This window comes from Zingiber officinale, chromosome 4A (assembly GCF_018446385.1).
Source record: "Zingiber officinale cultivar Zhangliang chromosome 4A, Zo_v1.1, whole genome shotgun sequence".
NCBI classification, from domain to species: domain Eukaryota; kingdom Viridiplantae; phylum Streptophyta; class Magnoliopsida; order Zingiberales; family Zingiberaceae; genus Zingiber; species Zingiber officinale.
This window is the reverse complement of record NC_055992.1, coordinates 12,402,650-12,474,738: the sequence shown is the minus strand read 5'-3', so window position 1 is coordinate 12,474,738 and position 72,089 is coordinate 12,402,650. Positions and strand designations below refer to the sequence as shown.

Sequence of the window (72,089 nt, the reverse complement as noted above, 5' to 3'; positions counted from 1 at the left end):
TAATATAGGTGTATTTTATTCATTAGTGGTTGAAACATGATTAGTGGTGTTATCTACTGATACTTGGTGTGTAGATACGGGAGCCACTGATCATGTCTGCATTTTATTGCAGGGGTTCTAGGAATCCGACAACTATGTGAAGAGAAAATCACCATGGGCACTGCTGCAAAAGTAGCAGCTGTTGCAGTGGGAGATGTTTATCCTCCGATAGGAATAAAACATGGATTTTGAGAAATTGTCTTTACATACCAAGTTTAGAAAGGACTAGATTTCAGTTTCTAAACTATTCAAAGAACTTAATATTCTACCTCTTTTAATAACAAAGTTGTTATTAAGAAAAAGAGGGAAGTTATATGTTCTGGTACGTTGGTTGGCAATTTAAAAATTCAATAACTCCCACGAGGCAACAAATGGAAATTAATAACATATCTTCTAACTCTAATAAGAGAAGGCAACCTTCGAAAATAAACCAATCATATCTTTGGCATCTAAGGCTAGGTTATATTAACTTAAGTAGGATTCAATGGATAATAGCCAATGAACTTTTGGGTTCATTGGTAGTGAAAACTTTTCCAACTTGTGAATCTTACTTGGAAGAAAGAATAACCTAGAAGCTTTTAAGTCTAAGGGGTATAGAGCCAAAGATGTGTTGGAATTGGTTCATTCTGATTTGTGTGGATCTATGACTATCTAGGAAAGAGGTGGTTTCAAATATTTCATCTATTTTATAAACAACTATTCAAAATACGGGTGCATTTACTTGATGCGCCGTAAGTCTAAGTGCTTTGATAAGTTCAAAGAGTATTAGGCTAATGTGGAGTAACGTCAAGGTAAAAGTATCAAGACACTACGCTGAGATCGTAGTGGCAAGTACCTCTTGGGAGAGTTTAGGAGTCATTTATTAGAAGTCAGGATTCAATCCCAACTAACTGCACCTGGTACACCCCAACAGAATGGTGTAGTAGAACGAAGGTATAGGACTCTTATGGAAATAGTTAGATCAATGATGAGTTATTCAGAATTATCAAAATTCTTTTTGAGGATATACACTGGAAACGGAAGTGAACAGAGTACCTTCTAAGTTAGAACTCTCTACTCCCATAGAATTGTAGAATGGGCATAAGCCTAGTCTGAAGCATATTCGGATTTGGGTGGTCTAGCACATGAGAGACACTGATAAGTTGGACAGGAGTTCACTTGTTTGTAGGTTATCCTAGAGAAACGAAAGGAGGTTTATAGTCCTAAAAATCAGAAGGTCATTGCTAGCACCAATGCTCGATTTTTAGAAGAGGACTATATAATAAACCATAAGCCCATAAGTAAATTTGTTCTTAAGGAAATAATAAAGGACATGTCTAATCTAGTACCAACTGTACAAGATGAAATATCACAAGAAACTGCAACACGTATCACAGATGATACACAATTACAGAAAGTTCCTCGTCGTGGTGGGAGGATTGTTAGGCGACCTGAAATATTCATGTTTTGGAAGAGTCTTTGGACTTGATCCCTGGTGAACATGAACTTAATTCTCGGACATATGACGAAGTGCTCCAAGATAAAGATGCAACATCTTTGAGAAATGAATACAGAATTAGAATATATGTATTCTAATAAATTCTAGGAGCTTGTAGAGCCACCAGATAGTGTAAAAGCCATTGGGTCTACAATAGGAAAAGAGGGATAGATGGGAAGGTGGAAACTTCAAAGCAAGGCTTGTTGAAAAAGGAAACTTTCTCACCGGTAGCCATGCTTAAGTCTGTCCGGATTCTTTTATATATTGTTACTCATATGAACTATGAGATTTGGCAAGTGGATGTCAAGATAGCTTTCCTTAATGGAAGTCCTGAAGAAAATATCCATATAAAGCAACCAGAAGGGTTCATTGCAAAGGGCAAAGAGCATCTTGTATGCAAGCTCAATCAGTCTATGGACTGAAACAAAGCTTCAAGGTCTTGGAGCATCCGGTTTAATAAAGTAATTCAGACCTATGGATTTATAATCGAATGAGTCTTGTGTATACAAGAAGTGTGATGGAAACGTGATGGTATTTCTTGTACTATACATAGATAACATTTTTGGTAGTTGGAAACAATATCAAAGTGTTGTCGGAAGTAAGGGTATGGTTGCCCCAACAATTCGATATGAAGGACTTGGGAGAATGCATATATTCTTGGGATCAAAGTAATAAGGGATTACAATGAAAGAATATTTTGCTTATCCCAAGCTTCATATATCGATACAATCCTTGCTCGTTTTAGCATGCAAGACTCCAAGAAAGGTTTTCTACCTTTTAGGCATGGAGTAGCTTTATCTAAAGAAATGTCTCCGAAGACATCAAAGGAGATAAAGGACATGAAGGCAGTTCCTTATGCTTCGGCTATCGGAAGCCTAATATATGTAATACTATGTACGAAATTGGATATCTGTTTTGCCCAAGGCATAGTTAGCAGATATCAAAGTAACCCAGGACCAAGACACTAGACTGCCGTAAAGCATATATTAAAGTACCCTAGAGGGACTAGAGATTATATGCTAGTTTACAAGGCAGATAATTTGATCTCTGTGGGTTACATGGATTTTGACTTCCAATCAGATAGGGAGAATAGTAAGTTGACCTCGGGGTTTTGTGTTTACTTTAGGAGGTAAAGCCATAACAATGGAGAAGTGTTAAGCATAAATGTTTTTCGAACTCCATCATAGAAGCTGAGTATGTGGCAGCCTCTGAGGCAGCCATAGAAATTAAGTGGCTCAGAAACTTCATGATGGACTTAGACATGATTTCTAGTTTTCCCAAAATTATCACAATTTATTGTAATAATAGTGGTGCAGTAGCAAAACTCGAAGAAACCATAAGTCCATAAGGCAAGTAAACACAATAGAGTGCAAGTACCACCCAATACGAGACATCGTATAACGAGGAGAAGTTGTTGCTGCCTAAATTGCATCAGATGATAACCTATGAGATCTTTTCACTAAGGCCCTTAAGGCAAGAGTTTTTGATGGGCATGTTGAAGGGATGGAGATCAGATGTATGACAGTAGATATGGGAGCATAGTCTTTTAGTATAAGTGGGAGATTGTTTGAGTGTATACTAAAAGCCTAGATTTTGTATAAATATTTATTTAGAAATAAAGAATCACAATGGTCAAATACCTACATTTATTTGTTAAGTGTAGTTGTTCAATTAATTTATATTGTAGATAACATGGTGTGTGGTGTCACACACAGAAGATCATGTTATCAATTCTTTATAAATTATAAACAGTTGCTCATGACTAAGATGGAAAGAAACAAACCATTGAAATAGTCATAATATAATTAGGTATTAGTTTATCTTGACTAATAAATTACACTAGTACACTCTAAATATATTGAGTAGGACCATTTTAGATAAGTTCTTTTTATACTGACTTGATAAAAGAACTAGACCTTAGTTATTATGGAAGTGTGTGATCTTAATCCTAATATAATAACAAACACATATATTTAGTATTTATTTCTTTGACTTAACAATGCGTGAGATTTAGCTCGATAAATCAATAAGCCCGATAAGTTGGGAAATGATATTACTTATAGTGTGTATTTTTTATTATAGAAGGAAACTGTGTCCTACTAATCTAGGTTGAGAATGTCCCCAAGAGGAGCTCATAAGGATTGTCATGTTAAACCCTGCAGGTGGACTTAGTCCGACATGACGATGAGGTTGAGTGGTACTGCTCTTGGACTAAAATATTAATTAAGTGAGTTTTCAGTAACTCATTTAATTAGTGGGCATTCGACATCTTAAACACAGAGAGACTAACACACTCATAATAAGAAGGAGCCCAAAACGTAATTTGGGATTGGTGCGGTAGTTCAATAATAATTCTTTAGTGGTATGAATTATTATTGATGAAATTAAGTTGAGTGTTCGGGGCGAACACGGGAAACTTAATTTCATCGGGAGACCAAAACCAATTCCTCCTCTCGGTCCCTATTATAGCCTCTTGTATATAGAGATTTATACCCACCGCATACACACTCCTTACCCAACCCAAAGGGGTCGGCCAAGCAAGCTTGGAGACCAAGCTTAGGCCGGTCAAGCAAAGGGTTGAGCAAAGATGGAGGGGCCGACCAATGCTTGGAGCCCAAGCATGTTGTGGCCGGCCCTAATAAAATTAAAAGGATTTTATTTAAAATCTTTTCTTATGTGGATAACATAGTTTTATAAAAGAGAGTTTAAAATTTAAATCTTTCCTTTTATAGTGTCTACAAAAGATTAAGAAAAGATTTGGAATCTTTCCTTATTTGTAAATTGAAAGAAGATTTTAATTTTAATAAAACTTTCCTTTTTGTAACAATGTTCATGATTTAAAAAGAGAGTTTTAAAATTAAAAATTTTCTTTTATAAGTATCTACAAAAGATTAAGAGAAGATTTGATATCTTTCCTTATTTGTAGATTGAAAGGAGATTTTAATTTTAGATAAAACTTTCCTTTTTGGAAATAATCCACATGTTTAAAAGAAAGATTTTAATTTATAAAATTTCCTTTTATAACCCACCATGAAGGGAAAAATTATTGGATAAATTTTTATAAATTTCCAGAAATAAATTAGGAAGTGTTAATTAAAACTCTCCTTGTTTAGAGCTTATAGGTGGCCGACCATTATAATTAAGAAGAGGAAATTGTTTTTAATTAAAAAAATTTCCTTTTTCATGGCAAAGGAATTAAGGAAGTTTTTATTTAAATTTATTTATTTGCTAAGGCCAAGGATTATAAAAGAGAGGGTAGAGGTGCCTTCAAGGGTAACGACTCTATTCTATTTCTTCCTCTCTTTTCCTCCTTGGTGTGGCTAGCCCTAGAGGTTTCCCCTCTCCTCTTCTCTTCTTCTTTAGTGGCCGGTTTCATCCTTCTCTTGGAGCTTTTGATGGTGGTCGGTTCTATCTAGGAGAAGAAGGAGAGAAAGGAGGCTTTGTTTCTTGCATCCCTTGGAGCTTGGTGGTGGTGGCCGAAATTCTACATCCTTGGAGGATTCTTGGTTTGGCCAAAACTTGCAAGGAGGAAGGAGAAGGGCTTGGGTGATTTTCATCTCGGTAGATCGTTGCTCACACAATGTCCGAGATAAGAAGAGGAATATGGTAGAAGATCAAGAGGTCGTTGCATACAAAGGAAGGTATAACTAGTAATTATTTTCCGCATCATACTAGTTTTTCTTTGTATGAATTCCAAACACAAGAGGCATTAGATTCTAGTTTTTCGAATTTGTTATTCGAGATTTATTTTTTTTTTTATTTTTCGAATTTGTGATTGGATTGTTCCTTTTGGTTAAACCTAGAGTTATATAAGAAAATTAAATATTAGCTTTCCTTAAAAGGCTTTGTCTAGGCGATCGTGGATGCTCCCATACCCAAGAAGGTCATGTGCCTCGCTATGCAGTCCTGGAAGCTAATTTTGGAAATTAATATTTAATTAAATTTATAACATAGGTTGATTTGGATCAATAGTGTTAAGTTCTGCTTGCAATCCAAATCTAAACCATTAAGAACAGATAAGTTAAATTTGGAATCAATAATGTTAAGTTTCGTTTGCGATTCCTAATTTAACTTCTAAAGAACACAATAGGTTGTTTAGGAAAGGTTCGACACTTGTACAAAATTTTTGTACAGTGGAACCGGTACAATCTTCCGATCTTCCTAGGACCAACCAACAGGGGTTTGGTTTGGTCTCTTACTTTCCTGTGGAGAAGTTGCCTCTCCTTTCAAGAGAATATCCTAGACGTCCATGAACGGATTACCCCTGTCACTAGGGCCCCTCAGGTATACGATATAAGATCCTCTCTTTATGAAATTAGTAATTCCTACACAATCAATTAACATGACAAGGCAATAAGTCTCATGCATATCAAATAGAAATGAAGCAAGAGAAATCATCCAACGAGTAAAGGAACGAACATGAGTCTTACATCAAACCCTGTCTAAAACTACTCCCTACATCCATAGAAAAGGAGATCTACTCCATTGTGAGGGAAGAACAACCCCAAAACATAAAGTAAAGCATACTTACAACTCTTGATGTGAGAAGAAGGGGAAGAAGAAATGTTTGCCGAGGTTTCTAATGTCTTGGGGATGCCTCCTTGCTCTGGAGATGGACGGAACGTCAAGGGACAACGGTGGATAAAGCTCTAGGGTTTCCCCCGAAGGGGAGAATCTTTTCCCGATGAGAGGGACGAAGTCCCAAACCAAAGATGATCCAAGAATATGGTTCTTGACCCTTTTATACCTCCTCCAAGTTGCCCTGGAAAATCAGGATTACATGGGTCCGGTAAACCGAGTTTTTCACCCATTAAACCAGGTTTTCTCGTAATTTACCCTGAATCAAAGTTGTAGCTCTTGAAATTATCTTCAATCTGATACTTGGATCGAGCCCTGGCTCCAACCGAGCCTAAATTTACGATGGTTCAAAGTTTGGTCTGCAATCTGGGCGGAGGTCCAGTTGAACCCGCGGTTGGGAGGCACGGTCATGCCATTTAGCATGGCACGACCCATGTTCTTCGTCACACAACCGTGTGGAATCCACACGGCCTCACACGGCTTCTTCTCGGGTTGAGTCACACGGTCGTGTGGCTCACACGGCTATGACCTTTTTCTTCTCTACCGAGGTCACATGGTCGTGTGGATTTACACGGTCGTGACCTTTCTCTCCTCTAGATCGTTAGCACGGTCGTGTGGATTCACACGATCGTGACCTTTCTCTCCTCTGGATCGTTAGCACAGCCGTGCCATTTGGCACGACCGTGTGTTGCTTGGCCACGGGATGTTGGCACGACCGTGTGTCTCACATGGCCATGGCCCTCTTCAAATCTGGATTCCAGGCACGGTCGTGCCATTTTGGCACGACCTGAACATGCTAATGGCCACACAACCGTGTGGCCTACACAACCTAAGCTCCTGTGTGCGTTTTTGCTCCATTTTCGCTTCAAATAACATCCTGTCAATAAAAATAAGCAAAGAGCAGATCTCCGAACAAAATATAATAGAAGTATGACATTACAATGAAATAGGGTGCAATAAACATAGATTATGCTAATGAAATATAAGTACATGTGTGTTAAGACATGCATAAAAGTGTATATAATCTACGCACATCAGTTAACTTGTCGGTGAGGTCTCACTAATGTTGACTATCTGGGGGATCACCAATCCACATAATCTCGTGAAACCTTTCCAAAGCACCTAAGATGAAGAACACGCCTAGAGGATGGGGTTAGAATGACGATCAGGGAGTTCTCCTGCGCAACCACTCCAATAAGTAAGAATTTGGAGAGGGAGAAGCTATCATGGTAGGGTTTGGTGTGTTATGTACGCGTACCTTTGCTCATGAGGGTTGACTACCTTTTATAGGATTAGGACTCTCTGCCTCATTCTCCCCGTGCTCCCTCATTACTCATGACTGTAGCAATTGTTAGAATCGAAAGAAATATACATATCTCCATAATGACATGATATTGTCAATTTTGGGCCTAAGCTCTTATGCCTTTATTTTTTGGCTCTACCCAAAAGACCTCATACCATGAAGATATTTTATATCATTTTAAATTCATGATCTTTTCCATATCTTTCAATATAGGACTTTGACTATATCCCCAACAATTCTCCCCTCAAATGAATGACCATCATTACTCTTATGGTTTGGTCCTCCCCGCAAGTATTGGGTCACTCTTAACCTATTTCAGGACTTCCCGCAAGCATCCGCTCATCTTGACATGCTCCGGGCCTCCCCGCAAGCATCCACGTCCGGTCACTCTTGACTTGCTCTGGACCTCCCCATGAGCATCCGCGTTTAGTCACTCTTTACATGCTTCGGACCTTCCTACAAGTATCCGGTCACCTTGACCTGCTTTGGGCCTCTTCGTAAGTATCCGATCATCTTGACCTGCTCCAAGGCTCCCCACAAGTATCTGGTCACCTTGACCTACTCTGAGCCTCCCCACGAGCATCCGGTCACCACGACCTACTCCGGGTCTCCCCGTAACTTAGTTCAAGGTCACCCCACATTACATCTAGTATGGACTATGGCTCTAATACCATGTGTTGGGACCAAAGGAATGCACATATCTTTATAATGACATGATATTATCCACTTTGGGCCTCAGCCCTCGTGACTTTATTTTTAGACTCTACCCAAAAGGCCTCATACCAATGGAGGTATCTTACATCCTTTTAAACTCATGATCTTTTCCATATCTTTTCAATATAGGACTTTGATTGTATCCCCAACAACTATGTTTCTCAAAATAAATGACCATTATGACTCATTTATGTCGAGGTAAATAGTTGTGTTTTTCGTCTTCCTTGAGATAACGGTTGCATTATCCATGTTCTCACATAATAACAGTTCGTTGTTTTAATTTTTGATAGCTGGAGCCGTTTCAGCTTAGTCTGAGGGAGCTTGGAGCCGGAACTAGGGAGTCGATAGTTTAGAGCCGAGAGCCGAAAGTTGGTAGCTTGGATCTGAGAATCAGGAGTTAGTAGTCTGGAGCCGAGAGTCGATAGCATGGAGTCGAGAGTCAGAAGCTTGGAATCGGGAGTTAGGAGTTGATAGCCTAGAGCCGAGAGTCGATAATCAGTAGCCTAGAATTAGGAGTCAAGAGTTGATAACATGACTTTTCTAACTTTGACTACCATCCTAATAAAACTTTTGATATTTTTAGCCATGTAACCTTCGCTGATTACCTTTTATCAACTATTATAACTTAAATACTTTAATTCTGATGTTGAATGTTAATAATATTATATCATACTAATTACATTCATATCATAATCTATATTATAATAATTATGTATCATGTATAAATACTTTCTTTTAAATTAATATTATATTATAATAACTACAACATAATAATTACTATATAATTACAATTTATTTCTAATCAATAGAGATGAATATTATGTTGTATCAATAAAAGAATCAGTTACAATTATAATTTTATTATTTTATTAAGAATCTAACCCCTCTAGTAACTAATTTTTATGAAGTCTAAAAAAAAATTATCTTAATATTTTTTTTCTTTGAACATTAAAAATAATTTTAAAGTTTATTAATAATTTCTACAAACATATCAATTAGGGATCTAGGCGTATTATTAGAAAATTTTCTCATTAATAGATCTAGAATTTGAGACTTAACTATGGCGTATCATTAAGAATTTTTTTTATTAATCAATTAGAAATCTAGAATTCTCAATAGTCCGATATCTTAAAATTGACAATACTATGAGTAAAGAAATTTCTATAAATACCTTGGGTTGATAATATTATAAAATATATTTTTCTCGACTTTTTAACTAAAATCAAATATGATATTAAATTAATTTTTTATAAAAGAAGTCTATTATGATATTCTTGAGAGATTTAAATTAATTTTTTTTATGAATGAGAATATGTTACCGACACTGTGTTTATATGTTATATTACACTCGTAATTAGACGTCGCATATAGCTTTGGTGGGACATAATCTTGCCCCTCCCAAAAAAAAAAAAAGTAAGCACAATAATAAAAAATTAAAACTATTGTCTATAAATCAATTCTTCTTTCCTCGTATCTCTTCTTCCCTACATTACCCCACCTGGTTATGGGGCCGAGCTCATGCAATTATATTATCCCAGCAGATATAAGGGGCTGGGCCGAGCTCAAGCAATTATATTATCCCATCAGATATAAGGGGCTTAGCTCCCAGAATGCAATGCTTGTCCATAATCGTAAGTAAATATTATAATTGTTTAGCAATTATAGGATGATAACTATTATAATTATATACCTAGTTGTAATAGGTATAATCATATATACGCTGTCATAGGTACGAAAATATAAAAAATTTTAAAAATAAAAATAAATGGAGATAAAATAAGATATTATTTTAATAATAAATAAAAAAAGATATCTTGTATTTTTGCCCTTCCCTATAGTCTGCAAATCTTATCCCTATCACCACCACTATCCTCGGACACTTAATTGATTTCTTTGACTAAAAAAATAAGGGGGCGTTTGGTACACGCGTTTTCCATTTTCATTTTCTGGAAAACGCGCGTTTTCTGGAAAATGGTGTTTGGTTTACGTTTTCCGCGCGCGTTTTCTAAAAAATTGGCTTTCGTTTTCTAGAAAAACAGAGAATGACAAAAAGTCATTTTCTGTTTTCTAGAAAACGCGCGTTTTCCAGAAAATGAAAATGAAAACGATGTAAATCAAACGCACCCTAATAGAATGCTTTCAAAATGGTAAAAAAAACTAAAAAATTAAGGAGAGAAATAATAAAATATATATTAATGTCATTTTCAAATAAAAAGAGAGAGGAATTTATTATGGCTGATATATAAATAAATCTACCACAATAAAATTCTTTGGAAAGCCTTTAGGCTGGATATATTTTCCAAACGAAAATTAATTATTTGTACTAAAAAATTTATCCAAAATATTTAAATCACATATATATTTTAAATTACTTGGTTACTTTTAATATCTTCGACTTCCTCTTTGAGTGATACATGGAACAACAATTTTAAAAACAAATTAATTTGTTTATTTCCGCTCCTACAAAATATCAAATTCAAAGCAGTTTTCTACAAATTAATTATATATCTTGTTTAATTTCATGTATCTCCTTCTTTGTGCTAGCCATAGGAAACAGCAAGGAGAAAGAAAACAACATCTACTATTTCATGCGGCACATGGAGAACAATGAATAAAACGTTTTCTTCAAAATATATATATTCGACATCGACTTTCTATGAAGCATTAATTACAACATCTACTATTTCATTCGGCACATGGAGAACATTGAATAAAACGTTTTCTTCAATATATATATATATATTCGACATCGACTTTCTATTAAGTATTAATTGATATTAATATGAAAAAAAATCGAAAACCCGTTTTCTTCTCTTTATATATAATATATGGTTGTAAACGATTCAAAGTCCACATCTTATTAAAATATTAAGATTAATGTGTATTTTAAGGAATTATGCAATACAGTGGCAAGAAAAATGAGAAAAATATAATCCACAAAAACGCACACAAGAGACGCTCCCATATAATCAATTTATATTAAAATTTTACTCAAAATATTAATAGTTTAGATAGTTTCAAGTATTTGATTCACGTAATAGTTTAAAAGTTGCTCTTGGATTTTTAAATTTTAAAAGTTTGGCCTTTAAACTACTTTAGAAATTATTTAAATATAAAATATTCCGACAGTTGCTTCAGTCACGATCGAGGGGGAACTTAACCTCGCATCGACTCTTATTGATAGTTGATACGTTGCTTTCCTTGTATTGTTGCTTGCTTTTTTATTGGTTATGATTTGAAAATAAAAATAAATTTAAGCCGACGCAGCTTAACTTTTTTTTTCTTTTATGTTTTTGATGGTTTTTTTAAATTTCTAATTATATTAATAAGGTTTTATATTTAAAATTTAAGGGTTGGATTATAGTATTAAAAAAAATTAAATTGATTTCTTTTAGTGCATACTAAATATACGGTTTTGAAAATAAAAATAAGATATATAAATAAATAAACTTTAGCAGAAGTTATATACTTAGTTAAAAAATAATAATTATACTGTATTTAACTGACATGGAGAGAGATGGAACTTTCGCAATTTCTTTGAGATTTTATATTCAATAAATTCAGCGTGATGATGAATTTTATATCCAATAATTTCGCCAGTTGCTGACAAGTCAACGTTCCGAAATCCGAGGTGATGTCGAATCAAAGAACAATCGATTGATATGACAAAAATTAAAGAAATGAGTTTCACATTAAGTTTGGAAAAAAATATATCATAATTATTAATTTTACGTATGCTATGCATGTTTCATGCCTCTCGGATCCAGTGGTGGTAAACAACTAGCGTACGAGGAGTCATATTTACGTCGTTATCAATCATAAATTCATTGGCCATCTCCAGTAGCCAGCCAAGGGTGTCGGCGTCATTCCAAAGTAATTTTGAATCCCGATTACGCCCTGCATCCCATCTTATTTTTAAGTCTGAATTAAAATCCAAAGGGTAGTTCAATTGGACAAGAAATAACAAAAGAATTATGTTAGAATTATGATGTTTAAGTACGTTTGATGATGTGACGATCAAGAGGAGTTTATTTGGCACAGGTTAATCGTCATGATCTAGGGTTAATGTCAGATACTCCTTTCCTTATTTGATTTTTATTTTGTAGGAGTGAGATATTCATCTCGTCAATGATCATCATATCCCAACTTTCCAACTTCTCGCATTTGAACAGGATCATTTCAGATCCTTGTTTTCAATGTGTCCTCTCCATGTGCTACCTTGTAAGATTATTAAACTTGTTCAGCACAAAAATTAATTAAGGTCCTTTCCCTGCGATCGACGATGATATTGGTTATTATCTCTAATTGGTGAGTTTAATTATAAGTTGTGTATATAAGTACAAATCGAACCATAAAGTGATCTAACTTAAGCTTATTGAGTTTCGATTATTAGATGTAGACCTTGTATGTACAGAACATATAATTCCGTATATATTATCATCTATGAACTGATAATAGATGTTCACTATATATAGTGTTGGTCCCCAAGAGTTTAGGGTTTAATTTTGATAGAGCTTTTGGTTCCTCATTGACCTAAAGCTTTTCGGCGCCGTCACCCCTAAGCCTCTTGGAAGCTTCCTTTTCTTTCCACTGCATATTCTTCCGCAGAGATTATTTCTGAACGACGCTAAAAACAATGATGACTTTTCAATCAGGTTCCTTGTCATATTTGTTTATATATTTATTTTTCTTGTGTCATGTTCTCGATCAAACTAGATCTTTTTGTTCTTATATTTCCTATATGTGAATTCTTTATATTTTAGAATTCATGAGGTTTAGGTTTTTACAAGAACTATCAATTGGTATCATTGCTAAGTTTCTGCTTCATCATTTTCATTGACAATAAAGTCTAAATTTGTTGTCGATTTATTGTTTATATGTCAGATGAAGTTTTTACTAGTTAATATAAATTTTTTGATTATCGAAAATTATATAAGAAAAAAATTAGGATAGACTGATTTTTCAAATTTTTCGTGTTTCTACAAAAAATATGAAAAACGATGAAAATCGTCACAATTTAATATAATTTTAGGTAAAATTATGAAGATTCAATTGATTATTTTAATCGAATAATCAACTATTAAGTCTAAAATTTTAAACAGAAATGATTAAAATTTAACGGTCTTGAATTTATGACTTCAATTTTAAATAAGTTAAGTTTATGTTTATTAATCAATTAAGACTTATGATTCAATGAGTTTACTGTTTCATGCCATTAATCATTAAACAATATGTTAGGTTTCATATAATAAAAAAAAAACTGAAACAAACTTTACTATTTAAAAAAAAAAGAAGTTTTTTTTCCATTAAAATTTCTTTGAAATAACTTACTGTTTGAGTAGAGAGAAAAAAAATTAAAAAACAAACTATTTCGTCGAAATAGGAATAGAAGATAAATAATAATAATAATAATAATAATAATAAAATTTTTTAATGCATAAATAATTAAGGGATTAAATGATATTAAATAATATTATTTAATTATAAAATTTTTACAAGGATTTCTATATACATAGTCATGTAGTCGCATATAGTAGACTTTTAAATTGATTATGATAATCGATTGGATAAAACCAATTGACTGTCATATGTGATCAATCAATTAATAAGTCTAATCTAGATTTGTTAAGGTTGGTTAAGTAAATTTTTGTTCGAATTAAGTTCCTAGAATTTTTTTGAGTTTATCCATACTACGTGCTACTAAGTTGAACTAATGTGTCGGTCCAAAGAAAGACACCTCAGATAAGTTTAGTATATTTTATGTTGGTAGACATATATCTATGTTAAAAGTAATCGGTCCAAAAGAAAGTTACTTTTATCCCAGATATATGTATAAGGTAGCTTACAACTATAGAACAAAATATTATTTTGTTCAGATCATGCACTAATTATGTCGGCCTAAAGGAAGACATATTATGTGGCTGATTAAAGTTATTGTGAGCTATGAACCAAAATATAACTCATATAAAGTATCATATTATACGCACAATGTGTCGACTCAAAGGAAGACACATTGTGTGGTCAATTAAAGTTTGAGTTATATTAGAGAGTATCACTAACAAATAATATGTTGACCAAAAGGAATGCACATTATGTCGTATTTAGTATTTCATAAAGAGCTTATTTATATGCATTTAAAATTTTATTTTACTTGCATAATTTTATATTACTTATATGTTTTTGACTTTAGTTAAATCGTGAGCTTAAATAAATTTCTCTCTTTAAATTTCAATACAATATGTAATTGTCAGCATTAATAACATCTCAACATTAACTGGTTTGAATTTTGCAGAATGGAAAGAATACGTGATCGTACTCTTAGGCTGCATGGACTTAGACTATGCATTAAGGAATGATCGTCACTCATCTCTGACTAGTGCTAACACTATAGAGCAGAGGGTTGAATTTCAGCTGTGGGAGAAATCAAATCGCATGTGTCTAACTATCATGAAGCTTTCCATACCGACACCAATAAAGGGCTCAATAACAGAGGAAGGAGATGCTAGGAGTTTTCTGGACCAATTAGCAGACTGATTCACCTTGAATGAAAAGGTAAAGACTACCACACTTCTTACGAAGTTGGTAACCATGCGATACAATAGTAAATGAAATATAAGGTAGTACATTATGGAGATGTCCAATATAGCGACAAGTTTGAAAGTACTAAAACTCGATATGTATGAGAGTATGTTAGTGCATTTTGTCTTGATGTCTCTACCTGCGCAGTTCACTCCTTTTAAGATCTCGTATAATACTCAAAAGGAAAAGTGGACATTGAATGTACTCATAGCTCAATGCGTGCAAGAGGAAGGGAGACTAAAGATTGAGACATCTGAGAGTACTTACTTAGCATCTGGTTCTCAAAGTGCAAGTAAGAAACAAAAGAGGATCAATAACAAATAAAAAGGAAAACAAACTATAGATTCTGAGAGTTTTCTCAACTTTGTTAGTTCGGAAGTCAATCTATCTATTGTATCCACTAACACTTAGTGGATAGATACCGATGCTACTACTCATATAAGTGTCACTATACAGGGTTGTCTCAAGAGCCGACTTCCACTTAATGGTGAAAGATACATCTATACAGGAAATAAAAAGAAGGCTAAAGTCGAGTCGATTGGTGTTTTTAAGCTTTGTTTATGAACCAATATTTTTCTAGATTTAGAAAATATATTTATTGTACCATCTTTTCAATGGAATTTAATTTTAATTTCTTGCTTGGACAAATCAGCTTATTCTTGTTCATTTAGAAATGAAATTTTCAGTATTTTCTTTAATTCAGTGTTGGTTGGTAATAGTTCCTTGGTTGATAAGCTTTATAAATTAAACACCTTTACTCCTACGGTTAACAACGTAATAATGCATAGTATAGGTATGAAATATAAATTGACCGATGAAACTTCTTCCATGTTGTGGCATAGACGTTTAGGACATGATATCTAAACAATGCCTAGAAAGGTTAATGTCACATGGAATTTTTTATTTCCTTGACATGTCAGACTTTGATATCTGCATAGAGTGTGTTAAGGGGAAGACTACTAACAAAAAGAACAAGGGGGTTAGCCGTTGTAGTGACGTTTTGGAGCTAATACATACAGACATTTGTGGACCATTTCCTAAAGCATTTTGGAATGGACACATATTTTATTAGGTTCATAGACGACTATTCCAGATTTGACTATCTGTACCTTATTCATGAGAAATCACAATCTTTGGAGATGTTTAAAATTTTTAAAGCCAAAGTTGAACTTCAACTAGGTAAGAAAATTAAAGTCGTTCGATTCGACTGCGGAGGTGACTATTACAGTCAATATGATGGATCAGGTGAACAATGTCCAGGATCTTTTACGAATTACCTTGCTAAATCTTATGATCCCTCTAATAGATCCTTCTTTGAAACGAAAAATGCTAAGTTCATTGAGGACAGTGGGAGTGATAAGGCAAGGGAAATATCTTTTAAGAAATGCATTGACAATTCTTCTGTGATTACTACTAGTGCGATCAGTAGCGGCATGGTTACTATTGTTGGAATGTATACTAAAAGTCTAGCTTTTGTATAAACATTTATTTAAAAATAAAGAATCACATTGGTCAAATGTCTACATGCTAAGTGTAGTTGTTCAATTAATTTATATTGTAGATAACATGGTGTGTGGTGTCACACATAGAAGATCATGTTATCAGTTCCTTATAAATTATAAACAGTAGCTCACGACCGAGATGGAAAGGAACAAACTATCAGAACAGTCGTAGTGTAATTAGGTATTATTTTATCTTGACTATATAATTGCACTAGTACACTTAGAGTGTATTGAGTAAGACCATTGAGGCAATTTTTTTTATACTGACTAAATAAAAGAACAAGACCTCGGTTATTATGGAATTGTGTGCTCTTAATTCTAATATAATGATAAACACATATATTTAATATTTATTTCTTTAATTTATCAATGGGTAAGATTTAGTTCGATAAATCAATATGCCCGATAAGTTGGGAAATGATATTACTTATAATGTGTGTTGTTGATTATAGAAGGAAACTGTGTCCTAGTAATCTAGGTTGATAATGTCCCCAAGAGGAGCTCATAAGGATTGTCATGTTAAACCCTGCAGGTGGACTTAGTCCGACATGATGATAAGGTTGAGTGGTACTACTTTTCGACCGAGATATTAATTAAAATGAGTTGTCAGTAACTCAATTAATTAGTGGACATCCGACATCTTAAACACAGGGAGACTAACACAGTCATAATAAGAAGAAGCCCAAAAATATAATTTGGGATTGGTGCGGTAGTTCAATAATAATTCTTTAGTGGTATGAATTATTATTGATGAAATTAAGTTGGGTGTTCGGGGCGAACACGGGAAGCTTAATTTCATCGGGAGACCAAAACCAATTCCTCCTTTCGGTCCCTATCGTAGCCTCTTGTATATAGAGAATTATACCTAGTATACCCACCTTCTTACCCACTCTTTGGTGGCCGACCAAGCTAGCTTGGAGCCCAAGCTAGGGTCGGCCAAGACCCAAAGGTTGAGCCAAGTAGGGGTTGGCCAATACTTGGAGCCCAAGCATGGGGTGGCCGACCCTAAGAAAAATAAAAGGGGTTTTTATTTTAAATTTTTTCTTATGTGGATTCCATGGTTTTAAAAAGAGAGTTTAAAATTTAAAATTTTCCTTCTACAAAAGATTAAGAAAAGATTTGATATCTTTCCTTATTTGTAGATTGAGAGGAAGATTTTAATTTTGATAAAACTTTTCTTTTTTGTAACCATGTTCATGATTTAAAAAGAGAGTTTTAAAATTAAATATTTCCTTTATAGTCTTCTACAAAAGATTAAAAGAAAGATTAAATATCTTTTCTTATTTGTAGATTGAAAGGAGATTTTAATTTTAGATATAACTTTCCTTTTTGGAAATCATCCACATGTTTTAAAAGAGAGATTTTAATTTAAAGAAATTTCCTTTTATAACCAACAATGAAGAGATAAATTATTAGAGAATTTTTTTTTAAATTTCCGGAAACAAATAAGGAAGTTTTAATTTTGTTTAAAACTTACCTATTTTGGAAGCTCTTGAGGTGGCCGACCATATAGTTTAAGAAAAGAAATTTGATTTTAAATCAAATTAAATTTTCCTTTTCATGTCAAAGTAATAAGGAAGTTTTTATTTAAATTTTCCTTATTTGTCAAGACAAAGGATTATAAAAGAGGGGGTAGGGGGTGCCTTCATGGCAAAGAGACATCTATTCTATTTTCCTCCCTCTCTTCCTTGGTGGTGGCTGGCCCTAGAGATTCTTCTCCTTCTCTTCTCTTCTTCTTTAGTGGTCGGTTTCATCCCTCTCTTGGAGCTCTTGTTGGTGGCCGACTCAAGCTAGGAGAAGAAGGAGAGAAAGGAGGTTTTGTTTCTTGCATCCCTTGGAGCTTGGTGGTGGTGGCCGAACCTCTACTTCTCTTGGAGAATAGGTGGTGGCCGAATCTAGCTTGGAGAAGAAGGAGCTTGGTGGTTCTCATCTCGGTAGATCGTTGTCCATACAACGTCCGAGATAAGAAGAGGAATACAGTAGAAGATTAAGAGATTATTTGCTTACAAAGGAAGGTATAACTAGCAATTGTTTTCCGCATCATGCTATTTCTTCTTTGTACTAATTCCAAACACAAGAGGCATATGATTCTAGAGTTTCGGATTTGTTTCGAAGTTGTGTTTCTTTGTTTTGTTTTTCGGATTTGTGATTCGATTATTATTTTCGGTTAAACCTAATGTTATTTTAGGAAATTAAATATTGAATTTCTATTAAAGGCTTTGTCGAGGCAGTGGTGGATGATCTCATACCCAAGAAGGCCTAGTGTCTTGCCATGTTTGAACTGGGAGTCGATTTTAGAAATAAATATTTAATCAACTTTATAACATAGGTGGATTTGGATCAATAGTGTTAAGTTCTGCTTGCGATCCAAATCTAAACCATTAAGAACAGATAAGTTAAATTTGGAATCAATAATGTTAAGTTTCGTTTGCGATTCCTAATTTAATTTCTAAAGAACACAATAGGTTGTTTAGGAAAGGTTCGACACTTGTACAAAATTTTTGTACAGTGAAACTGGTACGATCTTCCTAGGACCAACCAACAACTATACCACACATTATGGGCATTACATATCCACTGAGCATAGTGAACCAAGATATTTCCATAACATCTCCAATCCAATTGGAGGAGCCTACCATTGAAATTGAAGTATTGCCTTATATTGATGAGCAAGTAGCTCAATCACCTCAAACACAAGTGTCTTTAAGGCGATCCACAAGGGAACGAAGAACTACGAATTCTCATGATTATGTTTATCTCCAAGAGCATGACTTTGACATAGGGTTGGAAGGTGATCCTACATCTTTCCAAGAATTCAAACAATGCTTTAATCCTGAAAGGTGGATTAATGTTATACAAGAAGAGTCGAAGTCTATGGTAGATAATGATGTTTGGGAACTTGTCGAATTGTCTGAAGGAAAGAAGCCCGTTGGTTGTAAATGAATATTTAAAACTAAGCGGGATTCAAGGGCAATGTCGAAAAGTATAAGGCTCGTTTTGTTACTAAGGGATTCACTTAAAAAAAAGACATTGATTACAAGGAGACTTTCTCACCTGTGTCAACGAAAGACTCCTTTAGGGTAGTCATGACACTTGTAGCTTATTATAATTTATATCTACATTAAATGGACGTAAAAACTGCATTCCTCAATGAAAATATAAAGGAGTCTATATATATGGTGCAACCAGAGAACTTTGAGTCTAAGGACTCAAAACACTTAGTATGTAGATTAAGAAGTTCATTTATGGTTTAAAGTAAGTATCCCGTCAGTGGTACCAGAAATTTGATCAAATGGTTACTTCATTTGGATTTAAAGAGAACCCCGTTGATCAGTGCATATATATCAAGTTCAGTAGGAGCAAGTTTGTTATACTTGTCTTGTATGTGGATGATATATTGCTTGTGAGCAATAATAAAGGTTTACTGCATCAAACCAAGTCATTTCTATCTGATAATTTTGAAGTGAAAGATCTTGGTGAAGTATCTTTTATTTTAGGCATACGGATCTATCGTGATCGTTCAAGAGACATTCTTGAACTTTCATAGCAGACGTATATTGAAAAGGTACTTATAAGATATGGTATGCAGAACTGTACACCTGGTGACACACCTGTGTTAAGAGGTGACAAGTTTAGCCTGCAGTAGCGTCCACGACTTTAACTTGAAATAAAGGAGATTGAACAATTCTCATATGTCTCAGCAGTGGAAAGTCTCATGTATGCACAAGTATGTACTTGACTAAATATAGCATTTATAGTGGGGATGTTAGGCAGATATGTAAGTAACTCAGGACCATCACACTGACAAGCAGTAAAGAGAGTGATGCAGTATTTGCAAAGAACTAAAAGACATATGCTCACGTATCAGAGATCAGATCATCTGGAGGTGATTGGATATTCAAACTCCGATTTTGCTAGATGCTTGGAAAGTAGGAGATCTACTTCAGGGTATATTTCTATGCTTACTGGAGGGACTATATTTTGGAAGAGCGTCAAGCAGATGCTAGTAGCCACTTCTACTATGGAGGTAGAGTTAGTAGTATGCTACGAAGCATCCAATCATGGGATTTGGCTACGAAACTTCACCACAACATTACATATCATTGATGGCATTGACAGGCCACTAAGGATCTACTATAATAATAAAGCCGCAGAACTTTATGTCAAGAACAACCACAGTTCATCGAAGTCCAAGAACATCGACATCTAGTTTCTAGCGGTTAAAGAAAGAGTTCAGAGTAGTCAGATTATGGTAGAGCACATCAACACGGATTCTATCTTGGCCGATCCACTCACCAAATTCTTGATGCCTAAGGTGTTTCATACGCATGTTGTGGATATGAGAGTTCTTCTTGTGGAAGAAGAATTCATCTAATGAAAGTCTGTATTTATTTTATTGTTCTATATTTGATAATAAAAATAAATATTTTATTTTGATTATTGTACATACTTAAAGTTCAAAACATTAATGAGAATTTATATGTTTGTTTGATACTTTGACTGTGATATCATCATTTACTACTGCTGTTTAATATTTGATGTTTGTAAATATGATATAGATTCCTTTTGGAACATAAAGTTGATCATGATTTGCTATTGTAGTTTAGCATAAAGTATTTCGTAAATATGATTTGACTGATAGGACCTTCGGACGCGGCTAGAGAGGGGGGGGTGTGAATAGCCGACCCCAAATTCACGTTTCTTCCTACAATTTTAGTTAGCGCAGCGGAAATAAAAGATAGAAACGAAAATAGAGAAGACCAAACCTCAAACGCGACGATATAACGAGGTTCGGAGATGATACTCCTACTCCTCGGCGTGTCCGTAAGGTGGACGAATCCTATCAATCCGTCGGTGGATGAGACCCCGGAAAACCGGCTAATAAAAACTCCTTCTGGGTGGAGAAACCTCACCACAATTCCTTTTGCAACAGCAATAATGGAGTACAAAGAATAGAGCAAGAAACAATGGACAATATGAATGTAAAAACACCCTACCAAGTTTGCTTGTCTTCTCGTTGTCGACTGGAGTCCGTTGATGAAGCAGCAACTTCACGGATCCAACAATAGCAGCTAGAAAACCAGCCGACGGAAGCTCACTCGAAGCTTCAGAAATGAAGAGCTCAGCAAAGCTCAGATCGCAGTCTTGAGGAAGAAGAAGTTTTTTTTTCCACCTTCACTGTAGAGGCTTATATGCTGCACCTGCGAAGAAAACAAAGAAGAATCCAGAAATCTAGCCGTTGAGTCACAACGGCTAAGCATGGACCGATCAGGCTCCATCCTGATCGGTCCAGGAGGTCCCTGATCGGTCCATAGACCGATTAGGCATCGGTCCTGTATCCCTGATCGGTCTGTGGACCGATCAGGATATGGGTGGATCGGTCCACAGACCGATCCCCCTTCTCTGAATCCCCTCGCTTCCTCAGATAACATTGCTTCCTGATCGTTCTACGGACCGATCAGATAACCCACAGAAAGCTTCTGTTGGGTTACTGATCAGTCACCAGACCGATCAGATAACTAAGGTATCATTGGATCGGTCAACAGACCGATCCAATTTTTCAGCCTTAAACCTAAAGCCTTCCTGATCTAGAGAACGAGCTACCGAGCCCTCTCTGACCTAGTCCGGAGAACGAGCTACCGAGCCCTCTCCGACTCCGTCATCCGGTCCAGAGAACGAGCTACCGAACCCTCTCTGACCTAGTCCGGAGAACGAGCTACCGAGCTCTCTCCGACTTCGTCATGCCAAGCTTCCTTACTTGGACTTCTCCCGTGCCAAACTCCCTGCTTGGACTTCTCCGTGCCAAGTCTCCATACTTGGACTTTTCCCGTGCCAAGTCTCCATACTTGGACTTTTCCGTGCCAAGTCTCCATACTTGGACCTTTCCCGTGCCAAGGTCAACCTTGACCGAAGGTTGCACCCACAATCTCCCAAGTTTGTATTCTTGTCAAACATCAAAATATAACTTTTCTATTCTCATCAAACATCAAAATACAACTCGAGTCAAGTTAACTCGAGTCGGGTCATCCAGATCAACCTTGACCTAAGGTTGCACCAACAATCTCCTCCTTTTTGATGTTTGACAAAAATCATAATCAAGTTAGGTTAACCCGATAACCTAACTTAGGTTTTCCAATAGTTCTCCAATGTTCTTCCTCGAACATTCTCCCCAAACTCCAATGTTCTTCCTTGAACATTCTCTTGGACATTCTCCCCCTTTTTGACACACATCAAAAAGAGTGAATCTAGGTCAAGAGTTTCTTCCTAATGAAAGTCTCATACCTTTCATTGAAACCCTTAATTTCCCCCTTGATACTAAAATCAACAATCAACTTAGTGATAATCCCATATCACTCATCCTCAGAAATCTTGACGAGTAAAAACTCCCCCTAAAAGTCAACTCCCCCTTGACCAATAGGTAAAACTCCCCCTAAAGGTCAACTCCTCCTTGACCATTGCACCAACAATGTCTTGGAGAGTTTCAACCCTTTAGAAATCTAAAACACCAACTTCCACAGCTGAAATTTCAGACAACAGTCGAAAATCAGCATTTTGGCACGCTCTGATCGGTCACCAGACCGATCAGGACTCCACTGGATCAGTCACCAGACCGATCCACCCTTCCTGGATCGGTCCAGTGACCGATCCAGCCTTCCCTGGACCGATTAGGACCTCCTCTGATCGGTCCAGTATTCTCTGATAAGAGTTTCTGATTTTTCTCCCGAAATTCAGAAACCCCTAAAAAAATTACAGAAAATTCCAAAAATTGTAAAATTTTGAGGATACATTCCTCATAACATATATTATCATGAAAAAATAGTTTTCTATGAAAATAACTTCCATTTTTAAATCTTGATACAAAGTTCGAAAGACTTTGAAATAGCTCAAGGTTAATCCATCTTTGTATCAACTTGCTCATTGATGAATGTTATCACTAGAAAAGATTCATCAAGGTTTTTCAAATCAATTTTGAAATGATCTTAAACCATTCAATTTAGGACCACAATCTTAGGGCTAAATGTACATGACTTGTACACAAGTTTTCCCTATGATCCTCAAATTCGAATTAGGCTCATCTAGGTACAAGAACTATGCACCTTGATCCTAACTCATAATCCTAATATCTCACACACATCTAAGGTGTATCAAACACATCCAAGTCAATTTTGATGTGAGATATGAGTTTAGGTCATCTTAAGCTAAGTCTCATGCATTTTCTAAACAACAATTTGATCTCCATATCAAATTGTGTTTATATCCTTAAATCAAATTAATTGATCATAAATGCAAGAGGTGATGACATGACATAAAATAATATCATAAGTGGAAACATATGCCAATGTCATGATGTCATGTCATCAAGTATGAAACTTAAATAAGGCATGACATATAACTAACCTAAGCATTATCATGACATTTCAAATGATAATAAAATAAATATGATGTCATGACATGACATATGACAAACAATGTATGACAAATAACATATAAAGGTATAGAAAATACCTAATTCTAGCCTTAGTTGTCATTTTTGATAATTTTGATCATTTTACCATAAATTCTATATTCCTAAGTGTAATAGACCTAAAATCATATACTAAAGATTTTTAGATCACTATGTGCCAATTAGATTGACCCTAGAAAACTCCTCAAATGTGGTTGGCACATCCTAATAACTTTAGGAATAATTTTTAATTTCATTTTCAAGGCTTGATTACACCTTGAAAATTCTTAAAATGCCACATTTTGCCACGAGTAGGTTAACTACCTATCCAATTAAGGTTGGCACACCCTAAACCATCTAGCGTGAAGGAATCACGCTCCTAGGAACCCAATACCTATTTGAGCTCATTGGGTTCACTAAATATTCACTAGGGATGACTTCCCTAGCAACCCTCCTAATGACCCTCCTAGGCTTTAAAGCCTTGGTCATTTGGGACTCATCAAGATCAACTCTAGGGGTGACTCCCCTTGTGACCTTGGTGATGGTCTTCCTAGCTCTAGGTCTTGTTCTATAATCGAATGGAATATCATGATAAGTGGGCTTGACCACTTGAAACTTAGGTTTGTGACCCAAACCTCTCATGTCCTTGGGCTTTGGTTTTTGACCCTTAGACCCTAGAGTTGACTTCTCCAAATTCTTGAGAGCCTTTTCTAAAGTGTCAAGTCTTGACCTCAAGACTTGATTTTCCTTCTTTAATACCTCAAGTTTTAATTTTCCATTTTTCTTTGAGGTATTCCTAGACATATGTCTAGTTGTTTTGGGATTCCTAGGTTTTCCTTAACCTTAGATGAGTTAACTCTAGGGTTGACATTTCTAGCATTGTCCTTATCTAGGCTAACATGTTTGGCACATAAGCACATGTATCGATTTCTATGGTTATCATGCTTATCATTATTAACAATTGCAATAAAACTACTAGCATGTGTCTTATTAGAATTGCAAGAATGTGCCTTAAAGGATACCTTAGGCTTTGCCTTAGCTCCTCCGATAGATGTGCTTGGTCTCTTGTCCTTGTGAGGTTGCCTCCCCTTTGGACATTGACTCCTATAATGTCCCCTTTGCTTGCATTGGAAGCACACCACGTGCTCCTTGCCCTTGCGTATCGGGACTCCGGCTTCCTTGACTTTTGGTGCCGGTGGAGTCTTCCTAATCCTCTTTGGACATTTACTTTTGTAATGTCCATATTCCCTACACTCAAAGCACATTATATGTAATTTACTTGAAATTAAGTTGCTTGAGTTACCTAGGGTTGAGGATGGATATAAGCTCTCTCCTTCATCCCTTCCGGAGGTAGAGGCTTCTTCTTCTTGCTCCAGTCTTGAAGAAGAACTCTCCTCCTCTTCTTCCTTAGATGTTGAGTATCCCTCAACTTCTAATTCCATACCTCCATGATGTGAGCTACTTGGCTCACTTGACTCATCTTCATGACTTGAATTGGAGCTCTCCTCATAGAACTTAGCCAAGTTGTTCCACAACTCCTTGGCATTGTTGTATTCACCTATCTTACACAAGATATCATTAGGTAATGAAAATTCAAAGATTTTTGTTACCTCATCGTTGATTATGGATTGGTGGATTTGTTCCTTCGTCCACTTCTTCTTCTCGAGAGGTTCTCCTTCTTTATCCACCGGAGGAATAAAACCTACTTGTACACACTTCCAATTTACTAGGTTAGTCATAAGAAAATACTTTATTCTTACCTTCCAATACGCGAAGTCGTCGCGATCGTAGAAGGGTGGAATCGTGACGTCTTCTCCAAGTTGATTCATTCTCTAGCTCGTGCTCCCCCGGGTGTTAATCCGACGAAGAGCGACCTCGCTCTGATACCACTTGATAGGACCTTCGGACGCGGCTAGAGAGGGGGGGTGTGAATAGCCGACCCCAAATTCACGTTTCTTCCTAGAATTTTAGTTAGCGCAGCGAAAATAAAAGATAGAAACGAAAATAGAGAAGATCAAACCTCAAACGCGACGATATAACGAGGTTCGGAGATGATACTCCTACTCCTTGGCATGTCCGTAAGGTGGACGAATCCTATCAATCCGTCGGTGGATGAGACCCCGGAAAACCGGCTAATAAAAACTCCTTCTGGGTGGAGAAACCTCACCACAATTCCTTTTGCAACAGCAATAATGGAGTACAAAGAATAGAGCAAGAAACAATGGACAATATGAATGTAAAAACACCCTACCAAGTTTGCTTGTCTTCTCGTTGTCGACTGGAGTCCGTTGATGAAGCAGCAACTTCACGGATCCAACAATAGCAGCTAGAAAACCAGCCGACGGAAGCTCACTCGAAGCTTCAGAAATGAAGAGCTCAGCAAAGCTCAGATCGCAGTCTTGAGGAAGAAGAAGTTTTTTTTTTTTTTCCACCTTCACTGTAGAGGCTTATATGGTGCACCTGCGAAGAAGACAAAGAAGAATCCAGAAATCTAGCCGTTGAGTCACAACGGCTAAGCCTGAACCGATCAGGCTCCATCCTGATCGGTCCAGGAGGTCCCTAATCGGTCCACAGACCGATCAGGCATCAGTCCTGTATCCCTGATCAGTTTGTGGACCGATCAGGATATGGGTGGATCGGTCCACAGACCGATCCCCCTTCTCTGAATCCCCTCGCTTCCTCAGATAACATTGCTTCCTGATCGTTCTACGGACCGATCAGATAACCCACAGAAAGCTTCTGTTGGGTTACTGATCGGTCACCAGACCGATCAGATAACTAAGGTATCACTGGATCGGTCAACAGACCGATCCAATTTTTCCAGCCTTAAACCTAAAGCCTTCTTGATCTAGAGAACGAGCTACCGAGCCCTCTCTGACCTAGTCCGGAGAACGAGCTACCGAGCCCTCTCCGACTCCGTCATCCGGTCCAGAGAACGAGCTACCGAGCCCTCTCTGACCTAGTCCGGAGAACGAGCTACCGAGCCCTCTACGACTTCGTCATGCCAAGCTTCCTTACTTGGACTTCTCCCGTGCCAAGCTCCCTGCTTGGACTTCTCCGTGCTAAGTCTCCATACTTGGACTTTTCCCGTGCCAAGTCTCTATACTTGGACTTTTCCCGTGCCAAGTCTCCATACTTGGACCTTTCCGTGCCAAGTCTCCATACTTGGACCTTTCCCGTGCCAAGTCTCCATACTTGGACTTTTCCGTGCCAAGTCTCCATACTTGAACCTTTCCAGTGCCAAGTCTCCATACTTGGATTTTTCCGTGCCAAGTCTCCATACTTGGACCTTTCCCGTGCCAAGGTCAACCTTGACCTAAGGTTGCACCCACAATCTCCCAAGTTTGTATTCTTGTCAAACATCAAAATACAACTTTTCTATTCTCTTCAAACATCAAAATACAACTCGAGTCAAGTTAACTCGAGTCGGGTCATCCAGGTCAACCTTAACCTAAGGTTGCACCAACATTGACCTCTTTTGAGGTCATCTTAGGACCAATTGAAAATTGGCATATACTGAACACATTTCATGTAATTTTCACTCTACACATCTACATCTTGATCTATGTCATTAATTACATTGGTATTATGATTATTGTTGGGGCTTGTTACAATCATATACAATAGCTATGACATCTTAGTTATACTAATGAAGTTAATGGACCAGAATATTTACAGGGGTATTCTATACCCATAAAGTTTGATATCAACTAAATTTTTACTTATATTTCATATACAACTCACAAATAGCCCAAGTAAAAAATTATTAGTTATTATCTCTAATTGGTGGGCTTAATTATAAGTTGTGCATATGTGTACAAATTGAACCCATTAAAGGTATCTAACTTAGGTTTATTGGATTTCGATTATTGGATGTAGATCTTGTATGTGTAGAACCTATAGTCCTGCATCTATTATCATCTATGGGCTGATAATAGATGTCCACTATATATAGTGTTGGTCCTTAAGGATTTAGGGTTTAATCTTGACGAAGCTTTTGATTCCCCATTGACCTAAAGTTTTTCGACGTCGTCACCTCTAAGCCTCTTGGAAGACCTTTTTCTTTCCGTTGCATCTTCTTCCACAGAGGTTATTTTTAGATGACGCTAAAGACAAGGTTGACTCTTCAATCTGGTTCATTGTCATATTTATTTATATATTTATTTTTCTTATGTCATATTCTCGATAAAATTACATCTTTTTATTCTTATATTTCTTATATATAAATTCTTTATATTTTAAAATTCATACGATTTAAATTTTTACAAGAACTATCAGATAATACATGTAAAACAATTCTAACATCGTGGTTATTTAATGTACATGCAAAATTTTTGCATCTCTTGTTTTTATGTACATGAATGTATTCAAGTTTAAGTTTTCAACTTCCAACATCTTCTCCATCCCAATCCATCCCTTTCAACTGCAATCATTCAATTATAAACTTGGTCAGTCCAAGAAAATTGATCCAGGTACCTACATGCAAAACATTCTGAATTTTCATCTATAAATACCTGGCTGGATGAATTCTGTATCTCATTCCGGTCTTCTCCCTCAGGCTGGCCTGCCATTTTAATCTCATATACACACTTGAATCCATGGATACGGAGTCATATTACACGGAGAGGATGAAGGAGGAGGTAGCACTGCTCTTCTCCGACGATAGCTACTGCTGCTCGCTGCTGCCGCCCTCTGCTTACGATACTGCCTGGGTCGCCATGATCGGCTCCGGTGGCGGCGCCGCACGTCCCCTGTTTCCGCAATGCGTCGAGTGGATCCTCGCGAACCAAAGGAAAGAAGGCTTCTGGGGAGATGGTCAGCGTGCACTCGATTCCGTCGCCGCCACTATCGTCTCTGTTCTTGCCCTCCATCAGTGGAACACTGGCCGTGCAAGCATCGAGAGAGGTGGGTATATACATATATATGACTAATTAATTAATTAATAGTATTTGAAACGGTTATAACTTGTTCTTGATTATAACAACTCCATCACTATTATAATAATATTAAAGTGGTTTTGATAATGTTTAAGTAATTTTAATCAAATTAGTAAAGAATATTTTATATATAGTAAGTTGAACTAAAAAAAATAAATCAATTTACTTAAATACGTTATAGTAGTCATGACTACGATTATAACACCTATGATAATATAAAAAAAGATGATGGATGTCATATTTTTCTCAAATGAGATATTTTTATGATAATAAAACATAAAAGACTTTTTTTTTTATTTTTTGCCCTATTATTTTTCAACAGTACGAAAGAAAAATAATTTGGATAGAATTAATTATTGAAGATTTTAAGTTTAACAACTTTGAAATGGTAAACATGCAAAGATACTCGTGCAGTAAAGAATTTATATATACACACACTAACTAAATCTTAATTTTGAGAGATTTCTTTTTACATTCATTCATGCTTAACAGGTTTGGAGTATCTCCGTGCAAATATAGAAAAGATACTCGTGCAGTGCCACGGTGGCATTCCTCGTTGGTTCACCATTGTTTTTCCAGGATTGCTGGAGCTGACGCAATCCAAAGACTTACGTGTGCTTCGCGGCCATGACGTCATGCAATTAGTGAATGACATCTTCAAGAGAAGAACAACAATATTAACAGCGTAAGCAGTCGACTTCATACTCATCGTAACGCTCAAACTCTATGTTTGCAGTTTATTGCTTTTTATTTATTTATCTATTTATTGTTAGATATAAATTTATTTATTTATTTTGAGAAAAAAAGAGAGAACTGGCAGGATATTTCAAACTTGAAGATTCGATCACTGCTGGTCTTTGTTTAATGGCAGATCATCAGGTAGTGATCAATATTACCCACCATTGACAATGTTCCTCGAAGCACTCCCACCAAGCAGCAGGCCAAAACATGAACTGATTCTTGCTCAACTGATGGAAGATGGATCGCTCTTTAGATCTCCATCAGCAACTGCTGCTGCTTTCATGATCACAGGAGATGCTAATTGTCTCAAGTACCTGCAGGACATGATGCAGAGATGTAGTGACATCGGTGAGCTTATTAATTTCTTACAGAATCATCATGGAACATGAACTTTCGATTAATCACTTAATATTGTAACAGTGCCCCCTGTATTTCCTGTGGATCAAAATCTCATAAGGCTTTGTCTAGTTGACCATTTGAGTAGACTAGGATGTGGTCAGTTTTTTGAAGAGGAGATCAAGGATCTATTGGACCATAATTACAGGTACACATTACTTTAATTTTTTGATATATCGAAAGCTCATCTCCATTCTTAATGACTCTCTCAATTTCCAGGAATTGGATAAAGCAGCATCAGGAACAGAGCACTACGAACTGTGTGCTATCTGAACAAATATATAGTGATACCTTAGCCTTTTATCTTCTGAGGACATATGGATATCCTGTAACAGCAAGTAACTGAACAAGAATTAGCTGCTACCATAAGTCAATTATAAATGCAATAATTAATGACATACTCATCTAACTACATTATGGATTTCAGGGAAACTGTGTTGGTTTATGGACGACAAGGGCATTCTTGTGCATATAAGGGAAAACCACAATGAGTTCTTGGGAGCCATGTATGGGATCTACAGAGCAGCACAGTTGATGTTCCCTGAGGAAGTTGACCTTCATAATGCCAAACTGTTCTCCTTGGAAGTGTTGACAAAATGTCTTCCTCGCAAGGATTTTGAAGGAAAAGACAAGGTCATGACAGATTTCCAAAAAGAGGTACAGCATCACACACACAAAAGAAGCTAGCTAGCATGAATGGTGATCGTTAATTGCATACATGTCTGATCTGTTTTGTCAGATCGCACGCGAACTGGAACTCCCGTGGTTACTTAGAATGGACCACCTTGAGCATCGCTTGTATATAGAGAGAACTAAAGGGTACTGGTTGTGGATTGGGAAGACCAACATTTGCAGGTAGTTTTAACAGCCACTCAAAAATTTTTAGGTAATTAGAAAGATGCATGATATCAAATTCATATTTTGCTCAAATGCAGGCTTTCTCACCCAAAATGTCTCATGCAACTGGCCGTGGACAATTTTACAAAACGGCAGTCAATTTACAGAAATGAACTCCAGATGCTGAATAGGTGTTTCAATTTTCATGTAGATGGTTACATAATTGATATAGTTTTTGATCTCTGTAGCTGAAAATATAATTTTAATGATAGGTGGTCAGAAGAATCAGGGCTTTCAAAAATGGGGTTCGGCCGAGAAAAAACTACATACTGTTACTTCTTAGCCACTGTTCCAACATGCCTCCCTCTGCATTGTGAACTAAGGAAAATAGTGGCAAAAAATGCAACCCTAGTCACAATTGCTGATGATTTCTTCGATGAAAAAGGAACGGAAAGTGAATTAGAAACACTAACTGAAGCTGTCAACAGGTATATGTAACAGATATGTATATATTTGCCATCTTAAAATAAAACCTATTTGATTATTGTTATATGTTAATTTGATTCTATATGGCAGGTGGGAAGGAGACAACTTATATAGCCACTCCAAAGTAATCTTTGATGCACTTCATGAACTTGTAAATGAAGTAGAATTCAATGCATTCCGTGACCATGACAAGACTGTGAAAGATGCCCTTCAAGAAATGGTAGCATAGTGTGTATACCCATCGACTTGTAGTTTTCCACGAGCGTCTAATGGTTGTTGCTTACCTTTCTGTTCTTCTTGCACTTGAAGTGGCGTGATGCGTTTAACTCTTGGCTAAAGGAATCCAAGTGGAGCAGATGCAAACATGTGCCTTCTACCGACGAGTACATCGATGTCGCGATGGTTTCAGTGGCTATTCAAGTAATGACTCTTCCTGCTTGCTACATCACTCATCCAAAAGTTCCAGTTGATGGCAAATTGGGGTCTCGTTACTGCAAAATGACCGAGCTGTCAATGCTGTGTGCTCGTCTGCTAAATGACATAGGAAGCTATATGGTAATGTATAGGGCATTTAATCAATAGTTGATCTGCAATTAGATCAATAGAATTTATATATTTCCTTTCGAAATTTTCAGAGAGAATTAGGGGATGGAAAGTTCAACATGGTTCCACTGTACGTGAAAGAGAATTTGGAGAGCAGCATTGAGGACTCAGTTGGGCATATAAAGACAGTTCTTGAGAGGAAGGGGAAGGAGTTTCTCGAGCTGTTCTTGAACCAAGAATATGGAGGAGTTCCAAGAGTGTGGAAGGAGTTGCACGTGGCCACTCTCAAAGCTTTCTGGATGCTCTATGATTCCAACAATAAATTTGACTCGCCAACCGCGCTGCTCCAAGCTATCAGAATGGCGTTTTATGAACCGCTGGCGATCGATGCTTAGAACGAACTCATTTCTAAGCTTGCTAAGAAGGTTTGTGATTCACATGTATAATATTAGATTGAGTTTCTGAGAGGGAATTAATATAGAATGCAGCATTCATATTAGTCTGCTAGAGGTAGGAGATTAATGTCTCTTTGCCAAGTATGCATACAATGACAGAGATATTGTAGCCTAAGATAATTATGCTCACCCAAGCATGATGTGAAGGAAGGAAAATCACGGGGTCACTTATAATCAACCGACAAATGGCTAGAAAGTGAAAGGAGTTTTCTTTCTAAGGGTGGAAGCACTGTAACACCATCTGCTATTTCATTGCTATCATCCATTGACATATGAAAACAATACACAAAATCAGATAGTTTGATTTTTATCAGCAGCTAATTTTGCCAGAAAATTCAACATTGTTAGGAAATTCGACATTGTATATCAAAACACCACACGCAAAAGATACAAACACATGCATAAACAGAGCACCATAAGAATTATTACAAAGTAGAGGAAAGACTAATTGCAGCAATCAACTAATCCAATGGCCAACCAAATTACTTGTTAAGTTGTCTTCAACGATCTTAATTTCTGCCATTGCTTTGATGGCGATTTAGCAAGCTGCTGCTTTGATCAATAGACTCATCCTATTTTCTTTGTTCCCTTGGCTACAATAATATTTCTTTTAAACCTTAGGTCATCGTCGGCCTATCTTCTTTTTTAGGACACAGGCATTGAACTGCAATGTCAACAACAACGTGAAGCCAGCCGTTGTTCTCTTCGTTCACAATTTGTTCATCCAAGGCATCCATGACTTTTTCCTTGCTCATTGACGCTAGTACGACTGCGGGCTTCTTCCTCGTCACTAGTTCCAACCGAACAACCCCAAAGCTATACACATCGCTCTTCGTGGAGAGAAGCCCTTCATATTTGAGAATAGGGTCCGCCTAGTCAGCAGCTCCTTCCGCACTTGTCAGAGCTCCCGTTATTCCTCTGCTAGTCTACGAGTTTGTTCCTAATGGGTCTCTCATCGACTTTTATTCGTTCACAACAGCTTTGATATGCCAAATCACGGTCCAATTACAGTATGTTGCTCGGCTTCACGTCCCCATTAACGATCGGGTGTGGTTTGAATGAATGCAAATGAGCTAATACTTCGGCTGATTCCTCTGCTATTTCCCGGCGATCCTCCAAGGAGATGAACCCATTTTTCTTATGGTGCAAGGCGAAGAGAGACCCATTAGGAACAAACTCGTAGACTAGCAGAGGAGTTTGCTTCGCGAAGCAACAGCCATTGAGTAGGACCACATTCTTGTGATTAATCTGCGAAAGAAGGTAAATTTCGTTCAAGAAAGCCCTTCTTGTCCTGTCGCTCTGGCTGTCGGTGGGAATCAGAGTCCTCTTTATGGTCACTTCACAGTGGCCTGGCTCCAATATTCCTTTAAATACCACGCTGTAGCCTCGACGACCAAGTACTTGGCCGTCATCGAAGTCGTCGGTTCCCCGCTGCAGATCTTGCAGAGTAAAAACTAAAAAGTGTCATCGTACTCGCGTATTTTAATACTATATCTTTGTAATATATCAAATAGCTGTCTCACTCCTCTTCTCCTTGCGAAGTTGCAGAACATCTTCATTAATCATGCTTTTACTTCTCCTAGTGGCGTCATATCGCTTCGTTTGCTCAAATAAACATATCAGGATGAAACAGATCGCAATGAATAAGCAGGAGGAGATGCCTACACAGGTAATTAAGCATATACTCTACCATATTGATTTAAGCACCAGTTAAATTAGAAGTTCATTGACTAAGATTAACTAATTAAGAAAGAAAGCATGCTGTAGTACCTAAGAATAACCACCCTATCATGAGAATACTGGAGGTGCACGGTACAATAAATGGGTCGCCATGCTTCCCAGAAGGGTGTTCACAATGATAGCTCCCTCGTGATGAGTGCACACCTGATGGCTAGATCTGACCACGGTTCAGAACCATCGATTCGATGATTCTTAATAGGTATATCCTTAATCTTAACTGTCTAAGGTGATTATAGTTCATGGTTCGATTCACGATTCTTCGTTACGATTTAAGATTATTATATTAAAAATTTTAAAATTTAAAATTTAAAATTTATTAAAAACAAAGGCTTGCACTTATTTCAGTTACCTACATATCCCCTTATAGTATAGGAGAATCAAAACCCATGTAATTCTTTTACATTTTTATCCTTTTATATTAGGAAGTAACGTTGTTACTCACTTCCATTTCCCATTCTCATTGCATTCGTTCCTTCGGTATCAAAATCTTCAACTTAGTCATCAGAAAGTTGCATTCCTTGGATTCTTTTTTCGACTCTAGTTCAATCATCGAGTAAAGCTTGAGCTTCCAATGAGTCAAGAGACAAAATCAATTATCATTTATCTAATATGTTGTCGTCGGTACTGAACGTCTGCTCATAACAACAATTGACATTGGACTGTAAGTACCTCGTAGTGGTTTTGATGTGATCAACCAAGTCAAGTTAAGCTCTGCGTATTTGAAGTCTTGTATCTGAGTGTGCAGGGACTTAGAAACACAAGAAGTCGAGTGAAAGATACAGTGAACAAGAAAGATCGCACGGGAATCGAGTCGACAGACTCAGTACATCCGAAGGATGAGAATCTGCGGAAGAGTATACCGATGGAGCGAGAAGGACGTGCGTGACTCTTCCGAGGGATGAGAAGCCTAAGCAGAAGACTGCTCAAAGAGGCAAGGTCAGAGTTGAGTTCGAATGAGCTCAACTCTGGAAGGTCGGAGGATCACCCAAACGACCGGAGAAGAAGTCAGCGACTGGAGAAGGTACCAGACGGTCAGTGTGTAGCTAACTAATCCAGGTACCTCGACCACTTTGGTGCCCAACGACGCCTTGTTGCAATGGATCAACTTCGAGTCAATGCAGCGGTCGGGGCCCCTGGAGATGGTTTGGGCACCTAGGAGTGGATAAATGTTTATCCCTTTACTATTGCGAAGCAGATTGAGACGTCCAGCTAAACAACTAGTTGGAGCCACCTAGATCGAGTCCAAGTGCTCAGATCGCGCCACATCATTAAACGATCACTTCCACTAGTGAGCCTATAAAAGGAGCCCTGGTGCTCAAGATTTAATACAGCACTTACTATAATCGAGTTTTCCATTTTGTTCTTCATTTGTCTAAGCTATCAATGTCCTATATGAGGCTTCTCCGCAGACTTTGTGTCAAAGGAGTCGACATATAGAGCTTCATGTGAAACATCCCTAGATTTTTCCCTCAATGTTTTTTTTATATATCCATAAGCAACTATTGGCATTCCTCTAAACCTTTACTGTAATATAACCAGAATAGAAAATCCAAAATAAAGAACCATCATACCCAACGTAATCGATATCATTACAAACAAAACGTTAACGAAAGAATGAGGACACACCAATACAACTCCTCGTACAATAAAAGACTCAGCACTCCAAAAACACTCGGACAGTGTGTCGTGCCTCCATCTCGCTTCCTCGTCTACTCCATCTGCATGCCTTCCATCATAACTTGGGTAACGACTTTTTCACCTGTAACGTAGGCATTATGAGTCTACGAACCTAGCAAATACAATCCAATATGAATAATATGACATCCATGAAGTAATAGGTGCAGTAACTTATAGGCATAGAACATGAACTCAATTACAAAATAGAGAAGGGAAACACGGTACATAAAAGAGTCTACATAGCTAATAAGGGTGAATATGTCACATAGTGGTACCACAATTTGAGCCAGTCAATCAGTCCCATAACCCTAGAAGCGTCCCTCCTAGAGCACATGCAGTCATATAACCGAAGCTAACATATATTACAGTATCAGCCATAAACTACAATATCAATCATGTTTGGAAAGACCCTCACCGGAGCTCATCCCGGAGGGGCACTCATCCCGTACTATTACCATATATGCTCATACTCATCCAATTAGCCCAAAAACATAATATATCCACATTATACTATAAACAATTGATCATGCATAATCATTCCATTCATTTCATATACCCAACAATTTGTAAGAACCTTTCTCTAGCTAAAATCATGTATAATTATAGGAATACTAATGAATAAAAATCCAACTCATGCGTAATAAAATAAAGACTACAGCTCTAATTATTCCATAATCCTACACCTTCTAAGAAATTAAGTGAAGCAACTACATTAACCTTCAACAATGCGATAACATTCAAATAACATAGAATTGATGAATCACAACTACCTACATTCAGCTAATTATGAAGTAAATTCAGCTAACATGAAGATGAGCTCACCATCAAAAGAAAGCTCACTCATCCTTGGTACTGCCAAGAAGAGAAAATCCAACACCAACCCAATGAAACGGTACAAATTTCAAACAACAAATCCAAAACTATTAAAAGGGAATTCGGCACTGGCACAAAAAGAAAAAAACAGCACATCAACATCAACAAGACAACTTATTACCTTGCTATTTGTCTCAGGATACCGAGATCCCAAGCCGACACTAGGATCAATCATGGAATTTGAGAACCCTTAAAGATAACCAAGAAATCGGAATCCACAGCTACTTGGGAACAGAACAATAAAAGGAAATCCCAATACTTTCCCAATTCACCCAATCGTTACAAAAAATAACGGACAGCATCAAGAACATCAACAACCAAGACAGAAATCGAAATTCCCAGCAAAGGAGTAGAACAATCACGGAAAGAAATTCCATAACAATCCCAATTTTGTCCAACGTTCCCGAAAACAAACGGAATGCAGCAAGATCATTAGCAAACTCGGCAGAAATCTGAACAATATTTCCCAAAACTTTCAGATGCACAAGAACAAGCTTAACACCATCGTAGCTAGGCAAGGCTACCAAAGACTGGATACCTAAACTCAAATTGTCATGAAGAAATCGATCAAAGAAAATAAAATCTCAATAGAGTTCAATCCAACAACACCATCACGACTTCAAGGAGAAACTTGAATCAACAACTCTAAATCTGGTTTGTAATATCAGCAACCGAACCTGTCCAACCCTATAGAGCCCACAAAAAGAAGCAAACGCATTATAACTCCAAAAGAAAAGTACTATCATCCTGTCCTAAATCCTTCGGCTGTACATGGAGGAAGTCCACACCAACACAACAAATCGAGGCTTTCAAAACATGAACTCTACTCAAATCGGCAAGAAGAACCCGACAGAGCCAAACCATCTTGGAAAAAACCCAAATCCGTTGTGGAAATCCGAGAGAAAAACAAGCGATGAGTCAAGAACACGCAAGGTCACCCAGGAACATCATCGAAATCCTCGAAACACAGCTTATCAAGGTGGACAAACATCATAAGAAACCCTAGTAAATCTTCCTAGAAGTTCATCCTTATCTTATGAATCTCATACCCACATAATTGGAAAGTACTTGCCTCTCCCTTTTCGGTGTTGGGGTAGGGTACGCAGGACAGAAACAACTGCAAAGAGGGTTGGGAGGCAGGGCTAGGGCTACCTCCGAGCTGCTCCGGCCAAGGAGTGGCGACGTTGACGTACAAGGTCGATGCTAGGACAGAAGGAAGTGTCGGCGCCGATGTGACAATGGCAGCGGCGTCGATTCCATCACGACAGAGCGGCACAACCTCGAGGGGAAGAGAATCTGCGAATTCGTTTTGGCAAATAAAAACTAGGGTTAGTCTTAAACTTTGGTTTATTTACTAATCTAACTCCTAACTTTAATTAGGTATTTCCAACCGATTTTATCTTTTACTCATTTATACTCTTTAAAATATAAAATGATTCCTTCGAAATTTAAAAAAAAATCAGTAAATACCATAAATTCATATAAACTTATTTCCTAATAAATTATCTAGGGTTGGAAAAAATCTCGAAAATTCCGACCCTTCTCGAATCCCATCCCATCTCCGACCCGAAAATTTCCCAACCCGACATTTTCCCAACCCGAAGGTTCGGGATTTTTCCCGCCCCGATCCTTTTGGGAAAGGGATCGGGAAATTTTTTTCTTCCGACGGGAATCTCGTCCCGACCCGATTATATTATAATATTATTTTTTATATTAAAAATATTATTATTTTTATATATTTTAAGCATCTAACCATTATGTTTATTTTTTTTTTGTATCTCCATTTTTCTCATACTTCATTATAATTTTATTTCTAAATAATTTATTGGCAATGTGTGAAGAAGATTGTCAGTTAGTTTATTTTAGCATATGAAAACTGATAAAATGATATAAAGAATAATTTTTGTGATTTTTTTTTCTGTAGGTTGAATCTAAGCATTTCTAAGAACTAAGGTCACCATATCATCAATTTATTATTGATACAATGACTGACATGATAACTTTTATTTTTAGATTTTCTTGTATTAGGTATAAAGTATAAACTAAGTAGTAGTTTTAGTTTTTTTATTAGTTTTAATATATTTATGATGTCCTAGGAAGATATTTTAGTTTTTAATGGTTATGTACCACGAAATCGTTTTAATTTATTTGTATTATACTAAAAAATTGTTTGAGTCTCCATAGTTTTTTTTTTTAAATTATTTTTCGAGATATTCTTACGGGTCCCTACCCGATCCCGAATATTCGTGATCCCGATCATTCGGGTCCCGACACTTTTCGGGTACGGGATCGAGAGGAAAAAAATCTCAATTTTTATCGGGACGGGTATTGGGTAAGGAGGTTACGGGACGATTCCCGACCCGATCCCACCCCTAAAATTATCCGCTAGAATATATTTATTTTCCTTAAAATAATTTAACTATATCAGTTTTTAATTATTTACATCCTTATTTACACTTTTGATATATTATATCATATGTCTTGGATTAGTAACCTCCCTGGTTGTATACCAAATAACCTTGGTAGTCTCATACTTTGTTTTAAGTGTTCCTTTTCTTTATTCAAATTGTTTGTCTAATTTAAAAGTCGAAAGCTTTCAGAAGGTAACTTTGTCATTTCAAGCAATTCACCCCCCCCCCCCCCCCCCTCTCTTGCCGATCACATGGGAACAACAAGTGGTATCAGATCAATGACTAACTGTCGACTGAAGCAAAGGAATCAATGGTCAGACCAAGCCTTAATATACCAAAATTCAAGGGGGAGTTCGCACATTGAAAATGTCGAATGGAGGTATTTCTAAGAATAGATTTTAAAATCCTTTTAATAATAAAGTACGGTTTTGTAGTCCCCAAAGATCAACAAGGAGAAGAGAAAGAAGAATACCTTTGGACGAAGAAGGAGCAAAATGACTTCGTAGCCAACATCAGAGCAAAATATCACTTGCTAAGTGTATTACCGCCTCAAGAAGTTAACCACATCGGAAGCTACACATCGACCAAAAAACTCTAGGAGAAATTCCTGGAGCTCTTTGCCTTCATGAAGGCACATCCAAAGAAAAGATTGCACAACGAGATATTCTTTGGAGTAAGCTAACAAACCTCCGCTTAGAAAAAGGTGAGACGGTGGCTCAGCTACACGCGAAGATTAAGGAGTTGACCATCAGAATGCTCAATCTCAATGAAATAGTAACCAAACGAGACTCGGTCCACTATGTACTCAATGCCTTTCCCATAACTCAAGAGTGGGTCTCAATCATAGATGCATAGTATATCTCTAAGAACTTGGAGGTAAGTACCTTAAAAAAACTATTTCCAACATTAGAATTGCATGCATAGTACATCTCTAAGGAGTCAAGCTAGAACTTGACACTGAGAGCCAACAAGAAAGATAAACCTGAATCAGACTCAGACCTTGATGCAGACCAAGAAGCGTATATGGTAAGAATTTTTTTTAAAAAATAAATCTAACAAATTTAAAGAAATAAGGACCAAGAAAAATCCAAGGAGCAAACGAAAAATTTGATGCTACAATTGTCAGAAAGAAGGAAACATGAAGGATGACTGCCCGGATCTCAAGAAGGAGAAAGACAAAGGGCCAAGCTAAAACAAGCACAAAAATCTCAATGACACTTGGGATGAAAGTTCATCATCCGAATCAGAGATAGAAGCCTATGCTGCACTAGCACTGATGGCTAGTCACGAAGAACCAAGTAACTTAGAAGTTAGCATCGATAAAGGCGGAGCTACATCTACAAAAAGGAACTGTAAAGAAGAAGAATCCAACTTCATATCAGATCTAGTAAGTGAGGTATGTCTTCTACCACCTGATCAGTTATATTCTAATATAAAATCAATGTCCAAATCTTTATTTAAGCTTAAAACTAAGAATATAAATTTTAAAAAGGAAAATATAAATTTGAAAATAATTTTAACCAAAGCATGTCCACTAGAATATTTGATAAAGTTAAAACCAAAAATGTAAAATTGAAAGAACAAATAGAAAATTTAAAAAATTATGTATGTTCAAATTTTACTACTTCAAATTTAAGAAATTATCAAGAGCTAAATTGGTATTATAGATTCCATAAGGGTCAAATCAAAAAAGTGACAAAAAGTATATTCCAAGAAAATTTTTGATTAACCTAGTAGATATAAACTTATATTGGGTTTCAAAATCAGTGCTTAGGTTAAATCTTAATGCATATTTTTTTTATTTGCTTTAATATTTTCTTTATATGCTTAAAATTGTCTAACTTTTTCAAATAATTTGTTTTATATCCTTTCTATTCGAAATTAATTAGATCCTAATTTTTCCATGAAAAAGAATTTTATTACTTATCAGTTGAAAAAAATTTGAAATTTTTTTACTATTAATAAATCTTCTAGAAATTTTTTAGTAAAATATTAATTTTTAATATTAAAATTTCTTAAAAAATAAATATTCAAAAATATATTTTTTTGCCATTATAATTCCTATTTTTCATAGTTAGAAAATTTTGCAAAATTTTTCGAGATCAAAATCTATTTTTAAATATTTTTTTAAGAAAATATCTCTCTCTGTATATAATAATAAATTACTGCTTATATTAATTTTTTTATTTATTAAAATTTTATCACTATTCTAGATTATTGTGTTTAATAGTGACAAAAAATTTTAGAATTTTTCAAAGATTAAAAATAATTTTAAATTATTTTTTCAAAAACTAGTTTTTAAATCATAAAAATTATGGTTTTTGAAAAATAATTCCCATAATTTAAGTATTAGTCACTATTTATGTATTCCTTAGATTTTTTTTTGATATTTTATCCCTATTTTTAGTGTGAACAAAGGGGAAAAAATAAAGATTAAGTCTAGGGGGAGGTACAATTTTTTATTAATTATTTTAATTTACATATTCATTTATTTTACTGTTTTGGTTTAACCCTAACTTAACTTGGGTTGATTCAGATAAAAAAGAGGGAGATTGTAAGTACCCCGTGGCGGTTTTGATATGATCAATCAAGTCAAGTTAGGCTCTGTGTATTTGATGCCTTCCATCTGAGTGTGTAGGGATTTAGGAATACAAGAAGTTAAGCAGAAGACATAGCAGATGAGAAGGATGACATGGAAATCGAGTTGACGGGCTTAGTACATCCGAGATATGAGAAGCTATAGAAGAGTACACCATTGGAGCGAAAAGGACTCACGCAATACTTTCGAGAGACAAGAAGCCAAAGTGAAAGATTGCTCGAGAAGAGAAGGTCGGAGTTGGGTTCGGGTGAACTTAACTCTGGAAGGCCGGAAGATCACCCAAGCAACTAGAGAAGAAGCTAGCGACTGGAGAAGGCGCCGGACGGTCAGTGCGTAGTTGACTGATCCGGGTGGCATGACTGTCCAAGCTCCAGGAGAAGATGGTCTGAGAACCCGAACTACTTTGGTTCCCAATGGGCGCCTTGTCACAATGGATCAACTTCGGGTTCATGTAAGTAGCAGGCCGAGCGCCCAGAGATGGTCTGGGCATCCGAGAGTGGATAAATGCTTATCCCTTTACCATTGCGAAGAAGATTGAGATGTCCAGCTAGGGGCGCTCGGATTAGGTCCAGGTGCCCAGATCGCACCACGTCATCAAATGGTCACTTCGACCAGTGAGCCTATAAAAGAAGCCCTAGTGCTTGAGATTCAATACAACACTTACTGTAATCGAGTTTTCTATTATGTTCTCATTTGTCTGAGCTGTCAACATCCTGTACGAGGCTTCTCCGCCTCTGACTTGTGTCGAAATAGGAGTCGACATATAGAGCTTCATTTGCCTTGAATTAGCAACCTCTCTGATTGCAAACCAAGTAACATTGGTAGTCTCATACTTTGTTTTATGTATTCCTTTTCTTTATTCAAAGTGTTTGTCAAATTTAAAAGTCGAAAGATTTGAGAAGTGTAACTTTATCAGTTCAGGCAATTCACCCCCCTCTTGTCGACCGCACGGGACCAACATAGACAAGCTAAAATTTCTTTGGCGATCACGGAGACGACATGAAAGTTTTGAGCCTTTTGTGACTACTACTTTAGGATATCAAAATTTTTGCTATATGCTTCACTAAAATCAAAAGAAGCCATGAAATAATTCTCAAGTTTCTATGTGTAACTTGAGGATCCCCGTGGATGTTTCATCCATTCTTTTAATAAAAGTTATGCTTTTGTAAGTTTTAAATTACTATTAGTAGTTTGTTGTGTTTCAGAAATATTAGGTTCTATTTTATATTTTACATAATATTGATTATAAATATCATATAAATAAATTCTAACATTATATATAATATTAACTGGATCAGGAGAAGAAGATATTTAATTGGAATTAAAGCATCATAATAGAAAGTTAATATTTTTTTTTTGTAAAACTTCTAGTTTAAATTTAGGATCTTAAAGCAAATATAATTAAATAAATTTCAGGATTAACATAAAAAATATTTTCCTTATTTATTTTTTATAGCCAATATGTAAGAAATTAAAGATTTATTATTAATATATTCATTTAAAACTAATATTATACTAGAAAAAATTTCTAAAATTAAATGAGTAGTGGAATAATAAATATCAGAAAATTGTTCAGTTACATTGTTAAATACTTTTAAAATTTTACAAATATTACATTGTCGTAAAAATAAATATGTATTAGTATTAGTATTTTGAGTAAAAAATAAACATAAAATTTTTTTATATTGAAATAAATCTTGTAATAATTGATATGTTGAATTCCAACATGTTGGTACATCACCTAGAAATTTTTTAGGTCTCATTCCATTAATTTTACAAAACTTACCCCATTATTTTATTATAGATGAATGTGACCATAAATAAGAACTTACCGTTCTAATTGGTTTAATATAATTTCTAAAATTTTTAATCCATCTTGAACACATTAATTTAAAACATGGAATACACAACGAATATGAAAAAACAAACCACCAATAATAGGTTGCAAATAAATTTTAGTTCTTGTATACGAGCGATATTAGAACTAGAATTATCTAATAATATTTAAAATATTTTGTGAGTTAATTAATATTCTTTTAAAATTAAACATAAAAGTTATGCGATTATTATGAGTAGCATGTGATTCATTAAAATTCTATAAGCTAACAGTTTTTTTTTGAAGACTCTAAGAGTTATCAATCCAATGACAAGTCACTCCCATATACGAATGTGTTTGCCAATGATTCTCTTAAATATCACTTAAATATCGAAACATAAAGAAACTTTATTATTTAATTTACTAAATTCATCAATTAAATAAAATTTTTTCCCTTTTTTACTATTTTTTAAATTGTACGAGTAAGTGTAGTCCTAGGAACATGTTTAGCACATAGATTAAGATACTTTTTTATAAAAAAAAATCTTCAAATGTGCATTTATATCCAAAACTACAAAAAAGATATTCTATAGAAATAAATTTAGCTAATGATTCTCTTAATTTATTATTAGAATATAAAATAAACTGAAATCAATACTATCACTCGTTGAAGAAAATCTAGATAATTATGTTTGACAACGGTCGAGTCCATATTCCATCAGTTGTTTCATTTCTACGTGTCGTTTTAACGACCCATAGCTGCCGCCGACTTAGAATTTGTAGTAAGCATTGTAATTCTTACATTTTGCATGCAATTGTCCTGACGAAGAGTGACATTCTCAAAATATAGTGAAAATAAAAGATTTTAGAGGAGAAATTTTTTGAACCTGAGAAGTAATTTTATCGGTACTTCCTTGTGTTTCGGGTGTCAAAATATGAAGGTACTCAGTCTCATCATTGATGGATTGAATGTTGGGTTCATCGTGCGGATTCACTATTTTCTTTCCCCTCCCAGATCGAGATGATGAACCTCCACGACATCCTTCCATTGTAGTTAAAAATTGGAAACGAAAGCACATAGAAATGGAAACTTGGAGTAAAAAATGTGCAGAGAATGCGAAATTGGAAATGAGAGTAGAGAAGATATGTGTGAAAATGATAAAATCAACTCTCTATTTATAGAGTTTAGATAGCAACAAATACTAAATCATAGCCATTGATTAAAAAATGGTCCAATGAACTTAACCGTTGAAAAAATATCCAGAAAATCATCCTCACCCCCTCAATGATCTTAACCGGTGGTTCCAATAGCTAGGACCCATCAGTTCCAACAACCAAAAAACAAAAACAAAATGAAAATGGTGGGTCGAACCAGCTGTCAATTGATTTTAGGGGATGTTGGGCAAGTTCTAATTCAGCGTGGTGACTTGAGTCAGCAAGCAACCAACCCGTTGACCCGGTTACAAGCTCGGGCTGAGTCTGGGTCAGACCTGACCTAGGTCAGGTCTACCCATGGCATGGATGCTTCTTTAGAGACAAACACTCGTCAATATTTGCATTCAGTTACAAGTTAAATTCGACCGTCAAAAGAAGATTTGGTAGATAAATTCATTATAAACATCTCCTCTTGCCTCTGCCCAATGCCGTCAATGCAGCCTAACGCCGTGTTGGCCGACCAACACCGCCTGAGGGACGCCGCGCCACCACCGGTGACCTTGCTATCCTGGAAGAGACTACATTGGGTTGTTGTTGCCTCTCTTCTCTCTTCGGGTTGTGGACAAAAGTCGAGCATCCGAGTCTTGTTGTTGGTTGTGCCCTAACTTCTCGATGTCGACGGCTGATGATGGTGTGAGAATCATCGACGGCCCCTGTTCAGCCTTGAGCAAGGAGCCACTGGATCTCTCAATCACCATCAGCTATTGCCCCTTTCTTTTTAATCTGATCTCGCTGAGGGTGCGATTGATCACCGCTGATCGCCACCTGATCTCTCCTTTCTCCACTCGATCACGTCGCCCTCTTCACTAGCACAACTTAGCAGCAACAAGCATTGCACTCACCCAGGGTAGCCACCACTCTCCTCCCCAATTGGTTGATGTCGCTGCAGGATTTCAGTCTCTGGTCATCGTCTAAAGGCTACCTAATAGCTGCTTCCACCACTCTTTGGCCACAATATTTAGTGTCGGATCTCTCTTCTCCATCTGACAAGAAGCTGAACACTAGTCGGGCACCACGGTATGGTCTCTACTATTCCGACAAGATTAAGGGTTTGATTGAAGGTAAGATCTATGGTTTAAGAGGATTATTGATAATTAATTAGCTTTAATTTCTAATGTAGAGTGTTCATTATGGAATTGGGTGATTGGATTTGGTAGATCCATTTCTGTGTTGTTTGAAGCATTAGATTGACTGAGAAACAGATTTAACAAAGGGATAAATCTGATTTAATTGATTATTAATGTATTAGTTTATGCATAGATCTAATGCAATTTAATTGTGGAAGAATTATGAATATTCCAATATGGTTGTGATGGTTTATGGGTTGAGACTAATTGGTTCTTCTTGAGATGAATTATGTATGCTTGGTTCATGATAGATTGCCAGTTGATTAGATTATGATTGGGAAGATTTTAAAGGATTCATGGATTAAATTTATTGAAGTTGATCATTAAATTATGATTAATTAATGATCAGTTGGATTAGGGTTTTCCCTATCTATTTGAGCCTTGAAGTTTAGCTAATTATTGTAGATGTGACTACCTAACTCCACTTACGTGATTACAGGACTTTGATTCGAGATGAGCGTCTCGATGTGAGATTGTTTAGCACGATTGACAGATAAAGGCGGATACTTCCTACTTTGTCTCTTTAGTACTTTAACCTTAGTGCATGAGTTATATACTCGGATAGTTGTCATATTTACCTTAACTCCACTCGTATTTTTTCTGTGCTTGATGCTTATCCACTTAATCTTTGAGATACTCGTTCCTATGTCTATGCAGTCTCTTGTTGTTATCCATGATATTTAGCAGATACCAGATACTAGATACTGGATATATGGATAATAGATACCATACTTACATGCTTTGATTACTGTTTATTCATATACCTTATTGAGCATGTTGGCTTCATGTAGCATACCTGATTTCTGTTTATATATGTGATGACTGCTGCATCTTGCAAATCATGTCATTGCATGCATGCCAACGACTATGTTTCCCTTGTGGTTGAGAGGGTTGTTGGCCAGAGTCGTACGCTCGGCCACTCATGGGTAGTGGTAGCTGGAGTAGATGTCGCTTGTCCTGTCGTGCCACACTCGGCCACTCATGAGTAGTGGTAACTAGAGTTGTGAGCAACAGGGACCTCCTTCGCTATGTAGCTAGATAGCTACTCAGCATCTGTCCACTTGGTCACTCGAGAGTAGTGTGATCCTTTGAGTGAGTATATTTGTCATCGATCTGGCCTCTCCACCATACAAGGTTTGTGGTGTAGAGGGATGGGTGGGGTGACCATCCGTACATACACTGTTGTTATTATACTTGCAGATGTAGTTGATTGCTTACTTATGCAGTTGCTTTATTATATCCATGTGATATGCTTACATATGTTGAGTTATATACCTGTTGCATGTGCTTAGACACTAGCTTACTTATTAGTAGTATGTATATACTTCACATGTTATCCTTGTAGTTATGAGCAATACTGTAGTAGATCTTTACTACTCCTGACCTTCTATTACTAGCCTAGAATATGGTTTCAGGTATGGCCATGTATTATAATATCACTGTAGTATCTACTATTTTCCCTACGAGACTGTGTACCTTTGTATCTCTAGTTCTTTATTATGTTCATCCACTATTTGTCTATTACCCGTTAAGTTCCAGCACTCACCACCACATGAACTGGTTTATTTTGCCAGGTAGCAGGTAAAGGATTTATGGAATCGCCTGGAGATCCTGTCCACCAATCTCATGTCACATTGAGCGACTTCTTCCGTTATTGCTTCACCGTTCATATTATTGGCTTTGGACTTATTCATGTATATGTATCTTTTTTATGAAGGTTAGCTTTGTGGTTTCTTATATTTGGTTTGATGTTGTCATGTCAAGCCGAGTCGGCTTGTAGTTAGTTGTATTATGATTTTGTGTTGTTATTTTAGTGATTTCAACTGTGTTTTGCTACAGTCATGTGGGCCTTTTATTAACTGTGTGGTTATGTTTACTTCCAATCGTGTGGGCTGCTCATAAATTACGTGGTTATGTTTACATCCAGCTGTGTCGGTTGTAGTTTGCTTGTGAGTAGCCTTGTGACAATGTATATTGGTTTCATTTGTCACTACTATAGGGGAGGTGCTGTTCGATTTTCGTCAGACAACCTTACCCTCGGGGCGTGACCTACATAGCCCCCTCAACTCCATGGTTGAAAACCTTGACAATAGATGTAGCAATAGGATCATTGAAATCACTTGATTTAAAGAGTATTTTCTTTCTTTTTTCAAAGCGTTCGTCTTCACCTGCTTGATAATTTGCTAGTGCATCATGAGAAGCTTTTAGCTCACCCTCTTTTGTTGATGTATCTGCTTGGGTCTTCGTTAGGGATAAGCACAGAGAACCTATCTCAACATCTTTGGAGTTTAATTTAGAGACCTTGGTTGCTAATTCAGAGGCATGAGTGGCCTTGAAGGTCTTTAGCTGGGTAGATAGTTGGGTGTTCTCTACAACTTGTTTATCTAGTTTTGTTTTCAATTCATCCCAAAGATTAACCTCTGATTGAAGCCAAGACTCAAGGTTGTTTACAGTAGCCTTCCACTAATTTAAGTTCTTAGATTCAACCTAGAGTAATCCGCGAGCCTCTTGAAGTTGCGCAGACAACTTGGCTATTTGCTTAGAGGCCTGGGTGGAGGATGCCTCAAAGGTTTGCTACTTCAACATCTCATTGTCTCGAGCTAAATTATATAATTGACGGGCTACACTCATATTGGTGACCTAGCGTTGTAGAGTAAAAATCGTTAATGATATACTTAGAAGAAGAAAGGACAATTAAGTGAGGATTATTCAACCTTAGTTTCCTCAAAAGAAAATTTATCAGCTAACTCAGTAGAAATAAGTTCTTCAATTTGATGGTGGGTCTCCACCCAAGCAGTTGTTAAAGAACCCCTCAGTAATATGGGGAGGGTAGAGAAAGGCATGGATGTTGAAGATAAGGAGGTTTGAACTGAAGGTAGGGAGAAAATAAGGAAGGGAGGACCACCCTGAGTTTCTTGGGGAGACAAAGGGATTTATTCCTAAAAGGTCATAACAAACCTAGGGTCTGAGCTAGTACATGGAATTGGGATGTCCTCCTGGGGTTGAGTAAGTTTTGAAGTTGTGAGAATAGGATATAAAGAGGACAATGTGGGCTCAGGGGAAGTAGCTCGGGTATCCCCTTAGGCCATGCCTTCAGGAGCAGAGGATGCTTGTCTTTTGGGAGAGGGCACTAGAGTTAATTTGTGCCCTAGGTATTTCCTCTTAGGGGCTACTTCTTGTGCCTCCTCTTGCATTTCCGGAGGGGCAGCTTCTAGAAATGGAGGTAAGTTTGTAGGCACTTCCCCAGGGGTGGCCATTGAGCTGGACATGCTCGCCTGATTGATGAAAGCTTCATTTAAAGAGATAGTAGGAAGCGAGGTTCGCTTGGCTTGAAGTTCTTCCTCTTTGGCCAGAAGTGCCTCCTCCTCTAGACCAATTCTCTTGTCAACCAAAGCCTCAAACATAGCATCCACTTCATAAAAGAGAAGATATTTTAGTTAGTAAAAGAGTAATGGTGAGGGTGTCATAACTTACCGAAAGAGCAACGTAGTTTCTTTTGAACAGGGCTTAAGCTGAAGAGGTACAAAAGATCATTGCGTATCCATTTGTGAATGGAGAAATGATGACCAAGTAGTCTATTGGAATAATCATGAAAGGTCAGCTGTTGATAAAGTTTCTTTATATCAGGGAGAGAGAGAAAAGAGGATTGCCATGTGGTAGGCCATGAAATAGGTTTAGGAAATCTTATGAAGAAGAAATGCAATTTCCAAACCTTGATGGGCGAAGGCATCTCCTCGAAGAAAACCATTTTTGGATGGGATTGGAAAAGAAATACTCCCAATTATACTTTTTGGGGGTAGAAAAACATGAAAAAGTTCTAAGGCGTAAGAGGAATATCGAAAAGATGAAATAACATATACATCCCACACATATTGCGAAAGACATTTGGGCCAAATTGCTACAAAGGGATGTTGAACTATTGGCTTATCGCTGATAAGAAGGGAGGTATGGAAAAATGCAGACTAGCTACTAGTTGGTCCTTAAAGAAAGTAATGTAATTATTAGGAGGAAGATGAGGATGAGCATTGGGCTAAAAATTTTGATACGATAATTCTTAGGGATTTCGTATTGGAGGTGAACGATGGCTCTGTTAGCATTATCGAAGGATGAACGAGTATGAACATACCGGGGAATAAGAGATTCCTCAGTCATGAAAGAACATGGAAATAACTAAAGGATGAGCAACCTACTGAAGTCTTAAGGAAATGGTGTAATGGAAGGAGGTCGCGAAAGACAAAGGAGCATAGGGTGTTTGAGAAAGTCAAGAAAAAAATTCACCAGAGGATGAGTTGAAGAAGCTGAAGTGTTAAGAAATAAGAAACGTTCAGGGTTTTAGTATGGCATAGCTAATAATGATCACCGTTAGATTGAAACGGCTTATATATGGAGGGTCGTCAATTTACTAAGGAAAATACATGATAGGACATTGGTAAAGGTGTGAGTAAATGGTTTCTTCGAGAAGTGGAAGAAAATGTCACATGGCGCTCACCCATGAACGAACATTTATGATGGACATGACAGACTAAATCATGCTTAGGCTAATACGCCATATCTTCGTGCACCCTCAACATTCTCTTTCCGTTGAAGGACCAATTACCAATGAGAGGATTTTGAAAAGTTGCTCAATTTTATAGGCATAATTAAGGGAGAGAAGAAAATATAAAATAACAAACTAGACGAGTAAGCAAACAAAACTAAAACTCAGGTCTAGTTAGTCGGCTACACCTCCTTCGATTAGACTTGAGGAGGAAGCTAGTGATATGAGTTATGGTAAGCGAACCCTTCAGGTGGTGTGGAAGTCAAGGTCGAGAGGATGAGGGGAAGCCCATATTGCTGGTTCCTTGATGGCCGACAAGAGGGGGGGTGAATTGTCCTGCACAAACAAACTCAACCCTTTCTCGACTTATAGCTTAATTAAGAATACTTGTAATAAAAGTTAAGAGATTGATTAAACAGATAAAGACACAAAGATAATTACTTAGTTTACAATCAGAAGATTGCTAATCCAAGGAGAATGAAGTGCACTTTATGAAGATATCCTTCGGACAGAGTAGCCTCTTACAATGTTAACAACTCATAATCAATAGTAGAACAGAATGAAAGGAATTACACGTTATTGTCAACAGAATGAAAGGAATTACACGTTATTGTCTGAACTACTAAAATCAGGGCTATATTTATAGCTTTGTTCCGGGGTCCTGGAAGGGTTCCGAGTAGTTAGAGTGGGATAGAATTCTATTCCCAACGCGTCAGTCAACGTACACGTCGATCTTGATAAAAGTTGAATTTCGAGTGCTCGGACTCCGGGTGCCTGGAATGGGTCCGGGTGCTCGAACCCACAAAGTCAACATGATTGACTTTTTCGGTCTGGGTCCTCTACTCCAATTCTGCTCGCCTCAGTCCAGGTCTTCTGCTCCGGTTCTGCTAGCTTAGGTGATTTCGGCCATCCGGAATAGGGCTCACCCGAATCCAATTTTCGACCTTCTCCTCTACCAGGCTTCCGCTCCAGCTTCTCATCCCTCGAACGTCGTGCACATTCTTCTCGCCCACCGGTGTACTCTTTCGCATCCCTTTCATCCCTCTAAATCACCGAGTCCATTGGCTCCCTTGCCGTATCATCCTTCTCGCTAGCTACGTCTTCTACTTGACTTCCTGTATTCCTAAGCTCTTGCACACTTAGACATAGGGATCAAAACCAAACATGACCTAACCTAACTTGGTTGATCATATCAAAATAACCACGGGGTTCAACAATCTCTCCCTTTTTGATGTGAATCAACCCAAGTTAAGTTAGGATAATAAAGCATGAAATTAAAGACATGAAATAAATATTCAAGTTTAAGACTTTAGATATGTAATAAATTGAAAAATATACCTCCCCTTTAAACTCAACTTCTAATTGTCCCCCTTTGATCACATTAAAAATAAGGGTACCAAGAAAAATGTAAGGGTAATTCTGATTTTCAAATAATTAAAAAAAAACTTACCAAGTTCTGAAAATTCTGAAAATTATTTTGATATCAAAAAAATTTTACAATAATTTTAGAAACTTTAAGTGCAAAAGAATTTCTAAGTAAGAAAATTTCAAGCAAAAAAATTTTCTAAGTTTAAAGAGAAAATTTTTGTGCAATGTATAAAATAACTTAAAAACTTTAAGTTAAACAGTCTAAAAAAAATGAGAAAATTTTCTAAGTTAAACAGATTAAACAAATTTGTAGAGAAAAATTTGAGAATTTTCCAAGTAAAAAAAATTGAGCAACTCTTTAAAGAATTATTTAATTTTAATTTTAATGCTCTATCAGTTAGTCAATTCAACATTTTATTTCAATATTTAGCTTCCAGGCAATGGCGAGGCACTAGGCCTTCTTGGTTATTGAAGCAACAACCACTTTCTAGACAAAGCCTCATAAGAAAATTAAACGTTTAATATTCTCTGAAAGCCCTAAGTCTAATTAGACTTTTAATTAAGATAAGACTTTGGAACCCAGTAAAGGTTCCTTCCAACTAGGTTAATTAGGAATTTCTTATGAACATATTTCTTTGAAATATTTATAATTTGTCCTTTGTGAAATCTATAGTACCAGTTTAATCCTTTATAATTTCTAACACTTAAAACAGAAACATTTGAATATGCAGAATTTTTTAAGTTTTCTATTTGTTCCTTTAATTTAGCATTTTCAAGTTTTACTTTTTCAAAATCTTCTATTAGACATGATTTTGCTAATATGCTTTTTATTTCTAAGTTTTCAATTTTTAATTTATCATTTTTACATTTTAACTTGCACATTGATTTTACCATTAACTTAATACCAAAATAGAGTTGGTCAGGAAGTAAGAGACATACCTCACTTACCATATCAGACTTGAAGCCTGACCCTCCTCCTACTTTGCTACATTCATTTGAAGTCGCTCCCCCTTCATCGATGTTGTCTTCTAAGGTGCTTTGTTCTTCATGGCTCGCCGTCAGTGCTAGTCCGACATATTCTTCTATTTCTGACTTAGATGATGAGCTTTCGTCTGAAGTAGCCTTTAGAGTCTTGTGCTTGTTTTGCTTGGGTATGTTGGCTTTTTCCTTTTTGAGTTCTGGGCAGTTCTCTTTTATGTGTCCTTCCTTTTGACACTAGTAGCATCGAACCCTTCTTCTATTTCTTGGATTTTTCCTGTTATGCATTTCTTTAAATTTGTTAGATCTAAAATTTTTTCTAAATTTTCTTACCATATAAGCTTCTTAATCTTCTTCTGAATCTGACTCAGGTTCATCCTTCTTGGTTGCATTTAGTGCCAGAATCTGGCTTGACTCTTTTGTTGTACCTGCATATTTGGTTTCATGTAATTCTAAAGTGGAAAAGAGTTTCCCTAGGGTACTTACCTCCAAGTCCTTTGAGATGTAGTAGGCGTCGATTATTGAGGTCCATTCTATAGTCTAGAAAAGGCATTGAGTGCGTAGCGTATCGAGTCCCGGTTGGTTACTATTTCATCGAGGTTTTCGAGTTCGGTGATTAGTTCTTTGACCTTCACATGTGGATCGACTACTTTCTCACCTCTTTCCAGATAGATATTCGTCAGTTTGTTTTGAAGTATGTCTCGTCTTGTGAGCTTGGCTTTGGATGTGCCTTCGTGGAGTTCCAGGAAATTTTCTTATGATTCTTTGGCCGTCGAGTAGCTCCCAATGCAGTTGACTTCTTGAGGCGACAACACACTCAGCAAGTGATATTCCGCTATGTTATTTGCTACGGAATCATTTTGCTCTTTCTTCATCCAAAGATTCTCCTCCTTCTCTTCTCCATTTTGATTCATAGGAACTACAAAATCATACTTGATTATTAAACGAATCTCAAAGTCAGTTTTTAGAAATACCTCCATTCGGCATTTCTAGTGTGCAAATTCTCCCTCGAATTTTGGCGGAACGATGTTTGGTCCGACCATTGGATTCTTTGCTTCGGTCAGCGGTTAGTCCTTCTGAAGCGTCCTTGCTCTGATATCACTTGTTGGTCCCTTGATTGCCGGCAAGAGGGGGGAGTGAATTGTCCTACACAAACAAACTCAACCCTTTCTCGACTTATAGATTGATTAAGAACACTTGTAATAAAAATTAAAAGACTAATTAAACATACAAAGACACAAAAAGAATTACTTGATTTACAATTGGAAGATTTCTAATCCAAGGAGAATGAAGCGCACTTTATGAAGATCTCCTTCGGGCGGAGTAGCCTCTTACAACGTTAACAGCTCACAATCAATAGTAGAATAGAAAGAAATGAATTACAAGTTGTTGTCTGAACTACTGAAATCAGGGTTATATTTATAACACTGTTCCGGGTGTCTAGAAGGCTTCCGGGCGCCTAGAGTGGGATAGAATTTTTCCCCAATGCATCGGTCAACGTACACGTTGATCTTGATAAAAGTTGAGTTCCGGGCGCTCAGAAGGGTTTCGGGCACCCGGAATGGATCCAGGCGTCCGGACCCACAAAGCCAACATCGTTGACTTTTTCGGTCCGGGTCCTTTGCTCCGTTTCTGCTCGCATTGGTCCGGATCTTCTGCTCCAGCTCTGCTAGCTTGGGTGATTTCGGCCATCCAGAATAAGTCTCACCTGAACCCAATTTTCGACCTTCTCCTCGAGCAGGCTTCCGCTCCGGCTTCTTATCTCTCGAACGTCGCACACATTCTTCTCGTCTACTGGTGTACTCTTCCATAACCCTTTTGTCCCTCAGATGCACCGAGCCTGTCGGCTCTCTTCCCGTGTCATCCTTCTCACTAGCTGCGTCTTCTGCTTAACTTCTTGTGTTCCTAATCTCCTGTACACCTAGACACAAGGATCAAAACTAAATAGGATCTAACCTAACTTGGTTGATCAAATCAAAATAACCATGAGGTCCATCACATATCTAGTTGAATATATGATCATTAGGGCAAAGACCGACCCAATAAAAGACTCTCTGCATATGCCCAGATGGTAAAGACCAGCCGATCCAGAGAGGCCAAGCCTTATTTATCTTGTAATATATGATTGGCCAAGTGAAGTCTGAACGAGTTCAAGCGTGCCTCTATGCGCTCGACTGGGCAAAGCCCGACTGAACTTAAAGGCACTCAGTCTTATGAAGCTTCTAGTATACAATTGGTCGACCAAAGGCTAAACGAGCACAAGTGTGCCTGTAGGTGCTCGACTGAGCAAAGCCTAATCGAGCTTAAAGGTACTCAGCCTTATGAAGCTTCTAGTATACAATTAGCCTAGAGAAGGTGAATGAGCACAAGTGTGCTTGTATGCACTCAACCAAGCAAGGCCTGACTAAGCTTAAAGGCACTCAACCTTATGAAGCTTCTAGTATACGATTGGTTGAGCGAAGGTTGAATGAGTACAAGTGTGCTTATATGTGCTCGACCAAGTAAAGCCCGACTGAGCTTAAAGACACTCAGCCTTATGAAGCTTCTAGTATACGATTGGCCGAGCGAAGGACGCATGAGCACAGTGTGCTTGTATGCGCTCGATCAGGCAAAGCCCGACTAAGTTTAAAGGCACTCAACCTTATGAAGCTTCTAGTATACGATTGGCCAACTGAAGGCCGAGCAAGCACAAGTATACCTGTATATGCTCAGCCACCTAAGTCTGACCAAGCTTAGGAGTATTCTCAATATATGATTGGCTTAAATGACCAGTCGAGATATGTTTAACAGAAGGTATTCTTAATATATGACCAGCTTGAATGACCGATCGAGACATGCTTAACCGAAGGTATTATCTATATATGACCGATTTAAATGACTGGTCGAGATATACTTAATAGAAGATATTTTTAATATATGACCGGCTTGAATGACCGGACAAGATATGCTTAACAGAAGGTATTCTTAATATATAACCAGCTTAAATGATCGGTCGAGATATGCTTAACAGAAGGTATTTTCGATATATGACCGACTTGATGGTCGACCAAAATATGATTAATAGAAGGTATTCTCAATATATGATCGGCTTGAATGGCCGAGCAAGATATATTCAACAGAAAGTGTTCTCAAAATATGATTGGTCGAGATACATATAGTAGACAAGTAGTGGACAACTTTATGACAGTCTGACAAATTTTGCGAGAAATATTCTCTCAAAACTTCTTCAGTTATAGGGATATATTCCTTTGCATATTTCATCAAGAATAGGAGTGATAAATGACAAAGGAGATACATCTAGGGTACAGAAAAGATTTCTTGAAGGATTATTGCACAAAGTCTAGATGGTGCTTCTTTCATCTTCTAACAAACTCTAACAAACCGAGAACCACCTCATGATCACGGAGGTTATGTGAGGTGGTATAAAAAGGAAAATCCTCTCCACTGACAAGGTATGTAAACACAAACACTTGCATTTGAAGCTCTGCTTCCTTATAATTTCGTTACTGTACTTCTTTCACCCTCGAGAGAAAAAACTAACTTGGGCGTCGGAGGGCCTAGCCAAGGATTCCCACCCCAGTGGGTCACTAATGCTTCATTATCTTGTGTCTCTGTGCACAGGATCATTGAGGAGTTCTTCCAGATCTCTAGAAGCCTACATTCCTTGGATTAACCACCCATTGGAGCCAGCACCCCATCACATAGCCTTCGGACAGGATCAATATGTTTCTCAGATTTTTGAGAATTCAACATTTTATAGTTAACAACATCTTTCTCAGTGCTTCCCTTCCCAACAGACTGCTTGCTCCTTTCGCTCATCTTACTCTTGATCTTATCTATGCCAATTTCTTTAAGGGGGCACATCCCAAAAAGATGTCCACTGCACCACTTAGTCCAAATGAAAATACCCTTTATAAGATGGTTGTATCTTGCATTCATCCTCTATCGTCTAGGGATCAGGGAGTTATGCGTCCAGTACATCTTTTTTAAATGTACGCATTGAGACACTAACTTGACTTTGACTTGGGGTACTGGGCGTTCATATCTATTATCTACTATTTAGGGTACAACACTTTGAATAAAATTCACATAATCAAGTGTCATGTCTGTTGGATCGAAACACGCTAGAGGGGAGGGGGTGAATATCGCTCATGACTTTCACTTTCGTATTTAAAATGATCGAATAACGCAGTGGAATAATAAATAAATAAAACACAAGCAAACACAGGGATTTACTTGGTTCGGAGCCTAGGGTGACTCCTACTCTAAGGCTCATGCTCGTTGAGCGTTTACTTTGGGCAACAACTATAAGCTCACAAATATTACAAGAATTTATTACAATATAACTATACTGAAAAAGCTATACCGACAACAAGGAATTGAAACTTTGCAGCTTCGGGTCATCGGTGTCTTGTCGTAGCTCAGCCGGATCGTCTCATTAGTAGTGTACTGAAGAAAAATTGCCAAAACTGTGTTGTTGTAAACTACTGGTCGAGACAGGCTTATATAAGCCATTGAGGGCGCCTTCAAGGCCCTTGAGGACGCCTCCATCACCGGCGGATTGGCAGCGCAGATAAGCTTTGCTTCGCCCACTACTTATCCTCTTGAAGGTGCCTCTGATGCCCTTGAGGGTGCCTCCAAGGCCGTCTGAGGTGCCTCCAACTCCTTTGGAGGGTGCCTCCAGCTCCGCTGCGTAGACTCCTCAACCTTGCACCCGAGGCGCCTCCAAGCTCCATGGAGGGCGCCTGGGGTACTGTTCATCCGAGGCAAAACTTGTTCTTTTGTCCTTGCAAGATATGTATTACCAAAATACCAAGCATACCCTGCAACACAAAGTTAGCACATAATAATAACATAAACATAAATATTTGACAGTCACCAGATTGCCCGGTTCTGACTTCGGATTTCGGACTGGAAACCCTAGGTCGAACCGACGTCTACTGTTCCCTTAGCGGGAACACATCCTCACCTACTCCACTCAGGAGAGTATACCTGTTGCCAGTTCGATCCTCCAGATCAATTGAGCTTTTGCTCAACGCCCGAATCTTCAGGTCTTTCTACTAGACGTCCGCTCCATAACCTGTCCAGACTTCTACCTGGTTCGCGACATTAGGACTTTTCACCTAGAGTCCTCGACTCTAGGACTTTTGCCCGAAGCCCTCGATCCACCAAGACTTTCCGCCTAGGGTTACCACCCCCTAGGACCTAGGGTTACCGCCCCTAGGGTTTTTCCTTTTCCTAACCACAGCTAGGACTTTTCCTCACCTAGGGTTACCACCCCCTAGGACCTAGAGTTACCACCCTCTAGGGTTTTCACCTGCTTAACCGCGGCTAGGACTTTTGCCTAAACACACTTAGGGCCTTCCTGCAAAGCTTATTGAAACATATTAGATAACAAAACATCTTAACTTTGAGCCCTTTGACATAATCAAAATATAAGTTTGATCGTCGGATGTTTCACGCACCAACAATGCCCTCACTTCTTACATTTCTTCTTTAGGGGTAAGAGTTCACTGCGGTGAACTAATCAAGTTATCTGATTTTGATCTGGTTGGGATCAGTCAATTATCTTTAGCTGGGATTAGGACTAGTGCAGAAGGACTTGTGTATAAGCGAACCCATCCATGATATATCCCACCTATAGCCGAGGAAGACATAGCTGAGGATGAGCTGATTGTTGTCGTGGAGCCCTGTCAGCTATATTTTGATCCACGATTTGAATTGACGCCTCTTTTCGATATTGCTCAAGGCAGCTCTAAAACACCCCCACCGTTGACCAGTGATTTTTTAGTCATCTTCAAGATGACATTTTTGGATGGTTCAACTCCTTAGAGACCAAGATGAATTATCAATACTGTTAGACCATTGGCAATGACCTATAGGGGGGTGAATAGCCCTGATAAATAAAAGAACCTTCTCAAATTTATGACTTAATTAATCTAACAGTTGCATAAATAAAATAAATAATTGAAAGGAAAGAGGCACGAAAGGGTTACTTGGTTACAACCGGGGAGGTTGTTAATCCAAGGAAGTTGGAGCTCAGTAAACAATCTCCTTCAGGCGGAGAAACCTCTTACAACAGTTGAAGTACTCAATTATAGAATAAAACAAAAATAGAATGAATCACAAGTGTTGTTTTGAACCTTTTGGACCAAGACTGTATTTATGGTCATGGGCAGGGCACCTGGAATGAGATAGAATTCTATCCCTGATGAAACGGTTAAATGCCACATGAATTTGGGTAAAATTTGGATTCCAGACGCTCGGAAGGTTTTCGGGAGCCCGGATGGTCTAGGCACCCCGGACTAGTTCCGGGCGCCCTAGACCCGACTAGATCCGGACGCCCGAACTAGGAAAGTCAACATAGTTGACTTTTTAAATCCGACTCTTCCGCTCCGGTTTCACTCGCTTGGGTGATTTCGGCCATCTGAAGTAGGGCTCACCCAAACCCAACTTCTGACCTTCTCGAGCAACCTTTCACTCTGGCTTTTCATCCCTAAAAAATGTCATGTGCCTCCTTCTTGTCCGCCCGCATACTCTTCCATAGCACCTTGTCCCTCAGACGCACCGAGTCCGTTAGATCTCTCCCATACCATCCTTCTTGCTAGCTGCATCTTTTACTCAACTTCCTATGCTCCTAAGTTCCTGCACACTTAGACACAAGGTTAAGCCCAACAAGACCTAACCTAACTTGTTTGATTACACCAAAACTACCTTGGGGTTCTAACAATCTTCCCATTTTTGATGTGTGCAACCCAAGTTAAGTTAGGGTAAACTAACATAAGGTTAAAGTAATAAATTTGCTATTAAGTGCAAAAAGTAAAAAAATTTAAAGCTATCTCTCTCTACACTTAATTTTTCCTTCCTTCTCCCCCTTTGATCACATAAAAAATTGGGGTACCTCAAAAGTCTAAGGGAAAAAAAATTGAGTTGATAAAGTTTTTTTTAAAAAAAAACTTTGTGATATATAGTGTTTTTTTTAAAAAAACTTTAAGTTTTGCAAAAAAAAAAAATTCTAAGTTAAAAAAATGTAAGAAAAAGAATGTTTAATTAATTTTGACAACACTAGACCTTCTTGGTTATTGGAGCAACAATCACTTTCTAGATAAAGTCTCTTAAGGAAATTATGCTTTTAATCTACTCTCTGAAAGCCCTAAATTTAAATATCTAATTCAAATATGATTTTGGAACCCAATATAGGTTCTTCCAACTGGGTTAATTAAAAATTTCTCGGTGCATATTTTCTTGATAGTTTTCTAATTTGCCCCTATGAAATCTAAGGTGTCAATTATATCTTTTAATATGTGTGCATGTACTATTTTTCAACTCTTTTATTTCAATTTTCATTTTTATTTTCCAATTTCACTTTTTCAAAATCTTCTAATAAATAAGAAATAGCTAATGTTGATTTTAACTCTTTATTTTCTACTTCTAATTTATAAGATGTTTTAGTTAAAAACTTTATAAATTTAAATAGCTTATCAGGCGGTAAGGATCGTATCTGACTTACCTTGTCGATTTCATCATCTGAGACTCCCCTTGTAGAGCTTCTTTCTTTTGATGTTACTTCCCCTTCATTAATGCTCTCGATACTCATTGCAGAAGAGCTTGCTTCGTCCTCTTTGTCTTGATAACTTGCCATTAGTGTGATTCCGGCGTAGGCCTCAATTTCTGATTCTGATGAGGTTTCATCCCACATTGCTTTTAGGTTATTGTACCTTTTCTGGGTTGGTCTCCTGTTTGTACTTGTGTCCTTTTACTTGTACTTGCTTTTCAGTTTTGGGTAGTTATTTTTTACGTGTCCTTCTTCATTATAGTGGTAGTATTTTACCTTTCTTTTTCGTCTCTTACCCTACACTTGATTAAACTTATTAGATTTAAATAATTTTTTAAATCTCCTTACCATTAAAGTCATTTCGTCATCAACAAGTGATGTCTTGGAATCTAGTTCATCCACTTTTGCTTTTAAAGTAACATTTTACCTTGATTCTTTCTTTAGACTTGCACATCTTGATGCATGAATTTCAAAAGTTGAAAAATATTTTTCTAAGGTGCTTACCTCTAAATTTTTAGAGATAAAATATGCATCTACTAAGGTTGGCCATTCTGGAGTCCTAGGAAATGCGTTAACCGCATACCTTAGCGAATCTTAGTTGGATACCTTTCTCTGAGATTTGTGAGTTCGGTGATTAGTTCCTTGATTCTTGAGTGGAGGTGTGTGACTGTTTCGCCTCCTTTTAACTGAAGGTTGCTGATCTGGTTCCGAAGCAGGCCCCGTCTTGCTAGTTTTGCCTATGAGGTCCCTTCGTGTAGTTCCAAGAATTTCTCCCAGAGCTCCATGGCTGACTCATAGGCTCCGATACGAATGACTTCTTGAGGTGGTAAAACACTAAGAAGATGAAATTCTGCTTTGCCATTTGCCATGAAGTCAGATTGCTCCTTATCCGTCTACTGATATTCTACTTTGTCTTTCAGAGCTACGAAACCATATTTTATAATGATTAATAATTCAAAATCTGTTTTAAAAAACACCTCCATCTTCTTTTTCCAGTTCGTGAATTTCCCCTCAAACTTCGGTGGATGGATGCTCGATCCAGCCATCTCATATGCTTCGTTCAGCAGTTAGTCTTCCTGAAGTAAACTCACTCTGATACCACTTGTTAAACCATTAGCGGTCGGCTAGAGGGGGGTGAATAGCCCTGACAAATAAAAAGAACCTTTCTCAAATTTATGACTTAATTAATCTAACACTTGAATAATTAAATAAATAACTAAAAGAAAAGAGGCACGAAAGTGTTACTTGGTTACAACTAGGGAGGTTGTTAATCCAAGGAAGTTGGAGCTCAGTAAACAATCTCCTTCAGGTGGATAAACCTCTTACTACAGTTGAAGTACTCAATTATAGAATAAAATAAAACTAGAATGGATCACAAGTATTGTTTTGAACCTTTTAGACCAGGGTTGTATTTATATCCCTGGTTGGGGTACCTGGAAGGGTTCTAGGTGTCTAGAATAGGATAGAATTCTATCCTGACGCAATGGTTAAATGCCACATCAAATTGGGTAAAATTTAGATTCCGGGTGCCTGGATGGTCCGGGCCAGTCCGAGGTGCCCGGACCAGGTCCGGGCGCTTGGACCAAGAAAGTCAACATAGTTGACTTTTTTCATCTGAGTCTTCCGCTCCAGTTCCGCTCGCTTGGGTGATTTCAGCCATCCGAAGTAGGGCTCACATGAACTCAACTTCCGGCCTTCTAGAGCAACCTTCCACCCCGACTTTTCGTCTCTCGGAAATGCCACGCGTCTCCTTCTCATCGCTTGTGTATTTAGATTTGGTACTTGTTAATTATGGGTACTTTTTAGTTTTGTCTTTCAATTTGCATCATAATTAAATAATGCATGTGGTTTATAGAATAGGTCTTTTTCTTTATTACACATTTTTGAAATTACTACTTATTAGTTTTTTAAAAGTATATTTTTCAAAATTCCCCTTTCAAATGTTGTTTTCAAAATAGATTTCAAAATATTTTATCTTTTTGGAGTAGCTTAGACTTTCTTATAGATTTGCATGATCCTATAGCACAGTAAAATACCTTTCTTATGTATTTTGAAACATAAAATGATGTGGGATGTGTAGGACTTAGCCTAAGATTTTAGATGCTTATGTCAGTGCATCGCTATAAATCTAGGCTTTAAACAAAATACATTAATCAATTTGTATAATCTGGCTAGAACAACCTAGTTAGAACCAAATGCTTATATTGACTAACCTGAGTCAGCAGTTACTATCTTGTGGTAATTAGCTAAGTATGAAGATTGGACATTTTATCATAAGGACATTTTTCTAGTTTTTAAAACTATGCTTAAACTTTTAGGTACTTGCCAATTTTAGGGGAGCTTCAAACTTAATTTTTCAAAATTTGTCCTTGTCCATTTTTTTAACAAATTTTCTTTTCAAAATTTTTCAACTTATTTCCAAATTTTCATATCTATTCTTTTCGACTTTATCTTTCTCAAATTTAATTATTTTCAACATCATTATTTTCAAAACTATCTTTTCAAACTTAATTTTTAAAATTTTAAAATTATTTTCAATCTATCTTTTTCAAAATTATCTTTTCAATTCTCAATTTATCTGTTCAATATTTCAAATTTATCTCTAACAAATTTCCAACTATTTTTCAAAATTTTCATAACTTTTAAATATTATTCAAAAGTTTATCACTTTTCAAAATTTAAACTTACCTCAAAATTATTCTTATTTTACAAACTTCAATTCTATGCTTATGCTTCTTCAAAACCATCTGCTTACTAAGTTTTTAACCAATCCATATTTTTTTAAAACAAACAATCTTTCGCGAGCTTACTAAGATTACAAAATCCATCATCTTTTCAAAGATTCAAATTCAAACTTTTCAAGCTATTTTGTTTCTAAAGTTCATTGCTTGTTGTTCATGTTTCCCCTATTTTTGATGTGTGTCAAAGGAGGAAAGATAGTGAATTCATAGAGAGTTGTTTAATTCAAGGGGGGAGTTAAAAAAAATACTTATTTACTTATTTTTGCATATATTAACTTAACTGTAAACCTTAGTTGTCAAACATCAAAAAGGGAGAGATTGTTGGTGCAGGGTGCACTAGAATCGAACCTGAGTTTTGAGGTTGTCAAATGTTAAAGTTAAGTCTTGTTGTGATCTAACAAATTGAATGAGTGTGTAAGTTGTTTACTCAAGCTGGAGAAAGTCGTAGCAGATCGTGGAAGCCAGGTAGAAAGTTCAAGTGGGTCGAGATGACCCGACACTTAGCAGGGAAGCTTGATAGGTTTGGAGAATCGAATATCTAGGGAAAGTCTTGGTGGGTCATCCAATGCTAAGTGGCAAAGTCCAAACAAGCCTAGAGGACCAATGTTTGACAAGTAGGTTGAGGTAAGCAACTGGAGAAGAGCGACAGTGAAGACGTGTTCCAGAGAGGAATAAACTCTAAGTTGTTGATTCAACTGAAGAAATCAGGAAGGTTTCCAAGTTGAGATCAAGATAGTGTTACTATCAATTACTACTCATGCATCTTACTATTATATATTACTATGCTAACTCTATTTTATAGGAGCTTTTGTTCTAACTCTGTGTTGTAGGAACCGAAGTTTATCAGCCGACCGAACATAGGGATCGGTTGACTGAACAAAGCTATCTCAGGCCAAAGACTAGTTTAGACCAAAGCAGAGCAGAGTTTGATCGTAGCCTGATCGATCGATCAAACCCTGATGATGTAGCACAAATCAGACTGACCCAAAGCAAAGAAGGAAACCTAGCTGATCGTTCGACCAAACTAGAGGATCGGTCGACCGAAAGATCATCTCATTAAAACAGCATTAAGTGAGAATCTTGGTGAACAGGGAAATTCATTGTTCAGTCAACCGAACAAGGTGATCCGTCGATCAACCCATTAAAGATCAATTAATGCCGGAAGATCGGATTTTAGTGAAGAAGGAAAGCACAGGGATCAGTCGACCGGTAGAAGGTCCAGTCGACCAAACGGTAATGATTCTTATAAAAGTGGAGCTTGAGGTCCGAGGCTGAGTATCTGTTTCCTATTGATCCATGTGCAAAGCTGCTTGTACTACTACTACTCATCTTTATAGGCAAGCTACTGCTCCAAGAAGTGCCGACAAGTTGCATCTTATTTCTTCTGTCGGTATAATTTTTATTAGCTTGCATTGTATTTATTTTCTAGTAAGATAGAAGGTTGTTACTATCTTATATCTTTCATTATACGAATTGCTTCTTTCCGAATGTTTCAGAAAGAAGGATTATACTGAATTACCTAAAGGTGTGATCAAGGATCGCAGGTCTTGGAGTAGGAGTCGACCTAGGTTCCGAACCAAGTAACTAAAATGTGTCTTTCATTTTCACTACACCGCTCTTATTTTTATGAAACAAAAAAAAAGAGTTTTTAACGTACGATATTCACCCCTTCCTCTATCGCTTTCTATCGATCCTTTAGAGATAACCACTCGGAACTCTTTTAGTGCCGATCGGCCTAAAATTACATTATAGGCCGAGGGCACATCCACCACTATAAAAGTTGACGGTTGTGTTCTCATCAAGGGCTCCTCCCCAAGAGAGATAGCCAACCTGATTTGTATGATCGGTTGTACTTCATTGTCGGTGAATCCATACAAGGGCATTGTCATGGGTTAGAATTTCCTTTCTCTATATGCAACTACTTGAATGCCTTCTTGAATATGACATTAACCAAGCTTTCCGTATCCACAAAAGTCCTTAGTCAATTAGCTATTGAAGGCTATAAGGATTGATATAATTTGACTCAATGTCTTACAAATGATGACTACCAAGATTAGCTACTTAAGGCTATAAGGATTGGCTACAATTAGTTAGTTATAGTGGCATCTATAAAAAGTATCTTTTAAGTTAAGTAGATTAAAATATATCTTTGATGAACCATGTTACAAGAAAGATTAAATGGATTGACGATATCGTCTATTGAAAAGAAAATAGTTAAATTTCTTGATTATACCATCTTAATTGATATTTTTTTAGCCAAAACAACAAGACTTGTTGTATTCAAATGATTATTATTAATATTTATTTATCTTTTTATTTTATTATATTTTGTAATATTAAATGTTATTTAACTCCATATTTTATTTTACATTTGCAAGCTCATTAAAAAATGACAGTGATATGGATGGGATTAAGGGGCAGAGAAGGAATTAGGAGGAAAGTGGAGGGCATTTTGGACATTTGGAATCAAATTAGGTTTTGGCTTTAAAGGGAGATCACGGTTCACTGGAAAAGGGGGGGCTGGGTTCGTGGGAGAGAGCTGCCGCCGCCAAACGGAGCAGGGACAGAAGCATTTTCTCCCCTTCTCGCTTCTCGCCGGCGTCGGCCACCACTGCCTTCCTCTCCTCCTGGCGATTCCGACCACAACCCTCCTTTCTCCTCACGGCATCACCCGACAGACCCGGTGGACGGCGACGAGGAGCACCACCACCGTTGCTGCCAGTGAGTGCCGTTGCCACCAGAACGCGTCGCCGCCCTCGACAGGCGCTGCTTCCGCCTCCGACGACTACAGCTGCCGATTCCCGTGGCCGCCGTCAGCATGCGCCGCTGCCACCAGCGCGTACTGCTGCCGCCAGTGAGCGCCGTTGCCACCAGCACGCGTCGTCGTCCCCGACAGGCATCGCCGCAGCCTCTTGAGGCCTCCGCCACCCCCACCGCAGCAGACTCCAGGGGTTGTCATTGTCGCCTACAGCGGCTGTTGTTGCCGCCTCCACCGACTTCAGCGTTTGATGCCACCTACAGCCGCTGATGATACCTCCAGTGACTACCACAGCTGTCTCGATCGAACACCGTAGTCACCCTCCGAGCAGTCGTCGTCGAGGGTTCAGGTATCGTATTATGCTCATATTCCGGCCTGCGAGCTGAGAGAGTGCCGGACCTTCATGTCGTTGTTGTATCCCGGTCTGCGAGCCGGTAGAGTGTTCGCCTTTCGTGCCGTTGTTGTATTTCGGCCTGCGAGCCGAGGTTGTAGTCGGATAGTGCATCATCCTACGGGTCCATATCGTGTTCGGCTCCGAGCCACTAGAGCTAGCTACTCACCAGGCGGACATTCGCCTACTATTTAGGGTCGCGACGACCCGGTCAGTATCCCGATCAGCTTATCTATCCATCCGAGGGTGCCCCCCTAGGCCAGGGTACGTTCTCGTACCTTTTCTGCATTTCGTTAACTATTCTGTCATTAGTATTCGATTGCTCATATATCTGTGGGATTCGCCTCGAGCACCGAGGTACCAGAGGCCGGGGCGACCCGGTCGCTGGATGCAGGTACAGTTGACCGGAGGAGGACTTCTGACGATCTGGTCAACGTAGAGGACAGCTCATCAACCAGGTCATGGGGATGCGGTCAACCTTCTAGACACGTCATACCGGCAGGTTCGTTTTCTCAGCTTCCAGACAGGATCAAAATGGCGCCGTCTGTGGGAACGCGCCTGATCTGGAACGTGAAGATGGACGACGCCGGAGAGTTCTGCTATCCTCATGACCTAGGTCAGTCTTTCCGTTATCTGTTCTCGGTTAGTTATGTGATCTGTAGTAGTTCTTCGAGCCAAGGCCCCCGAGCCGTTCGGCCGGGAGGTTGATATACAAGCCAGAGGCTCGAAGACGAAGGCCCCCGAGCCGTTCGGCCGGGAGGTTTATATCCGAGCCACAGGCTCGAAGCCGAAGGCCCCCGAGCCGTTCGGCCGGGAGGTTTATATCCGAGCCACGGGCTCGAAGCCGAAGGCCCCCGAGCCGTTCGGCCGGGAGGTTTATATCCGAGCCACGGGCTCGAAGACGAAGGCCCCCGAGCCGTTCGGCCGGGAGGTTTATATCCGAGCCACAGGCTCGAAGACGAAGGCCCCCGAGCCGTTCGGCCGGGAGGTTTATATCCGAGCCACAGGCTCGAAGACGAAGGCCCCCGAGCCGTTCGGCCGGGAGGTTTATATCCGAGCCACAGGCTCGAAGACGAAGGCCCCCGAGCCGTTCGGCCGGGAGGTTTATATCCGAGCCACAGGCTCGGGGACGGAGGCCCCCGAGCCGTTCGGCCGGGAGGTTTATATCCGAGCCACAGGCTCGAAGACGAAGGCCCTCGAGCCGTTCGGCCGGGAGGTTTATATCCGAGCCACAGGCTCGAAGACGAAGGCCCCCGAGCCGTTCGGCCGGGAGGTTTATATCCGAGCCACAGGCTCGAAGACGAAGGCCCCCGAGCCGATCGGCCGGGAGGTTTATATCCGAGCCACAGGCTCGAAGACGAAGGCCCCCGAGCCGTTCGGCCGGGAGGTTTATATCCGAGCCACAGGCTCGAAGACGAAGGCCCCCGAGCCGATCGGCCGGGAGGTTTATATCCGAGCCACAGGCTCGAAGACGAAGGCCCCCGAGCCGTTCGGCCGGGAGGTTTATATCCGAGCCATAGGCTCGAAGACGAAGGCCCCCGAGCCGATCGGCCGGGAGGTTTATATCCGAGCCACAGGCTCGAAGACGAAGGCCCCCGAGCCGTTCGGCCGGGAGGTTTATATCCGAGCCATAGGCTCGAAGACGAAGGCCCCCGAGCCGTTCGGCCGGGAGGTTTATATCTGAGCCATAGGCTCGAAGACGAGGGCCCCCGAGTCGATCGGCCGGGAGGTTTATAGCCGAGTCACAGGCTTGAAGACGAAGACCCCCGAGCCGTTCGGCCGGGAGGTTTATATCCGAGCCACAGGCTCGAAGACGAAGGCCCCCGAGCCGATCGGCCGGGAGGTTTATATCCGAGCCACAGGCTCGAAGACGAAGGCCCCCGAGCCGATCGGCCGGGAGGTTTATATCCGAGCCAAGGGCTCGAAGCCGAAGGCCCCCGAGCCGATCGGCCGGGAGGTTTATATCCGAGCCAGGGGCTCGAAGCCGAAGGCCCCCGAGCCGATCGGCCGGGAGGTTTATATCCGAGCCAAGGGCTCGAAGCCGAAGGCCCCCGAGCCGATCGGCCGGGAGGTTTATATCCGAGCCAGGGGCTCGAAGACGAAGGCCCCCGAGCCGTTCGGCCGGGAGGTTTATATCCGAGCCACAGGCTCGAAGACGAAGGCCCCCGAGCCGATCGGCCGGGAGGTTTATATCCGAGCCATAGGCTCGAAGACGAAGGCCCCCGAGCCGATCGGCCGGGAGGTTTATATCCGAGCCAAGGGCTCGAACCCGAAGGCCCCCGAGCCGTTCAGCCGGGAGGTTTATATCCGAGCCAAGGGCTCGAACCCGAAGGCCCCCGAGCCGATCGTCCGAGAGGTTTATATCCGAGCCAGAAGCTCGAACCCGAAGGCCCCCGAGCCAATCGGCCGGGAGGTTTATATCCGAGCCAAGGGCTCGAACCCGAAGGCCCCCGAGCCGATCGACCGGGAGGTTTATATCCGAGCCAGGGGCTCGAAGCCGAAGGCCCCCGAGTCGATCGGCCGGGAGGTTTATATCCGAGCTGCAGGCTCGATAGCGAAGACCCCCGAGCCGATTGGCCGGGAGGATTATATACGAGCCCGTGGCTGCCACGGGCTCGAGGTCCGAGCCGATCGGCCGGGCGGATTATATACGAGCCCGTGGTTGCCACGGGCTCGATGGCGAAGACCCCCGAGCCGTTCGGCCGGGTTTGAATTAGCCCTCAGGGCCGTCTAGCCCAGACGTTAAACCGTAGAGTCGAACCAGCGACTATAAAAACCCCGGCTTGAAGACCGTCTAGCCCAGACGTTAAACCGTAGGGTCGAACCGGCGACTATAAAAACCCCGGCTTGAAGACCGTCTAGCCCAGACGTTAAACCGTAGAGTCGAACCACAGTATAAAATCTCACTTGAAGACCGTCTAGCCCAGACGTTAAACCGTAGAGTCGAACCGGCGACTATAAAAACCCCGGCTTGAAGACCGTCTAGCCCAGACGTTAAACCGTAGAGTCGAACCGGCGACTATAAAAATCCCGGCTTGAAGACCGTCTAGCCCAGACGTTAAACCGTAGAGTCGAACCGGCGACTATAAAAATCCCGGCTTGAAGACCGTCGAGCTTCGACGTTAAATATCAAGAGTCGAACCGGCGACTATAAAACCCCGGCTCTACATGGACGACTTTATCAGTTATTTAATCTCCCCCGTTCGGGGTCGAGCGGTCGGCACTGGTCGAGGACCAACTTCAGATATTCTATCCACTCGGCATCGTCCGCCCGGCATCTATTCGATCGATCGACATCATTCCGGTCGCACGCGCGGCATCGTCCGCCCAGCATTTATTCGATCGATCGCCATCGTTCTGGTCACACGCTCAGCCTCATCCGCCCGGCATCTATTCGATCGATCGACATCATTTCGGTCGCACGTGCGGCATCGTCCGCCCGGCATTTATTCGATCGATCGCCATCGTTCTGGTCACACGCTCGGCATCGTCCGCCCGACATTTATCCGTCCAATCGACATCATTTCGATCGCTCGCACGACAGCGTCCGTCTAGCATCTATCCATCCGATCGATAGCACTTCGATCGTCTGGTCGGTATCTTTGCGGCTGCGCACTCGGCATTGGTCCATTTTCCGACTTGGTCTGCTCGGTATCGTTACCAGTTCGTGCGACACCATTATTATAGCGACCGCTCGAGGGATATTATATTCAGCGATTTGGCTTTGACATCGAGAGCGGTTCAGCTCTTTGCGATTGACTGTCCAGTCAGTCGGACTGACGCCTCCTTCGACTAGACTTGAAGGAGAGGCTTGTGATATGGATGTGATTAAGGGGCAGAGAAGGAATTAGGAGGACAGTGGAGGGCATTTTGGACATTTGGAATCAAATTAGGTTTTGGCTTTAAAGGGAGATCACGGTTCACTGGAAAAGGGGGGGCTGGGTTTGTGGGAGAGAGCCGCCGCCGCCAAACGGAGCAGGGACAGAAGCATTTTATCCCCTTCTCGCTTCTCGCCGGCGCCGGCCACCACTGCCTTCCTCTCCTCCTGGCGATTCCGACCACAACCCTCCTTTCTCCTCACGGCATCACCCGACAGACCCAGTGGACGGCGACGAGGAGCACCACCACCGTTGCCGCCAGTGAGCACCGTTGCCACCAGAACGCGTCGCCGCCTCCGACAGGCGCTGCTTCCGCCTCCGGCGACTACAGCTGCCGATTCCCGTGGCCGCCGTCAGCATGCGCCGCTGCCACCAGTGAGCGCCGTTGCCGCCAGTGAGCGCCGTTGCCACCAGCACGCGCCGTCGTCCCCGGCAGGCATCGCCGCAGCCTCTTGAGGCCTCCGCCACCCCCACCGCAGCAGACTCCAGGGGTTGTCATTGTCGCCTACAGCGGCTGTTGTTGCCGCCTCCACCGACTTCAGCGTTTGATGCCACCTACAGCCGCTGATGATACCTCCAGTGACTACCACAGCCGTCTCGATCGAACACCGTAGTCACCCTCCGAGCAGTCGTCGTCTGAGGGTTCAGGTATCGTATTATGCTCATATTCCGGCCTGCGAGCCGAGAGAGTGCCCGTCCTTCGTGTCGTTGTTGTATCCCGGTCTGCGAGCCGGTAGAGTGTTCGCCTTTCGTGCCGTTGTTGTATTTCGGCCTGCGAGCCGAGGTTGTAGTCGGATAGTGCATCATCCTACGGGTCCATATCGTGTTCGGCTCCGAGCCACTGGAGCTAGCTACTCACCAGGCGGACGTTCGCCTACTATTTAGGGTCGCGACGACCCGGTCAGTATCCCGATCAGCTTATCTATCCATCCGAGGGCGCCCCCCTGGGCCAGGGTACGTTCTCGTACCTTTTCTGCATTTCGTTAACTATTCTGTCATTAGTATTCGATTGCTCATATATCTGTGGGATTCGCCTCGAGCACCGAGGTACCAGAGGCCGGGGCGACCCGGTCGCTGGATGCAGGTACAGTTGACCGGAGGAGGACTTCTGACGATCTGGTCAACGTAGAGGACAGCTCATCAACCAGGTCATGGGGATGCGGTCAACCTTCTAGACACGTCATATCGGCAGGTTCGTTTTCTCAGCTTCCAGACAGGAACATACAACAATATATATTGTACTTCTCTAACTAAAATGAAAGTAAGAAATATTATATTAAATAATTATTAGTAGCATTTATTTTTTTATTATATTTTGAAATATTCATGTTATTCAACTCTTTATTTTACTGTATATTTTGTAGGTTTATTAAAAAAATTTGATTACACATTGAAAGGAGGCCTAGGATTTAATATCTTGAAGTGTGGTGGATTTTAAATTAAAATTGCAAGGACTCTTTTTATTGGAGTTTGACTTAGGCTATCAAAATCTCATGTACCACACTAAAATATCTTAATCGTTTTCAAGTCAAAAGTCTACCTCAAACTCGAATCCTATCAGTAAAGAATATGAAGAATCTAATAATTTATTAATCAATATTCAAATTATATTATTAATTAATTAATTTATTAATGGATGCTTTGACATAGTTAATTCTCAATTATTAATTTTATCGACAATTTATTCGCATGGATAAATATTAAATAATTAGATTGTAATCATTACTTGATTTAATAATTCAAATCTAGATCACTCATGTGTTAATTAAGTTATCTAAACTAATTTATAGGTTAACAACTTAATAAATCAACTAAGCTTAGTTAATTAATTTATGAGATACATATATTTCAATTGATCATATAATCCAAACCATTCATCGAAATAATTTATTTGATTTAATTATGAATTAACCATCTATCTAAATCATTAATTGTCACTATTTATCATTTAATTAACCAACAAATCAAAATGTAATGAATTAATTAATTACTTAAATTCATTAATAACGATTAATCCTAAGTTAGATTAATCTTCTAAATCAATCCTTATTAATTAATTGACTAATCCATTAAACGAACAATCATAACTTTAATTAATCAATTTTATTGATTACATCAAATTAATTAAGTAATTGTAAGCAGATTGGAGAACTATGACTATTAGGATGAGCTTTCATGTGCAATACTAATTGTAAGCATATTCGAGAACTCTGACTATTAGGATGGGTTATTAGGATGGGTCTTCATGTGCAATACTAATTGTAAGCAGATTCGAGAACTCTGACTATTAGGATGAGTTTTCACGTGCGATACTCTAATTTACCTAGATAAATGGAGAACTTCAATGAGACTAGACCGATCACCTATATTTCATTAAGCCCAAAGCTTGGATAT

At 38.6% G+C, this 72,089-nt stretch overlaps 2 protein-coding genes across 2 annotated transcripts; one reads left to right on the top strand and one right to left on the bottom strand.

The window, feature by feature from the left end:
* Positions 1-28,234: 28,234 nt before the first annotated feature.
* LOC121972243 (S-linalool synthase-like) lies at positions 28,235-32,127 on the top strand. Its single transcript, XM_042523935.1, has 12 exons — positions 28,235-28,541; positions 29,066-29,258; positions 29,445-29,662; positions 29,735-29,858; positions 29,930-30,048; positions 30,138-30,367; positions 30,450-30,565; positions 30,646-30,738; positions 30,820-31,035; positions 31,124-31,253; positions 31,343-31,588; positions 31,669-32,127. Exons 1-12 carry the CDS (start codon positions 28,235-28,237, stop codon positions 31,969-31,971), a joined length of 2,295 nt encoding a protein of 764 aa, XP_042379869.1. The 3' UTR covers positions 31,972-32,127.
* Positions 32,128-33,036: 909 nt separating this feature from the next.
* On the bottom strand, positions 33,037-45,060 carry LOC121972242 (putative cysteine-rich receptor-like protein kinase 39). Its single transcript, XM_042523934.1, has 5 exons — positions 44,901-45,060; positions 37,474-37,617; positions 36,737-36,859; positions 36,443-36,510; positions 33,037-33,462 (listed from the first exon to the last, which is right to left on the bottom strand). Exons 1-5 carry the CDS (start codon positions 45,058-45,060, stop codon positions 33,037-33,039), a joined length of 921 nt encoding a protein of 306 aa, XP_042379868.1.
* Positions 45,061-72,089: the final 27,029 nt, after the last annotated feature.

Bases quoted from the DNA above. Each gene is read 5' to 3' on its own strand.
- LOC121972242 (XM_042523934.1), bottom strand. From the start codon at position 45,060: ATGGTGATTGAGAGATCCAGTGGCTCCTTGCTCAAGGCTGAACAGGGG. The intron at 37,618-44,900 runs GCAACAACAACC...ACGAATTCGCAG, and splicing joins AACCCGAAGAGAGAAGAGAG to ATTCTCTTCCCCTCGAGGTT. The intron at 36,860-37,473 runs GTAGCCCTAGCC...ATTTGAGTTTAG, and splicing joins TTGGCCGGAGCAGCTCGGAG to GTATCCAGTCTTTGGTAGCC.
- LOC121972243 (XM_042523935.1), top strand. From the start codon at position 28,235: ATGGATACGGAGTCATATTACACGGAGAGGATGAAGGAGGAGGTAGCA. The intron at 28,542-29,065 runs GTGGGTATATAC...CATGCTTAACAG, and splicing joins CCGTGCAAGCATCGAGAGAG to GTTTGGAGTATCTCCGTGCA. The intron at 30,739-30,819 runs GTGTTTCAATTT...TTTTAATGATAG, and splicing joins GAACTCCAGATGCTGAATAG to GTGGTCAGAAGAATCAGGGC.